The sequence below is a fragment of the Miniopterus schreibersii genome (genome assembly GCF_964146895.1).
Source record: "Miniopterus schreibersii genome assembly, chromosome: 2".
Taxonomy (NCBI): Eukaryota; Metazoa; Chordata; class Mammalia; order Chiroptera; family Miniopteridae; genus Miniopterus; species Miniopterus schreibersii.
The window spans coordinates 28,083,158-28,155,246 of NC_138102.1; the positions used below are offsets into that span (position 1 = coordinate 28,083,158).

At 43.6% G+C, this 72,089-nt stretch overlaps 1 protein-coding gene across 2 annotated transcripts; it reads left to right on the forward strand.

Moving 5' to 3' along the window:
• The first annotated feature begins 8,368 nt into the window (after positions 1–8,368).
• IRS2 (insulin receptor substrate 2) lies at positions 8,369–34,532 on the forward strand. 2 transcript variants are annotated; one of them, XM_081128019.1, is made up of 3 exons: positions 8,369–12,493; positions 23,813–24,036; positions 34,453–34,532. In XM_081128019.1, the coding sequence occupies exons 1-2, from the start codon at positions 8,470–8,472 to the stop codon at positions 24,019–24,021; spliced, it is 4,233 nt and encodes a 1,410-aa protein (XP_080984145.1). In that variant the 5' UTR covers positions 8,369–8,469; the 3' UTR covers positions 24,022–24,036; positions 34,453–34,532. The 2 variants fall into 2 exon arrangements, with proteins under 2 accessions (XP_080984145.1, XP_080984146.1); XM_081128020.1 differs by lacking the exon at positions 23,813–24,036.
• The last annotated feature ends 37,557 nt before the right edge of the window (positions 34,533–72,089 follow it).

The following is a 72,089-nucleotide window of genomic DNA, read 5'->3' on the forward strand; positions in this document are numbered from 1 at the left end:
AATTAGTTAGAATACAAACACCATTTAGAAGAGAGAAAAGTGAACTTGTTTAAGAACTAAAAAAACAACAACCCAAAACCAATGGGAAACAGCAGAGAGACACCAACAGCAACTAGTTTCATTATATTTGAGGAACACTTTGAAATGAATGACAGGGACTTCAGCACCGTTATAAACGGACTGCTGCTGTGTGACCGAGCCGATGACGGCGCCGCGGCGATGCCCGGGCTCTGTGTCCAGCGGCCGGGCCGGGGTTGGGGACCAGGCGCGGCTGGGGACGGACACAGCTCAGCATCACCTGCAAATCAAGGAAAATGTTAACTACTCAGCACCTACCGTCTGTAAAATAAAAAGACATTGAAAACAGGATTAATTTTAAAATTGCCTTACTTTATTTTTTACTTGATCCCCTTTCTTCTAAGTGCAAACGAAATTTTAATTAAAACTTAGTTCTATTTAACGAAAATGAAGTTCAGTTCTTCTTTCCTTACTATATCTTCACATCACCTTTTCCTAGAATTTTTCTGAATACGTAATCTGATGTGATATAAGGTACTTTGTGAAACTTCCTGGGCTCAAAGATAAAAACCATTTTATCTACCATGTATTATTAGTAAGAAGAGGCTAATATAGCAACATTAGGAATTAAAATAAAGTATTAAGAAAATTAAGAAAAATGCCAGATGATGGTTGTTATAACATATAACAATTTTTGTTTCCAAATTTTATGTGACAATATTGTAACAAAAGGTACAAGAAAAAGAAATGAGTAGTATAAAGCATTAGCTTTTAAAAAATTAACCTAAAAATAGATTAAATAGAATGATTGAAGTTTGACTAATTAAAAATAATTTCCATGAAACGAAATTTAGAGACTTTATTTATAATTTCATTCCCTGCAAAGTATTTAGCTGATAACTTTGAAATCACACTCTGAGTTGAAACGCCCTTAATAGCTTTTAAATAGATGTGTTATTTATAAAATGAATGACAGGGTCTTCAATATCATTAAAAATGTGGTTGTTACTCTAACATAAATAATTTAAGGAAAATCATGCCTTATTATTTAGATAGAAAACCCAAGGGACAAAGACCTGTTTTAGATAATTCCTAAAATATGTTTGATATGTAACAAATACTTACATGTTTAGTAATTCAGTGTTTGCCTATTTTATATTTTGAATCGAGAAAGATATAAATTCACCTGCATAATTAATGATAATCCTACTTTTTTACTTTTCTATAACTAAAAAGCAATGAGGCTCGATGACAAACTGCATATTAATTTCCTTTTTAATTTATACTATGAGAGATATGGGTGTTATTTCAAAATTGGAATACACTTTTAGTCTGTACAAGTTTTAAAATCAGGTACAAAATAAAACCAGAAAAATATCATATCTCAAAATATTCATATATTTCATTTTCTGTGTGCTTTTCAGTAGAATGGAAAATATGACTTTTTAATTCTTACTATTTACTACCTAAAAAGTCACTCTTGCAGTACAAAATGAAATTTTAAGAAAATTTTAATGTAATTCTTATTTTTGCCTCTCTTTTAGCAAGACAACAGGCTGACATCGTACTAAAGAACTAGCAAGCTTGAAAATGCAGGCTGATGCTTATACTTCCAGTAGTAATTCTTAGAATGTGTTTATCTAAACTGAAATCTCTATTTAACAGTCCTCGGGAAATGGCAAAAGGTGGCATCTGCTTTAATTTCACAAGTTGTTGCTTTATTTATTTTCTTGTGAACCTCACTAATCCATATTTCTTCAAGTCACTTTAGCTTAGTTAACATCATTTGAGTTGTAAGTGTTCTAAACAAGGCAAAAAAGAATACTTATGTAAATAGCTAATCATGCTTCCTAAACATTGTATGTGGACTCGCAGGACAGGTTAGTAAAGATTAGGGGAATTAAAAGACCTAGGCTCCGTGCTCAGCTGTGTTAGAATCATATATTTATAATATGAGAGAATTTATAATTATGAGAGAATAATGTATTTTTCATTTATCCCACAGGCTGGTAAGAAGCAAATGCCTTAATTTACATAAATACACTGATAAACTATTCTCACTAGTTATTATTATTATTATTATTATTGCTATTTTGTATACAAGCTTTTCCCCCCACCCACAGATAAAGGTACCAAAAGAACATGTTTGGTAGCAAATAAACTGTGTTCTGATCCCCTCACTCTATTTGGATAACTTAGCTCTAAATGCCATCACTAACTTGAATATCTATCATCTGCATTGCCTAAAGATTAAGACTAAAGCAATTAAGAAAGAAGATATAATTTATACATTTAGAGTTGATAAATAAGTCATGAGTATATAAGTTCAAATTATTTTAATAAAAAAGATAGCTACATTTGACATATTAACTGCCACTCGTTATTTATAGTTTTAAAATGTTTTTATTGTCCATAGTTTTCAAAATGTATTTTATTTCCCATCCAGACTTTTTTCAAATTTTGCTTTCAATATCTCTCAAGAGACTTTGGCTTATTCTAATAATAATAATAATAATAATAAAATTTAAAGTGAGACTGATAGCCCAATTTAGTAGAGAAATATAATAAAATGTTTACCTACAAGACAAGCAAATCTTGATTGTAACTCTTAGGTTTGCTGTAGTAAACATTCCAAAACAATCCTGAGTTTAGATTCTTTTTTGTTTTTATTTTGTTGGGTAGGTAGTTTTCTAAAATCTGAAACGAACATTGACACACATTTTTGTACAATAGCTGTTCTTGGTAAGTAAATATGCAAATTGAAATATAAATGTATTAGAAAATGTGAACGTATTAGCTTGATACTTACCCAATCTCAAAAAATAAGTTCTTAAACTTACAAATGTATTCATTCCTCGTTATCTGATACTGTTCTTAGCCACACATGGTCAATGTTTCTTTGTTTTATCTCAAATTGTTTCTATCAACTTATTTAAAGATTTGTGCAAAGAAAATGTATGTTAGGTTGTAACCAACTTTTTACAAAAGCAACCACCACTCTGGCTGTGACAACTCGCAGGAGAACAGGGTTCTGCCTCGGGAAGAAACATTGCCAGTTGGTGGCAGCATTCACAAGAGCGGGTCACATTTCCTCTGTTATCTTTGGGTTGGATTTCAAAACAACTCAAGAAAACAGACTCAAAGGCAAGCCTGGAAACAGCACGTGAACTGCAGAAAAGTGGTCGATTTCTGACTAAAATTCAGTTCCCCAAAACACGGGCGCAAAAGGTGGCTCGTGTCCTATTTACCTCCTGAGCAGTTTTAGAAAAACAGGGTGAAAGCTTGATCCTAGAACAAACAGTGGGATCAATGAACATGGGCTGATCTTTCCCCTTCCTAACATTTGCTCTCTGTTCAAGGACACTACCAGCCATCCTCACTGCTCATCCCCCCTCCCTCTCCTAGAAAATATAGCTGTGTCATTTTAGAGACTTTCTCTTCTGTCATCTGCTCACGAGCTACAGATTGGGAAGCAGACAATTTTGTTCTGCTCTGATAGAAAACAACAACAACAAACAAACGTTTTTACCCCAGTAGCTAGAACACTAACAATGAGCCCTACACAAGGCATCCATTTAGTCATGCAAAACGGGAGATTAGGCTACAGGGCCAGCATTCCAAGGAAGAGGGATGTTCTAAGAAGGAACCCTTTTGTCTTTTTATGTTTCAGTAACGTCAAACAGTCAGTAATGTAAAATTTTTATTTCAATCCTAGGAAGTCTTTGGGAGTTTTTTTTTTTTTTTTAATCTAGAATTACATTTTCAAAATTCAAACACAGCAAAATCCAGTGGTGAATTAATAAGAATTGTAAGTTACTAACGGCAGTGACTTTGTAATTGGTTGTTTATATATTTAAATTTCTTCAACATAATTATATTTTAAATGAAAATACTTTGAATATTGGGTTAGCTGTTCTTGTGCCCACTGAATGAGTGTTCTTCAAAACAGTATTAATTCCATTTATTATTTACAGAATAATTGTAAAAGTGATAGTAGTTTGCTCTACTGTATATGCACATGAAATATTCCTTTATTTTAGAAAACCCTTCTCTAAATATTTGAGAAAGAGACTACTTAAAATATATCAGTATTTATAATGATTAAAATAAATACTAAAGTGGAAAGTCTTTACAATTTCCAAGGAACTGATATGATCTATTTACAAATCCCGATCCTTTAGACATTTGGAATGCCATACATTAGATACTACATGATCTGAACAACAGTTACATTCTCTCATTTAAAGCATTCTGCTGCTCAGAATGTGTTACAAAATTCTTGTGAAATTTCAGTTGAAACGTATTAGCAAATATATTTGTGAAGAAAAAAACAACAACTAGCCACTAAAATGTAGGAAGTCCCCTTCTGAATCCTAGATGAAAAAAAGTCTCTTTGCATGGTTCATTTATCAGAGAAAGGGAAATTTATTAAATGAGCTACTAAAATACATTATTTATAAAGCAAAATGTGATGAAATGTTGCCATTCTTTCAAAAGACAAGTATATCCTGTGACATAAACCTCTTAAGTTAAAATCTATACCTCCTAAAATACATTTTAATTTAAAGCTACTTTAACTGGTCATATAGTATTCCACTTAATGATCTCCCTCGTCAGTTTTTAGGTAGAGTTCATCTAGATAGAAAATGTTGTCAAATAGCTACAGAGTATTGAATTAAAAAGAAAATAAAACCTTAGGCACTGAAATCTGAAATGTTATCCAATTATTTCTCCTGCACATGCCTTTCTTATACGAAACAGAGAAGAGCATAAATGATGCTTACTATTATTAGAAGTAGTATGGATTTTTATATATTTTTAACATTTACATTTTAATGAAATGGACTATTCTCTGAAAGGTAATTAAGTTATTTCAGGAAGGACTTTTTGGTTTTAATAAAAGGGTCATTGCATACAATTTTATGCAAATACCAAAACAACAACAAAAAACACTGCTTGCTAAAAGATATGGCCATTTTGTTATCCATGAAAGGAAAGAGAACTTCCAGTGAAAGATCTTGGACCATGAGAAAAAATTTCATCCAGGCGGCTTGCTGGCAACAGGCCACACAAGCAGTACCCAGCCCCGCGTGGAAAGCAGGTTGGCAGATGTTGTTAGCTGACTTTTGCTGAAAAAGTATGGGAGAACAGTTGGAAAATCACAAGGTGTCGAACAAGCTTTAAAGAAATAAATAGCTTATTTGGCAATAGAAAGGGCGAAAGACGACAAGTTCCTTCCCCGAGGAAGAAGACTGGGATACTTCTAATTACAGAGTTTCACGAACTGACTTCTTAATGAGAATGGGAATTGTATTGAGAGGTTCTAAGACTTCAGAAAGACAATTAATTTGCAGTTTTGCTGTAGATTTGTGATCTTCTTATATGAGAACACCACTGATACAGGTGATACTTCTTCCCCTTTCTGCCCCTAACTGGTGACTGAGACAGTGGTACATGGGCAAAGTGCAAACAGCCAGCTTAGAGCCTCTGACACCTTAACCTGAGTACTGGCATTCTACACTAGAATAGTCCTAAGGGAAAAAACAAACCCAAGATGACACCATTAATACCGGATGGGCACTGCAAGTAAAATATTCAATAAATATGTGAAAATCTAATTTTGTATTAAAGTCCAAATAAAAAAGAAAGGAATGAAACAATTGCAAAAGATAATCTTCAGAAGAAATCATTGCATGATGCTGAAAAGAGGCTGCCCCCTGGTCACCGTCTGCTAGTTAGCATCACTGAACATATAGGCAGGCCCGGTTACATCCCTTATAAAGTGGGATGTAAATCATCACAAAGCCAATAAAACCCAACCACATTTTCTTCAAGCTCTAAGATAAGAATCCCTTCATCTGAGTAGACATATTGTGAGGCAACACTTGTTAACACAGAAAGAGCAATAGGATCTAAAAAGAATAAAAAATACTAAAGTACAATGTCCATAAAGGTGGTTCCCCCAACATACACACGGTCATACATGTACAGACACACAGATACATTTACGCACATGCACACACATAGATACACATATATGTACACGAATGCCTACACACATGCACATAGACATACACACATACACACATGCATACAATACAGGCACACCTATACACACATACGTTCACAAATGCATACCTACACACACATACATATACACTTAAAAATAGCATTCCTAGAGGTACTTTTTATGCCATGGTTTAAAATGGAGGTGCAACTTCAAATATACTTCTTTGAGCAAATTCTGTTATATCTGCCTCACCGATTATTCTCCCCAAATTTCTGCTACTCATAACTGTATGCACTGAAACACTGATGTTTGGGTAAGTAGGGTTCTCTTCCCACATAATTTTAACTAGCAGAATCTTTAAGTCGCATTCTTACAAATATGTTAAACTATATCACCTTTTCAAAAATTGCAATCTTTAGTTATTTTCCTTAGATTTAAGATTTCATTACATTTAAAAAAAGCTTTTATATACTACAGAGGACATTCAAAGGCAAACTTCCAGGGGTTAATAAAAAATAGCCAACGTTATTGTTTCAAATTATTTAACAAAGACAAATTTTTTAAGAAAACAAGGATTTGTTTTGTTAGCTTTCTTAGTTTCTGCAAGACCCGGAGCCTGCTAGGATCTCAACTCAGGAACTCCCATCCTCATCACAGCCCTCACTTTTGTCATTTACGAGAAGCCATTGTATGGGTCCTTATTTGTAATCGACTTGGAAAGTCACAAAAGCGGCGCAGATGTAAAAATTAAAAGCACTTATTCAAGGGCATCTTCGCCGCAGCAGCCGCCGCCTGCTAGGGACGCGCGGGTCTGGAGCCGCCCATCTCCCGCGCCTAGGTGCCGGGAGCCCAGGGCCGGTGGGCGGGGGCGCCCCGCCGCCCGACTCGGCTCCCGAGGCTGTTTTCTCACTGGAGCCCGCCCTTTCCCCCGCACTATGGAAACTGCATTTTTTCTACGCCTGCCGCCCTCCTTCTTTCATTACATCCCTAACAGACAATTTCAACTTCTGGAGAACCTGACAAGTGAATGGCGCTGATGACGCCCGGCAAAAAAGCCCACGACCCGGGTGCGGGGGAAGGACACCCCGGGCGCGTGGGGCACCGCGAACCACCCGCGACCAGCGGGGCCTGGGGTTGGTGGCGCCGCGCCCCCTCCCGTACCCCGGCTCTCCTTCCAGGAAGGGGCACGAAGCTGCTATCGATCCCGAGCTCACCGGTGACTAATGTGATGCTCGTAAACAAGCTGCAGGCGCGGCACCAGGGAACCACCCAGGCGCAGACCCGCTGCGGCGGGCGAGCGCGCGCCCACCCCGAGCCCGGGCGCGGGATCCGCTCGCCCAAGTGTGTGTGTTGGTGGGGAGGGGGTTACGGGAGGGCAGCCAAGTTCACTTGCCCCCCGCGAGTGCGGTGGTGGCGGGGCGATGAGGGACCAAAACAGGGTGCTCCCGCCCCAGTCCCTGCGCCCAGCCCCCGCGGACGGTCTCGGGCCTCGATCGCCACCGGCCCCCGCCCCCTGCAGTGTCTCCTCCTTCGACCCCCTCCCGGGCGGAAGCTCCGAGCCCAATTAATTGAGTCAAAGCCGGAGGGGAGGACCCTCCGCCCGGCGACTTGCCCCCGCCCCTTGTGCGCGCCCCTTTTCCCGCCCTGGGTGGCATCTCCTCCGCCGGCATCCTCAACAAGCCTCTGATTAATTAGTTTTGGGCCGGCCCCCACCCCGCCCGAGCCCCCGCCTCCGCGGGAGAGGGCGGGGACGGCGGGAAACGCAGCCCCGGGAGAAAGGGGGGCGGGGCGGGGCGGGGGTGTGCGGCCCGCCCCCCCCGCGCCTTCTGGCCATTGGCCGCGCGCGCCATCCGTCGGGAGGCGCGGCGCCAATGCGCGCGGCGGGGCGGGGCTGCCGCGCTGTGTGTGCCTGCGTAACGCCGAGTCACATGTTGTTTTGCTCTTCTTAGTTCAGTCACTCGGTGCGCGATGTGTTACTCACAGTGCGGCTGGGACCGCGAAGAGCCCGGGTCGCCGTTGGCGGCGGCAGCAGCAGCAGCAGCAGCCCCGGCAGCGGCGCGGACCCAAGCGCTCGGGCGCACCTCGGCACCCCGGAGCGCGGTGCGGCGGCGGGACTAGTGCGGCCGCGCGAGCCTTAGGCTCGGCCCCTCGCCTCGGGGACCCCGACTCTCCACCCAGCCAGCGAGTCCCCAGGCGCCGCCCGAGAGCCCGGGAGGCAGCGGCCGCGAGCAGCCGGGCCAGGGGGCGGCCACAGGCGGCGCCGGGCATCCTCTGGGGCTCCGGAGCGCGGAGGGTGCTGCGCCACCGCTCGGTGTCGGCCCCCGTGGGCCTCCCCGAACCTTCCCCACCTCCTGGGCCCAAGGGACACGGGCTCGAGCGGGCGAGCAGGGGTGAGGGAGCAGCCCCCGCCTGCGCCCCCTCTGCTCCCCCCGAGCCCCTTTATGCCGGGCTGGGCAGCGCGGCCTGAGGCGCCCGCGATGGCGAGCCCGCCGCTGCACGGGCCCCCCGGGCCGGCGGGCGGCGACGGCCCCAACCTCAACAACAACAACAACAACAACAACCACAGCGTGCGCAAGTGCGGCTACCTGCGCAAGCAGAAGCACGGCCACAAGCGCTTCTTCGTGCTGCGCGGGCCCGGCGCGAGCGGCGACGAGGCGACCGCGGGCGGAGGTCCTGCGCCGCAGCCGCCGCGGCTCGAGTACTACGAGAGCGAGAAGAAGTGGCGGAGCAAGGCTGGCGCCCCGAAGCGGGTCATCTCGCTCGACTGCTGCCTCAACATCAACAAGCGCGCCGACGCCAAGCACAAGTACCTGATCGCCCTCTACACCAAGGACGAGTACTTCGCCGTGGCGGCCGAGAACGAGCAGGAGCAGGAGGGCTGGTACCGCGCGCTCACCGACCTGGTCAACGAGGGTCGCGCCGGTGCCGCCGACGCGGCCTCGGGCGCCGTCACCGCCGGGTCCTGCAGCGCCTCCCTGCCCGGCGCCCTCGGCGGCTCCGCCGGCGCCGATGACAGCTACGGGCTGGTGGCGCCCGCCACGGCCGCCTACCGCGAGGTGTGGCAGGTGAACCTGAAGCCCAAGGGCCTGGGCCAGAGCAAGAACTTGACAGGCGTGTACCGCCTGTGCCTGTCCGCGCGCACCATCGGCTTCGTGAAGCTGAACTGCGAGCAGCCGTCGGTGACGCTGCAGCTCATGAACATCCGTCGCTGCGGCCACTCGGACAGCTTCTTCTTCATCGAGGTGGGCCGCTCGGCGGTCACCGGCCCGGGCGAGCTGTGGATGCAGGCCGACGACTCGGTGGTGGCCCAGAACATCCACGAGACCATTCTGGAGGCCATGAAGGCGCTCAAGGAGCTCTTTGAGTTCCGGCCGCGCAGCAAGAGCCAGTCGTCGGGGTCGTCAGCTACGCACCCCATCAGCGTCCCGGGCGCTCGCCGACACCACCACCTGGTTAACCTGCCCCCTAGCCAGACAGGCCTTGTGCGCCGCTCGCGCACCGACAGCCTGGCTGCCACCCCGCCGGCCGCCAAGTGCAGCTCGTGCCGGGTGCGCACGGCCAGCGAGGGCGACGGGGGCGCGGCGGCGGCCGCTGCGGGGGCCGGGACGGCGGGCGGCAGGCCGGTGTCGGTGGCGGGGAGCCCCTTGAGCCCGGGATCAGTGCGCACGCCGCTGAGCCGCTCGCACACCCTGAGCGCCGGCTGCGGCAACCGCGCGAGCAAGGTGACGCTGGCGCCGGCAGGGGGCGCCCTGCAACACAGCCGCTCCATGTCCATGCCGGTGGCGCACTCGCCCCCCGCAGCCACCAGCCCGGGCAGCCTGTCGTCTAGCAGCGGGCACGGCTCGGGCTCCTACCCGCTGCCTCCGGGCCCCCACCCGCACCTGCCGCATCCCCTGCACCACCACGCCGGCCAGCGGCCCTCCAGTGGCAGCGCCTCAGCCTCTGGCTCCCCCAGCGATCCCGGCTTCATGTCCCTGGATGAGTACGGCTCCAGCCCTGGGGACCTGAGAGCCTTCTGCAGCCACAGGAGCAACACACCGGAGTCCATCGCGGAGACGCCTCCGGCCAGGGATGGGAGCGGGAGTGAGCTGTACGGGTACATGACCATGGACAGGCCCCTGAGCCACTGTGGCCGGCCCTACCGTCGAGTGTCGGGGGACTGCGCGCAGGACTTGGACAGAGGGCTGAGAAAGAGGACCTACTCCCTGACCGCCCCTGCCCGGCAGCGGCCGGTGCCCCAGCCCTCCTCTGCTTCGCTGGATGAGTACACCCTGATGCGGGCCACCTTCTCCGGCAGCTCCAGCCGCCTCTGCCCGTCCTGCCCCACGTCTTCTCCCAAAGTGGCCTACCACCCTTACCCTGAGGACTACGGTGACATTGAGATTGGGTCCCACCGGAGCTCCAGCAGTAACCTGGGCACGGACGACGGTTACATGCCCATGACCCCTGGAGTGGCCCTCATGGGCGGTGGCAGCGGCAGCTGCAAGAGTGACGACTACATGCCCATGAGCCCCACCAGCGTGTCTGCCCCCAAGCAGATCCTGCAGCCTCGGGCTGCTGCCGCGGCCTTGCCCCCCGCCGGCCCCGCAGCGGCGGCGCCCACGGGCGCGGCCGGCAGGGCCTTTCCGGGGACCGGGGCCAGCTGCAAGGCCGGCTCCCCGGCCGAAAGCTCGCCGGAGGACAGTGGCTACATGCGCATGTGGTGTGGCTCCAGGCTGCCCGGGGAGGGCCCCGACAGTAAGCTGCTTCCCAACGGGGACTACCTCAACATGTCCCCCAGCGACGCGGGCGCCTCGGGAGCCCCGCTGGACTTCTTCTCTGCGGCCTTGCACGGCGGGGGAGAGATGCTCAGGAGCGTCCCCGGCTACTGCTACAGCTCCTTGCCCCGCTCCTACAAGGCTCCCTACGCCTGCAACGGGGACAGTGACCAGTACGTGCTCATGAGCTCCCCCGTGGGGCGCATTCTGGAAGAGGAGAGGCCGGAGCCTCGGGCCGGCGTGGGCCCCGCGCGGCCGGCCGGCGTCCCGGGGGCGGGGGCGGGAGGCGGCTGCCCCGCGCAGCCCGCGCCGGCCGTGGGGCCTTCGCCCGGGAGGCAGGGCGGCGGCCGCCCCGAGGGCGCCCTGGGCCAGCGCTGCCGCGCGGTGCGGCCCACGCGCCTGTCCCTGGAGGGGCTGCAGACCCTGCCCAGCATGCAGGAGTACCCGCTGCCGCCCGAGCCCAAGAGCCCGGGCGAGTACATCAACATTGAGTTTGGCGAGGCGGGGGCGCGCCTGTCGCCCCCCGCCCCGCCCACGCTGGCGTCCGCGGCCTCGTCGTCCTCGCTGCTGTCGGCCGGCAGCCCGGCCTCGTCGCTGGGCTCGGGCACCCCGGGCACGAGCAGCGACAGCCGGCAGCGCTCCCCGCTCTCCGACTACATGAACCTGGACTTCAGTTCGCCCAAGTCCCCCAAGTCTGGTACCCAGAGCGGGGACCCGGTGGGCTCCTTGGACGCCCTCCTGTCCCCCGAGGCCGCCTCCCGGTACCCGCCGCTGCCCCCGCGCCCCGCCGCCCCCGCCCCCGGTGCCCAGCCGCAGCCCCCCGCCCCGCCGCCCCCGGGGGAGCTGTACCGCCTGCCCCCCGCCTCTGCGTCCCAGGGCCCCAGCGCTGCCTCCTCGTCGTCCTCGGCGCCGGGGGACCACGGTGACTACACCGAGATGGCCTTTGGCGTGGCTGCCACCCCGCCACAACCCATCGCGGCCCCCCCGAAGCCGGAAGGCGCCCGCGTGACCAGCCCCACGGCGGGCATGAAGAGGCTGAGCCTCATGGAGCAGGTGTCCGGCGTCGAGGCCTTCCTGCAGGCCGGCCAGCCCCCGGACCCCCACCGGGGCGCCAAGGTCATCCGCGCGGACCCGCAGGGGGGCCGGCGCCGCCACAGCTCCGAGACCTTCTCCTCAACCACCACTGTGACCCCCGTGTCTCCGTCCTTCGCGCACAACCCGAAGCGCCACAACTCGGCCTCGGTGGAAAACGTCTCTCTCAGGAAAAGCAGCGAAGGGAGTGGCGGCGGCGTCCTGGGTGGGGGCGACGAGAGCCCTGCGCAGCCGCCGCTCCCGCAGCAGGCGCGGCCGCGGACGCCGGGCCAGCCGGGGGGCCTGGTGGGCTGCCCGGGGGGCAGCGGCGCCCCCATGCGCAGGGAGACCTCCGCCGGCTTCCAGAACGGCCTCAACTACATCGCCATCGACGTGAGGGACGAGCCGGCGCCCTCGCCGTCCCCGCAGCAGCACCCACATCTGCACCCACATCCGCAGCCAGGCGACAAGAACGCCTGGAGCCGGGCCCGCAGCCTCGGGGGTCTCATCAGCGCCGTGGGGGCCAACAGCACCGGCGGGGGGTGTGGGGGGCCAGGCCCCGGAGCCCTGCCCTCCAACACCTATGCCAGCATTGACTTCTTGTCCCATCACCTGAAGGAGGCCACCATTGTGAAAGGTGAGGCCCTTCACCTTGTGGCAGGTGGGAGGAAGGGCGGGGCAGTGGGGGAGCGTCGGGGGGGTTCACTCCTCTTCCCTGTTCTGGTACCTTGACCTAAATGCCAAAAGACTGGCCCCGGCTCCTTGTTTTGTTTTACTTTTGGCTCCTGCGCCCTTCTCTTTTTCCCAAAGACCTTGCCAAGAGCAGTCAAGTCATCTTTGACTTGAATTTGAAGCTTCCAGCTCAGGAGACTGCTGCTTGTTTATTTGGCCAAACACGTTTCTTGTTTCCCACAGTCCTCTTGCCATCTGCTAACTCTGGACATGCTCCCCAGGTCCCCACCTCTAAGAGGTGGCAGGCACTGTCTTCTTGATCTGAGAGTGGGAAAGTTCTGCTAGGAAGGGCCCAGAAGTTCGGACTTCTCCCAGGCTTGTAACCTTCGCAGATTTTCTCTTTGTTTTCCTGGAGCCAGGCCCCAGCTGATTCTTGCTGAGCCTCAAAGTTTATAAAAACAGGCTCGAAAGTCACTTAGGAAGTGAGCATCCATTTCTGTGGCTGCTAAAGGGAACAGTTCACCGTTTACAGTTTACACATAAACTGTGTCCATCAGAGACATTCTTTTTCTCATAAGGGGCTGGGATAGTAATACCCCTTAAACACAGTTCAAAAGCAGTGGTTCTCAAACTTGAGCATACCTGGAGTCACCTGGAGAGTCTGCTTGAAACCGGGATGATGGCTGGGCTGGACTGCGTAAAGCCCCAGAGATTCTGATGCAGTAGGTCTGGGGTGTGACCCAAAATGCGCATTTCTCAGACGTCTGGGGGATGGGTGACCATCCTCTGAGAACCCTGCCCCAGGTGAGACCCATGTGAGGAGGTTTGAGAAATTACCTACTAGGCCTCACCCTAGACACATTCAGGTAGAGCCCAGGCACGAGCGTTTTTCAGTTGCCCAGGTGATTATGTGCAGCCAGGATTTAGAATCAGTGCTTTAGAGAAAACAAGTGAAGACAACAACATGGGGCTTTTCAAGAACAGTGGGATAGATGGTGCCCCGCATTGCTCTTCACGTTCTCATCAAATATCCATGAGGAGAGAGAGACTCCTTGCTTTGCAGCTGGCGATGCGTGCTGACTGTCTCAAACTTTGATAGGGGAGAGAGAGGAATAAAGGGGTGAGGGATGTTCATTTCAAGAGAGTTTCTTCTTTAATTCTGTAGCTTTTTCTGTGCAGGGTTGCTAGTGAGATAGAGACAGTGTGGGAACCACGGAAGGCACAGGAGTGGATGCTGTCCAAGATGCTGGCCTAAGGTCAGCAGTCAGCAGGGGTTACAACGAGGTGATGATGAAGGTGGCTTGGGGATCCATATGCCTTTTTTCCTTAAAGTAAACAGGCCAGTTTAACGCTATCTAAATGCAGCGTATGTTTGATAACATCCACGGGATTTAGAATTATAGCTGTAGGGTAATTACAATGTAATATAATAGAGGAAAAACTATTTACGTTTTTATTAAAACCCTAGAATAAAAGATGAAAAGTCACAGAATTATCAGGAATGCAGTGCTTCAGCATTTAGTTAAATCAATTGGAAGTTGTCAGAATGTTTTCCATAAACGGTGACTCTCCGCTGAAGGTCATTTTACTTGGAGTTACAATAAGCACTACAGGTATGCCTGAAAAATTGCTAGTGTGTCAGAGAGTTAAGTATTAGCTGCCTTTCAAGACATGGACCATATAAACACACCAGCAGAACTAGAACTGAGTGGGGGGAAAATACACACACACACACACACACACGTTTATTTGGTATGCCCAAATGGGTATATGCCACAGTGAACATGAAAGTACATTTTGCTGAAATCTGATTCTAATCAGAAAAACAGTCTGAGAACATAACACCTTTTACTGCTTTTGGTAGAGTAGGCGGTAAAAACCTGGACTGGATTCAGGAGGGCCCCAGGAGTGGGTTCTTGCAGTAACAGGAGGAGTGAGCTGCAGTGTGCGTCTACGGGCCTAAAAGGATTTGAGGCTTTTTTGATAACATAGATACATTCAGAAATGTGATTCATGTATGATATAATGCCCTTTTCAGACGAGGGAAAATTTTAAACTGCAAGAGATAAGTTTAGGTAGAGAACCGATTTAGCTTGTTTTGTTTAAGATTTCCCACCAGTATAAAATTCCTTTCAACTTATAGGATTCAGGATTCTGAAATCAAAACAGCAGTTTGTATGTTTCACGGTGGCTGCACAAAGATGAGAGATCGTTTTGGTTTTTGTTTTTCCAAAGTCTGTGTGGGCATGATGGTAAACACCCTTTTAAAAAGGAAAAGGGCTCTTTTTAAGCAAAATTGATAATTGCAATTGATTCATTGTGCCAAAACCACATTTAAAAAAAAAGGACCACATGCTAAGTGGGTTTCTAGTAAACTCATTTGAACACAGGGAACAGCAGAATAGGAAAGAGGAGGGTGTCATCTTAATTAATGTGGAAGCTAAATTGTGGTCTGTGAAGCCAGGAGAACATTTAGAAATTCAGAATGAACATCCACTTTTATTTAACTCATGTATTCCCGTAGACATTTGTTTGGGGTGTTCATAAATAAAAAGCTAACGGGAGATTAGTGTCCTTTGAGAGAATAATTTCTAGAAGGAATACTTGCAAAGCATTTCTTTGAAGGAGAAATAGAAAAAGAGCTTCTGGGTCATTGTGCGCACTGCCCTGGCTCTCAGGAGGGGCAGCTGTTTGTTTCCACATAGGGCTTCTTGGGGCCTGCATGGAAAAACTGCACTGGTTATGCTGAGGCAGAATAATTTGGGGTCACTTGGTGGTGTTTGGTATTTGCATAAGTCGTGACAAAGACAGTAAAGGTTCCAGCAAGGTTCGGTAGTTGTTTACAATAGAATTGGGAATGGGGGTGGGGTTTCAATGCGAAAGCCAAGTCAAAGTTAGGACACTTTAGGTATATGTATATAATATAGATATATGAGTCCAGAGAAAAATAAAAGTTTAAATCTAAAGTATGCATCTCATTTGGGAGTAGGGGAAGGTTATTTACCATGTATTTTATGTGTGTGTATGTAGAAAAATTGAACTAATGTGTTAGCATGTTGTTGTTGGGGAAGTGGAGGTATGTTACTGAATTTACTATGCTTTAAAACTACTTTTTAAAATTAACTCATATTTTTGTTCTGATTATAGGTTGGTGCATGCCATAAAATATGCTATTTTAGTGTTCCTTTTTAGTGGGATTTTTATTCTAAAATTGGTTTTTCTATATGTGCAGGGCAGATTAGGTTAAAAATGGCCACTGAAAGCATCTGTATTTAAATGTTCGATAAAAGGGACTGTTTATTCATATGCTATAGTAAAAGATTATGGATTAAGAGAAATGTTTCCACAGGAATGATACAGTCACCACTTACGTTTAAAAGTATTGCCTGTTGAAATCTTAAAGCAAAGAACGTGGACACTTTTAGAACTCCAGGGAGATTGCCGGACAGACCAAGACCCTTTATTTTTTCTGTTGTGTGCATTTTTCTGCTTCAGCTGGCCAGCTCTGTCACAAGATAGTCATGTGCACGCTCCTACCCTACTCTCAGGAACAGACAGTGAGGTGCTAATGAAAACACACAGAGGCTTTCGTGAATGAAAGTCACATGACTTGTGCTATTTCCCTTATTGAAAGAGAAACCTTTACAAAAATAGTACTTCGCAGAAGGAAGCATACATAGTATGTGGAACACTAAACCAGAAATCAGGAAACCAGGTTTCCAGTTGCTGATCTTAATGAGTCTTTGTGTGACTAGAGGGAAGCCATTTAATCCCTCTTTCTCACTTTGTCTGTAAAATGGGATCATTTTAAGCCTCTCCCTTCAGTGTCACAGGGCCACTGGCAGGTCCAGGAGGTAGTAAACAGGGAAAGTGGTTAACGTCTTGCAAAGAAATGTGCTAATATATCTAATGATGCTGTTGAGACTTATTACCTTGAAATGGTGAGAATATACAGGAAAGACACTTTTGTAAATATGAGTGTTTCTAAATTAAAACAACAACAAGCTCATAGTTGTCTGAAAGTAGAGACAATCAATACCTTTTTAAGAAACGCTTGCCATTTCTGCTTGATTGCTAGTTCTACCTCAGTTTCCGAGAACCATTGTTTTTCCCCCTCTCTATTTAACTTGTGACTGTTTTCATCGATAAAATTATCAATTGTAAGGAAGGAATGTCTTAAATTACACAGTAAAATAACAATTAAGGAAAACAGCATCTTAATCCTGACACTATACTAAGATTATACTTTTGATTACCTTTTATGATTTGCTTATATATTACGAGATATTGTTAAGTAGTGTCAAGATGAACATGTATAATTAGAATACACATTTATTTAAATCAACAGTGTTTGTTCTCCTGCTGGATGCATTGAAAGAAAAACACAACCCTTAAACCTTCTGTAGTTGAATCCTCCATTGCTCCACCCTGGAGTATCACTCGTTGGGGTTGATTTAATTAGGGTGGTCGCTCCTGCACTGTTTTGACTTGTTTGGTTGTCAGAAGCATTAGGAAAACCTCTAGTGTTTGGTTCTTCTGTTCCTCCGCAGACCCCCCTCCCCCCCCAAAAGGAATTTTATTAGATAATTAATGTTTCATATTCTTTAGAACAATTAGTATTAAAATGAATCTCTTTCTGAAGAGGGGAACTTGCAAAAGTTTTAGTAACAGCCTGGGCATAATGGGTTTTCTGTTAAAATTCCCACTAATGCATTTTCTGTAGAAGCATAGTTCCAAGAGCTAGTTAACTTTTGGTATCAGATTTGGCAAGTGGAGAGGTTTCTTTGTTTTGTTTTTTTGGGTAGCACAGAATCAAGTGTTCCCATTTCACCTTAGAAACTTAAGGGAAAATGTAACTTTACTCTTTTATCTGCATTGCCAAGTAGAGTGGGGGAAACACTCAGAGGGAAGCAAAGCGCTGTGCCCTGCCCCAAAGCCAGTCCCTCACTGAGGCCACTGTAATGGGGAGCTCTCTGCAGACTTTACTACAGACAGGAGCAGAATGTGTATTTCTATACAAGTTAAGCAAGGCATTTTCATGTTGCCTTTTAAATAAACAAATGAAAAAGATTTCTGAACCTCTGTAATGGTTAGTTCATACTATTTGTCAGTGGCAGGTTTTGTGAAAACAGTGCTATCCAAATTTAAAGGGGAACACTCTGTTAACTTTGTTGATTTGAACGCGTTCTTTGAGATTGCAATGGTTATTTTTAATCATTCAAGGTAGGTCATTGTAGATAGAGTTCAGTGGTAGATTTCTGTGAACTGAGGAAGTCATCACTCAAGGCAGAGGAAATGCTGAGGATGATAATGGCTACTGATTATTTGATTTCTTTCTAGATAGCCACAGGGACTTATATTAACTGTGTACTAAAATAAAAGGCACAGAAGAAAGTTTGACTAGAGAGAGTTAGAGTTTATGTTGTATATTGCTTTGTGGGTACAGATAATACAGGATACTTTTCTGCATTGTATTAGAACTGAATTCATTGAATTTTGCTGAAATACAATGTGGTTAAAACATACAGGCTGCCTGTATACACCTGATAAAACAGTCAGTTTAGGGATTCTGATTTCTTTTTTCTTGGGCTAGAAATTAAAAATTTTCAGAAAGTCACTTTTCATGTCCAGAAACTATATAAAATTTGATCAGGCAAATGTATCTTCAAACTTGGCCCAGTTTTCTTATGCTGTGTGGGTTATATATGCACACAGACAAGATTTATAAAATATTTACTTATTGTGCTATTACTGAAATTTGGACTATTCAGTCAAATATTGTGATCCATAACATACCTTAAAGAGAAATGATCCACATGCATAACACTTTGTGAATACTGTTTTTTTAGTATTGACTTTAAAGAGTATCAAATTTTCTATAAATAAGTATTTTTGGGTGGTGATGTGTGTGTGTCAGTGTGTGTGTGGTTCTATAGTTCTGCTCCAAGAGGCTTGATGTGGAGTTTTCATAATTGAACCTCAAATACTAAATAATGATGTGTTCTCTAATTATGTTAGAACTTTATAACCTTAAGTATAATTATAATCTTACAGTTATGTTAATCTATCCATATGGTATTGATACAAATACTTCAGTGAATGATTATGGTGTAGTATTAAGTTTCAATATACAAAAATAGGTATTATGATAGAGTTCATTATATTATGTGATTTTAATAGTTACCTTAAAATGCATATGCTTATATGAAGAATGACTTATGCTTTTGCATGATATTAATGGATAATCTATAATATTGGGTGGGGCAAAAGTAGGTTTACAGCTGTAAGTACAGGAAACAGAGTTTATTCTTGTATTATTATTTATTAATTATTATATTGTTGTCCATATGAACAACTGTAAACCTACTTTTGCCCCAGCCTGTGTTTGTGAATGTGACACACTGCTTTTTCTATGCAAATTTAAAAGTAGTTACTTAAATCAGTCTGTCTTTTGCCTCCAAATTATAACAATCCCAGAAATTGGTGGTCAATGAATTATGTAAGAATGCTACTGAAATTGGAGGTGATAAAAATGTAACCATTATTCTGATCAATACTGAAAGATGAATGCAAGCCTCTCTCCCCTTTGGATCAAAAGAATTGCTTAAAATTCAAAAGGTATTTTTCTTTGCTTCATAGTGTTAAGACATTTTCACATATAGAGGATCATGTAATAATACTCCAAAAACCTTATGACATAGGCAGAGACACTTGGATCCCCATTTTTTTAAAATAAGGAACCTGCAGCTTCGAGAGGTCCAGTGACTTGCCCGGGATTCTCAAGCCGGAGGGAGTTGTGTTGAGTTTAACTATAAAAAGAGACTGTTACATGAGCATTTTCCTGTGGTTCCACCTGGTGTCATCCTCCCACCCCCAGCCAGTGCTCCTTATGTTATATCACAGTGTCTCCAAGTTATACACATTGTGTCTGCTTTGGAAGCTCATATACAATAGAGACATTAGGATTTTATTGTGGACTCCACCTTAGGCAACTTTCTAATTCACATTTTGTCTTTTATTTCACTTGGGTGATAATTTCTCTTTTCTTTATGCGTTACTCATTTGAAGTAAAATGGGGACAGTTAAGCAGAAAGACTGGACATTGAAGGAAAGCCCCTTATTTTATTTTATTATTTTATTTTTTTATTTTATTATTTTTTACCAGTTTTTACACCTGTCAGTTTGAAGGGTTTAGGATTTGATACTACTCTCAAGGCTGTCATATTGTCAGTGAATTTTAGGGTCCAGTTAAGTGGCTGGTTGGTCATCTGTTCTGGGGGTTTCCAGTTTCCCTTCCTGGATTTCTAGTGGTCTGCAAAGTGGAAAACTTATATTCCTTCTACTATTTTTGTTTCAATAAAACAAACTATATTATACTTGATAAGCTACCTTCTCACCACCACCACCAAATACAGTGTGGTGACAACCAGGAAAAAAATACAAGGGAAAAGGGTTGGGAACCATTGGTATAATGTAACTTATTTTAAGGTTGTGCAAACAGAGCCCAAGGGAGGTCAGGAGTCTTTTCCAAGGTCACTGGTTTAATTAGTTGGTAGAGATGTTTGTAAATAGTATCAAGAAAGAATACGGAATTCTCTGTCTCCATGGGTCTTTTGTGTACTGATGAATAACTTTCTCCCAGGATATGACCTGTTCCTTCTAGAACAATTCAGTATTTGGGGAAATGGTATCCATCTTTTTTCTTTGGAACATTTTAGTAAATTCTTTCATGCATATACCAGGTATGCTAGTGGGCAGAAATAGAGAATGCAGAGGCCCCTAAGTAAGGAGCATGTTGTAAATCAGGGAAATAGGGCTGCTCACAACTATGTGAGCAGTGTTACTGATGAGGCAGAAGAGAAAAGTTTTGGTAAACACTCAAGATCATGTGCTTACTTGTAAAATAAAAAGGAGAAGAAAGAAAATTCTTGGAATCATTCAGATCAATAGGCCTGTATTTAGGAAAATGTAAGTTCTTGCTCTTTGTAGATTGGTTCACCCTGGACCCCTGATCCGGTACCTCGGGGGGCAGTTGGTGTTTCTGTTGCTGCGGGAGGTGTCTTTAAGATGCATTAATTCCATAAGTAGAATGTTATATACTCCTCATTTTGATTAAGTCCATTAACAGTTTCCTAAGAAATTAGTCATTAGCCTATTTAATGATGAGTTTATTTGAAAACTAACCAATTTGGAATTTGCCTAAGAACCCATAATAAGTAAGTCATCAGTTGTTGCTAGGTGTTCTGGGGAGTGGATTGTTTCACCAGGGCCCTTCTTTTAAGGTTTTGTGGTTGTTTTTTTTCTCCCTGAGAGAAACGTTTAACTGAATTTTTTATATGAAGAGAAATGGTTTTTTTGAAGGTGCTACCTTTCTGCTGATGTGCCTATAACTAAGACTTAAGCAAACACAAAAAGTCATAAGCTGTCCGTATTTTTCAGAAATGTAGTTGGGAGTCTATGGCCTGGTGCTCGTGCGGGTGACTCAGGGTTTTGTTTACATTCGCTGTCAGTCTCTGCAGCATCCGAGGAGAGAGTACTTCCTTCCTAGCAGATGGTAGCCTCCGGGGCCCTGCGCCTGCCTTTATAAGCAATGTGCACGCGTAATCTAGCCAGGATCTCTGTTGACAATAGGCATGGGATTGGAGACTGTCTGCCCCACAGGATAAACAAAATAGGGGAAGGCTTTTTCCTTCTATCAGGGAATAATGGGGTGGTGAAACTAGTTTTTAGGTGAAGAAGAAAGCCAAGTTCAGAATACCCTTCTACTGTATCTGTTGATCACTTACTGAGTTATGAAGAAAAATGGACACGATAGAGATTCTGATGTGCTATATAGGGAATCTTCACAAATAAACCCAGCAGGCTTTCCCCTGGGCGAGGTTTCGATTCCTTCTGTGAAATCTTGCCTTCCTCTGAGGACCTGGGAACTGAGCACTGGGTGCACTGCCCAGTGCTGGTGGTGGAAAGTCACCAAAAATAGGGACTGAAGTAAGTGACCATCTGATGCCTGTGAGTTCCCAGGTCTGTTTAGAGGCCACCCCCAAACCTATCATGTGAGTTCCACCACCCAGCCACTGCCCTGCCAGGGCCCAGATCACACCCAGGAGGGCTTCTCCTCCCCTTGCCTTGTTCCGGGCGCCCAGAGCCCCTTGGTGGCTGGATGAATTGGGGGGAAATTGTGAGGTAGGGGGAGACATTTGGAAATAGGCCAGGATGTCCTTACTGAATTTTAAAATGACACAAATAATACTTGAAGAACTCTGGACAATAAGCAGGATTAAATAAGGCATGGGTTAGAATGTGATGGGCGGCTTGATTTTGTTCGAAGATCAGAAATGGGGGTACTAGCACTCTGGTACATTGTGGACACCATGGGGTTCCTGAACTTATAAGACAGCAGACTCCTAGAGAGGAAGGTATTCACGGCCAGTTCATACACCAGGGCCTGGATGCATTTTAAAAAGAATTACTAAAGTGATTTGTGATCATGTTATGCTTCTGTTTTATTCTTATATGTTAGTAGGTGTTTTTTTATTGTTTTTCAACATAAAAGTGACCTAAAAATAACACTTTTCATATGCAAATGAAACAGAACAAATCCCTAAGCTGTATCCATGCTCTTCCAGTTTTATATATATATATATATATATATTTTTTTTTTTTTTTTTTTTTTTTCCCCCCCTCAATCAAATAAGTTTGGTGAAACCTCTACAAAGAACTTTTGTTACTTCACCAAGTAGGTTTCTAGTAACTGTATAGGTCAATTGAAAATATTCAGATATGTTAGTTGCAAAACTGCAAGATCTAATCTTTCCTTCTTTAGGATCGTATAAATCCAGGAGGGTGAATTTACTCTATAGTCAGTTTCAGAAAAGTAACTTGAACTGGTTAAGTAAACAAAAACAAATTTAAAACTTTAATAGTGAGTAGTATGGATATATTAGATAGGAAAGCCTGACAAACTTATAAATATTAATGGATTTTTAAACATTATTTACATTTCTTTTATTTTGGCAAATTTCTGAAATGAGCATTTTCTTCCAAAGTTTATGTAGCTTCGAAATGCCATTTTGATATTTGGGCTCCTATCAGAATGTTAAAGATGCCACAGGACTGACTCACCTTAATTCTGTGTTACTTCTTATCATTATTTGCAGTTTAGCTTATCAGTAATGCTGGTTTATTAGCAGTCTTAGTTCCAGATGAAATAACCACAGCAGTAAAGTATCCCCGTTTCCCCGGCATGGAGCATTTAATTAAGTTCCTAGAATAACTCTGGGTGATAAGCATTCATCTTCACAGCTCCGGGGTCCCTGCGGTTCAGTTGGAACACTCAGAAGTCATGGGGTGTTAAGGCATTTTCCAAAGCTGGGACATGGTTGATATTTAAGCCAGTCGATTTATTGAGAATTCACTGTGTACCAACAAGGGAGTAGATGTTCTGGGAGATACAGGAAAATCTGAAACAAGCCTCTGTCCACTTGGCGCCTTTATAGTCAACTTGGACAGCGCCCCACTCAAGCTGTTTTCTGGGCAGCCTCTGGGAGCCCTTTACTAGGCGCCCACTCTCCAGGCCCTCTTGGCCAGAGACGAAGAATGGGATGTCCCTGCCGGGACTGTGGGTGCCCTTGCTGGAAAATTCTGAAGGAACCACTCAGACATTCAGCCCCCTCCCTACTCAGACTTGGGGCACATTGGAAGAGGCTGGATTTCCAGGTCCATTTTCTTCTCTGAGAAACTTTGGGTTTGATTTTGCTGGGTCCTAGTCCTAGGTGTCCGCCTGCTCGAGGCTCTTGGCAGCCTTGCCTCCTCACTAGTCCAGCGTTTCTCTTTGTGCCCAGCCTTTGTTGGCAGTGGTAGTATTCCAGAAACTTCCCAGGGCTAGGTTATTGGTCTCCCTTTCCTGTGCCTGCTGAGTCTTCTCTGCTCACCTTGCCCTGTTACTTTAAAGAGTCTCCCTCTTCAGTGTGCTATGTGAATCCCTCCTGGGGACTCATCACTGCTTTCCCTGGGCACTCGCAGCTCACACTGAAAGCCAGCACACACCATGCCTTTCCACAGAGAGTAAATGCTTAGACTTCAGTGGCTATTTTTCTCAGAAATAATCCACAAACATTTAAGAGAATCTTAGTTCGTTTTACATTTTGTGATTCAAAGTTGCTTAATTTTAAATCGTCCTAATAATTTCCAAATAGGATATAGTGTTTTCTTAAGAAACACCTATAACCATGTGTGGGTGGCTCTGAAGCCTTTTTTAAAAGTGTGTATCCCGTCGTTTTTACAGACATCCATGACCTGTCCAGGAAAGCCCCCTTCTCCTCCTGTGCAGAGGAGGCCTCCTGGCCAGCAGCAGCCCCCTCCTCTCATAATGCCTCCTGCTCTGAAAACCTGCCGCTGCTGGACGCCCTGCCCCCCGCCACAGTGGCCACTGTAGTCGGAGGAGGGCAGTCCCATTTGGCTGGGCAGCTCTGTGTTACCAACCCATCAGGCTGATGGAGTCAGCTCCAGGTGAGTTTCCTGTCATTCTTACCTTTTACCACCTTTTATCTGTTCTTTCCAGAAAAAACAAACAAACAAACAAAAAAAACGACAGGAACTTCACTTAAGAGCTGCTTGGGAGGGTAGAAGGCTGGGCTTTGGGGCAGGAGGGAGACAGGCAGAAAGGGTTAGACTTCCTTTCACCTTTCAAGTGTAACCAGATTGCTAAATTTTCTTTTTCTTTTTTTGTTCCCCCATTACAAAGAGGCCAATTGTTATATGTTAAATACTTTTTAAAATATTTCACTCATTTGAAATATATTAAAGTACAGGCTAGAAGAAAGAGGTTTGGTTTCTAACTAAAAAGAAAAAGACCAAAGGTACTACTGAGTCTTCAAGTCTACCTTTGAAACCTAGGAAATAAACGTAATTTTGATATGTGTTCAGAATAGGAAGTAGTATTTTAGGTGGTAGCAAATGCTGTAGTAAATGCGCATAAAGTGGGGGAAGGAGAAAGGGAGAGGTGACAACTTGAAGGTGGTGAAGAAGCAAGTCTTGTAGACATTTAGAGGGAGAATCCATGTAGGCAAAGGGAATGAGTAGCCATGCAAAGGCCCTGGGGCAGAAGATTGCTAGTATATGTTTCAGGATAAGAGGTAAACCCGTGTGTCTGACAAAGAGGGAGCTGGGTGAGAGTCATAGTGAAGTGAAGGAGGTAACGGGGCCATGTAGAGCCTGGTCAGCCATCATAAAGATGTCAGTTCCTATTCAGCAGTGTAGAAGTTCATATTTAACAGTGTAAAAGGGAACTAGAGTCTCTTTGGAACAATATGTAGAGCATTTTAAAACTTTTCTACTGGAGTCATCTCCTGTCGTAGTATCTTCTTACTTAGTGAGGTATTCGTCGAGTCTTCAATTTTCTTCTCAAAAATAGTACGTAAGATGTGAAAAAACCTAAACATTTTCTAGTAGATTGAAGATGCCGAGATGTAATTGAAGTGGGGAAGGCAGCCAGAAACTTTCACAAGATAAACAACGAAATCAAAGTGCCAGTGTTTAGTCATAGACTTGCAAACCTGATTACACAAACATCCTTGTAAGGCACCTTATAATTTATAAAACATTCTCAAATGGTATTTAATCCTCAGAACCTCCTTGGAGGGCAGGTTCTTGTTGTTGCTTTTTAAGGAAAAACCCAAGGGTGGAGAGATCTACTGTGGGCGTGCCATGCTGGCGAGCCTTTCCAGGCCTATAGGGGGGCACTGCTCGGGGAGGCCTGCTGCTACCTGGTTCTCTGTCTTCAAAAAAATAAAAATAAAGTCCATGGACAAACCCTGGACAGACAGATATCTCGGAGCCGTGTCAGTGACCTGTCACTCCTAGCCCTCCCTGACCCAGGGTCTTCTGAACATTCGCTTTCCCGTCAGGGCTGCTAAATTCAGGCTGTCCAGCACATTGATTTGATTCTTACGCTGATTTAGAAACTAAAATGATAGGTTGTTTATTAGCCTGTGTATTTCATAGAAATTCCACCTGAAGAGCGCTAATGGAGTGAGTTCGGAGCTGAGGGTGTAAGACTTGAGCAACGCTAGTGCACTGCTGGTAAAAGACCCCCCCACTCTCCTTTTAGCCCGCCGGTGAGGAAGGTGCACATTTAATCAGTGACTTGGGTCAGCTCTGTCTCTTATCTGCACCAGAGGAATGTAAATGTCCATCTCTCTTTTGGTGCATCTTTGTGTAGAAGCCGGAGAAAACAGAGAGGCAGTGCCCTGTGGCCCCAACTAATCAGAGCTCAGCGAGTTGGTGACCCATCCTGCTCTCTGGGCACATGTGACATGAAGAGGAATTTGTCATTCTCTTTCTGTGCAGCTGCCTGCCCAGGGACACATGCCTCCCCTGTCCGGCGTTTTGTCCCGTTCACAGGGTGTGAAGAAAGCGGCTGGGCCAGGCTCTGTGTGCAGCGTTTGAGAACTATTAGCTTTACATGGCCTAGAGTTACCCCCAGAAAAACAATTCTACTTCTGTTCTGCTTCTCTCCCATTAAAACAAGTTTATTCATTTTATTCCGGGAGCTATTTGCCATTGTTATTGTGTATTCATCAGTTGTTTGTGTGCTGCTGAATTTGCAGTTGTTCGTGATGTCATTCATGGATATAATTTTGAATGAAGAAAAAGCTGTGGTGGCAAATGTGCTCAGAGATACCACGGCCGTGGCTCCACAAATTAGCCCAAAGAGCGGGGTGGGAGGGGCAGGCTTTCCTTGGCAGCAGAGGGCTGCCCGCGTTTAAGAAGCCTTTGTAGTTCAAAACAAAACATGTGGTTACATGTGTACATCATTTAAAGGTGCACAAAAAAAGCAAAAGGATCAACCACAAGATGCGAGTCATGCCAGTAGCATGTGCTTTGCGGCACATGGGAAAAAAAAGTATCGTTTGCATTATTTACTTACAAATTTTAATAAAATTTCATTTGGTAGTTTCATAATGACCCAGTGAAAAATTCAGGGCAAGAGGATAATGTCCCTATTAACCGGCCGGTGTGGTGGTTCCTGGGCCCCGGGACCCTAAGTCTGGTGGGGCCGGTGGCTTTCCACACCCACGTCTGCTTGAGCCATGGGACTGGCATGCGGTTTTAAGGTGTGGGAACAGCTTGCCCTGAGTCATTCCTAAGCTCCCAGGAATGCTTTTGTGGTGACTGATGATGGAATGAGCTCTCCGACCTGTGCCGGGGCAAAGAGAGTGTGCACTTCAATTCCTGAGTAAGGTTTGACCTTCAGCCTTGACCTTACTGGTAGATCTTAAAGGGTGCCCATTTGCACAAGGGCTTTTAAATTAGATACAGTCTTCCTCCCAAGAGACAAAGCTGACATCCTGTATTATGCAGATGTTACAGACTGTAGTCTGGGAGGGAATTTACCTGCAGTTTGGAAGCAGAGGCTGCTCAGGCCACTGCGTTTGTGCCCAGTGGAAGCTCAGTATATGGAAGGAGGACTGGCCCTCTCACTGGCTCAGTGGGGTGGGGAAAAGGGGGAGGCAGTGGATTATAGAGTTTTTCCCTTTTTCTTATAATCTTTTTTTCCCCTATAGTGAAAGACAAGCACTTCACTATACCTATTTTTAATACATTTTCAAATTACCGCATTTTTGTTAAATATGAAAAACATTATATTTTAGAATCCCAAGGGTATACCTTTTAAAGTGTACTCATGAGTATATTACTTATTCAGTGATATTATAGGGGGTGTTTGAGTTGTGTTGGGCATAATTTCAGACTTCAGAAAATGTTTATTTCTATTTCAGTGGTAAAAACAAAAAGGAACTGAATCATGAAACTAAAAAAGCAAAAAATGTAATAGCAACTCTTAAGTATTTTAACATTTGAAAGAAAGAAAGGCTCATTTTTAATGATATATAACAAAAAGCTCTTGGGGATGGGTATATGTTGAATAAATTGTTATTCTAATTACCTAATTTCATAGGAAAAACATTCAGGTTTGAGAATTTCAGATATAAGCAACATAAACATTTTTATAGCATAAATAAAATACAGAATTTTTACATTGGTATAAAATCCTAAGCATAATGTATTAAATCTGAAGAAAGTATTACACCACACGTAGGATATTTGCAGTGTTTAGGCAAGTTGTTGTTGCTTGGTCCAAATATTCTTATTGTTTTGTGTATTGTTACACTTTCAAATGACCAAAGAAAGAGAAAAGATTTGGGCCCTTTTGAATTGCAGATCTGATGTGAGTAGCAGTGTGGGATATATTTAGTAATAATCAGAGTTATTCAGTGCTTTTGTGTTATGCATGAGAAACCACCTAGAAGAACCATAAGTTAGGGACATTAATTCCAAAAGCGTGCCGGCCTCATAAATGATTTCATGACTTGCTTCCTCCTTTTCAGTAGGGTCTGTAACTGGATAGCATGGTTTTTAGTAGATAGTATTGCATTTCTAAAGGATGTAAGCCTGCAGATAATTTTCAAAGGGTATCAGTTAGTCTCCAGGTGTAATATACAGATAGAAATATACAGTGTTGTTTTGACAAATTAGTCTTCCTTTCTCCTCATTGTCTTCCTTATGTCGAGGGGCATATAGTCTTTGTCACAACTGCTCGACTCTGCTATTAAAGCGTGAAAGCGGTCATATGCAGATGAACGAGTGTGGCTGGGTTCCAATAAAACTTTATTTGCAGAAACAGGCAACAGGCCAGGTCTGGCCGTATTTGCTGACCTCTGTCTTAGAATGCCACTCTCATTCTTTTAAGGTCTTTTCTCTTGGGCCTCAGACAGTTCTAAAGTTTTGTTCTCCTTTAGAAATTTTTTTTAGCCTTTCTGCCTATGAGACATGGTATAAACCACATGGGTTTTTGTTTCAATTTAATTCAACAAGGCTTTGTAAGGACCAAACAAGCATTGTGCCAGACGCTGAGGACAGGCATGGTCCAACTCCTCGACGAGTAGGGGAGACAGATGCACAAAGCAGAAATTCATTGTCTGGGCAGTGTTTTGGGTCATTGGGGAGAGTTTTATAAAGAGCTAATAGTACCATGTAACTGTTTAAACTCTGGGTCCCCAAGTGGAAATTCGAGACGTCCCCCCCTGTCCTACCCACCCTTTCATTATTTGCAGAAATTGACAGTAGTGGCCCCAAGTGGAGCAGCGAGGAGGGTTCTGGGGGAGGTTATGGACTTTCCTTCCCTGCTGACCAGCTGCAAGGCTTTGGGCAAATCGCTGATGCTCCCTCACCTAGGCTTTACCTAGAAAGGTTTAACATTTTATAATTTAACAGAAGAGTCCACCAGCAATTCAGGGGGCATTTTTGCCTCTTGGGTGTTTGTGTTGAAAAATAATAATATTTCTCCTATGATGTTGGACACCGCTGCTGCAGCTGTGGTAGGAAACCCTTGCCATAGAAGAGTAGCTTAAAGGACACATACACCAGGCTCTTTAATAACAAGCATAGAAAAGAAATGAATACTTAGGCATTTTGATATAAAGTCGGCCGAAGCTCTGCACTATAAAATTAACACAGGGCTGTGGGTGAAAGCTTGACTATGTAGAAGACATTTGAAGTATGTAGTTAACAGTCCAGGAGGCCTGCTTCCTCTAGTCTTTGGTGATTAAGACAAAGTCTCATGTAAAGGATTAAACAGGAGCTAAAGGAGGAGAGATACCTTTTATTAACCCCAGCCTTATATGAAAACTAGATTCTCTCATTGTCTCATCCTGTTTCATGTTGTGTCATTACCATCAAGTTACAACTTGATGCTAGGAAATTTCTTTAATAACAAGCATTCAGAATGAGATGGTTTTAATTGTCAGTGGAAGTGATGAGCTCATGTAGAAGAAAGTTTTAAATCTTTCACAGGTAGGGGTGGTAAAGTAATTTACTGCCCCCATTTTTCTGGGGGAACTTGTTCTTCCATATTTTCCTTTTAAGTAATTTTTTTTCCAATTTAAAAGAAAAGTTCCAGTAACCATTTTTCTCAGAACCCCTGGCTTAGTCGTTATCACACCCAACCTTAACTTTTTTTTTTTTTCTTGCATATTCTAAGAGCGTTTTGCTTTCAGTAAAGTAAGGAGATACTAAATTATCAGGTTTATTTTTCTAGGAATTTCTCATGTAACTGAAAAGTTTATTTTTCCCCCGTAATTCTATGTTTAACACAAAAGGACCTGAAGGACATGTTTGGGCTCATCAGAGAGTTTATTTTTTAATCATAGTTGCCACAAAAAAAATAATAAATTTTTATTTTAAGTATATTGTTTCATTTTGTCATGCAAATTAATGTCTGTAGCACCCAGTTTAGATATGCCCGAACCTGCTAAATGGATTTGCACTCTGGTCCAGTGTTGCTTACTGCGAGGCCCTGTTCCCTTCAGCAGGGCCATGGAGCCCTCTACGGGATCTGTCTGCATGGGGCTTCACATGAAACTCTGCACTGAGCTCCACATGGGGTCTACATGGAATGGAGCCTTACATGGGACTATATATGGAGCTGTGTATGGAGCCCTCCATGGAGCTCTACATTCTAGACCTGATGTTTCACTGTATTTTCCACTAATGTGATTGGAATCATGGAGCCCAGCACATAGGTGATGTAGCATGTTAGTATTTTGACCTTTGTGCTGTCTGGGGCAAGGGAGCTTTCCCACTTATTTTAATGACAAAATTTTTCAGTGATCTATCTTTTTTCCTCCCTCCCTCCCTCCCTCCCTCTCTCCCTCCCTTCCTTCCCGTAAAGTCGAGCAGATTGAAGTCTTGTTCTTTACTGGACTCTACCTTTACTCTTGTCACTTGCATTCTGATTGCTCTTCTAAATGGAGTAGAAAAGGGGTGGAATCAGTCTCCAGGGAATTATGATAACTGGCACATAAGACTGTGCTCCTCATATGAACATCATTTGTCATATGTGACAGAGCAGAAAAATAAAATATGGGGAGTAGCTAGCCTGCGTGACCTGTCATATGGAACAACTTTAATCATTTTGCTGAAAGTTTTGCTTTAAATCAAGTAACTAGATCAATGCTTGTGTGAATGGGGTTCTTGACAAAACGCTGTCTAAGCTGTGGAAGGTACAGTGTGTAATTACACGACAGACTCAGTGAGTATCAATAAGTTTATTTTTAGACGCATTGCCTCTGGGGGCAGAATTGGCGCAGGTCGTTCTGTAACTGCCTTCATAGCAGCACGTGCTTCTTGCTAGATTTCTTTTTTGTTTTGCTGCTGCGCCTAACGTGTTCAAAGAATGTCTCCCATCCTAATGAATATTCAGTGTGCAGTGATCCTAAAATTAATCATTTGTTCTTTGCTTCTACTAGAATTAGTATAGATAATAAAATAAATAAATTTTTGCTGAATCTCATCATTAGGAAGTATAAATATTTGAAGGTTAAATATGTCAAGTCAATGGTGTTAGAAGACTTTTTTTTTCCTAGTCTGGATGAACCAGATTAATTTTCAAGGGGAGGGACAACTTAACTGACTTTAAAAGTAAGTAAGTAAAAAAACATTCCTAGCTTCTGGCTCCTGCCTCTCTTCTGAGTTGGGGGGAGTGACACCCAGGGAGGGGTTTCCAGGTGGCCTTCAGACCTGATTTGATACCTGGATGCCCTGCCCGCGTACGAGAGCCTGAGCGACAGCACATGCTCATGCTTTTAGCCCAGTCATCTTTCCTGAGTTGTTTCCACGCCACCTTTTCCTTTGGCTGGTTCCCTCCTGTGGTCCTAGGTCAGAGCCCTTGCTGGCATGCCCATCAGAGATTTGCACCCAACTCCTATTAGAAAGGCTGTATTAAATCTCAGTCGAAGCAAGTATCTTCTGTCACTGGCTTTCTTTCCATAAGATTAAAAAATTATAGTTAGGTTTCCAAAATCCCTTTTTTCCTCTGTGCATTCTCAGTGTGCATTTACCTTCCATAGGTTTTTGTCAGGATCCTTTTGCTCAGCAAGTCATAGTCCTCTCAATCTGATTTGGGGGTACCCTCAGCCTTTTCCTTGCTTTGCATCTCAGCAAGGATTGCTTTTGATGGCCAGCTCTGTTTATGTTTGTTGTGGATACATCACGTGGGGGAGGATGTTCACGGAGTCGGAGGTGAGGCGCAGGCGTCTCAGTGGCAAGCTGCTGGGTGATGTGGGCTGAAGTTCCATGGGCCATGAGGAGGCCCACAAGTCTCAGCTCTTTCCTTTTGCAGTGACAGGAGGCGTCCATAGAAAGCAGTTGTTTTGTATCCTAATAGGAGACAGGTTGCATCCACGTTGTGTTTCCTCTAGTGCACATTTCTGTATTCATAAATGTGTTTGAAGCACTGCACACCTCATGCCCAAGCAGCTGTCTTTGAGCTGGTGGCCGTCTGCTTTCTGATCCCCCTGGCCTAAGCCTGCTTGCTTCTGTCCCAGGTGCCATGAACAGATTCCTCTCCCTGTGATAGATAGTACCTGCATGCATGTGAGTGTGTACTCAGTCCTCAGTGGCTCTCCCTGGCCCACATGTAGGATCATGTCCCTGCCCCTTCCTTTCGAAGAGGCCTGGGGCTGTGCGTCCTCCTGGAAGATTGGGTTTCTTACTGTCCCAACATTAAATTGCACCACTGGGTTGCTGGCAGCCCTCACTTCTGCTGCTCCTTTAGAATAGCTTTCTCCTTTGCTGATAACCGCAGCCTGGCAATCCTTCACTATCCAGGCGTTTTGGAGGGTTGGCTGCTTTCACTCCCTCCCAAGAGAAGAGCTCTCATGGGATTCCCATTCTAGTGGGAACTCTCCTCTCGCTCATCAATATCCCATGTGCCTCAGTGAGGCCCTGCACAAGACTAGAATGTTTTTAAATCTTGAAAGGGTATTGCATGAATAAATGCATGAATGAATGATTTCCTTGCCTTTATCAGCAATATTCTTTCGTAATGTTAATGCATAGAAATTAAGGTCTTGATAATTGTATCGTACTTCAGAAAATAAAATTACATGTTCAAACTGATGAGAGCTCATGAACATCTAGTGATAGGACTTGTTTCATAGCAAGAAAGCATCCTTGAAAACAGTGAAAATGGCCGTGGCCTTGTGACTTTGCAGATGAGAATGGAAAGTAAATTTCCAGCAGTAATTAACTCTCCATTTATATGACCTGTGTTTAAATTTGGGAATTAAATAACTTAACTTGTTAACTGTTTTCAAGATAATGGGTTTAGAGTTAAGAGGAGACAGTTTAGCCACATTTAGCTAATCATTAGTATAATAATAAACTATGAATAGAAATCTTTCTGGAAGCAGATCCCCTGGGTCTGTACTACCTACTCTGGGTGGCCGTGGGATTCATCTCACAGTCAAGGCGTGAGTGAGGCAAATCCAGGTAGATTTTAGCAAATGTCTCCTTCTAAGGGATGAGAACAATATTCAGATCCTCCCTGCAGCCTCTTAGAACCGGACATCACAGTGATAATGAATGAAGTAGCTGGGGGACACATCTTTCCTTCAGGGGACAGTTTGGGTCCTGTTTTCCATTAGGTTTCATTTGTAGAACTGTTTTCCTATTAAGTTTTTTGAAGGACCTAAGTAAGGCTTTTTAAAAATAATAAGATACACTTAGCACTGCCTCAAAATGCCACACAGTAGGGAGATTTTAAAAACAGTCTTGAAAAGATCCAGTATTTCCATTGCCCTTTGACAGCGCCGTGTCTGCACAGGCTGCTGTTTCTCTGGCCACACGCACGACGCAGTGAGCACTTCCAGTTTGCACCGGGGGACTGCCTGGCGTGCAGAACCCCAGTGTTTCACACGCTCACTCCCTGTTATGGGCCACACTGGAAATTTCTCTCTTGCTGGGATCGGTCCTCTGAACTCAAGATGAACAAAAAAGGTTGAGATTCACAAAGAAGCAAACCAGAGAGTGTGGTGGGTGTCTAGGATCGGAATTCTAAATGTCAGAAATGCAGGTTAGATAAACACGACTGCAAGGAAGAGCACATCCCTGCATAAGGCGGGGCGTGACCCGCAGGGCTCACGGTAATCGAGTCGCTGCAGTTAGGAGAGCGGTGACATGAGCAACTTGGCACGTTTGTTAAAAAGCCTGGAAGCTTTTTTGCAAAAGGTAATCTGCTATGAGATGTCAGAGTCTGTCCCTTAAAGAAGGAGGAACTCAAGTGAGAAAATGCTGGAAATGGTGGAAACTGTAAAAGGTTAAAGGAGTTAGTCTTTTGTCCGGAAGGGCGGTAGCAGTTAGAGCTGGTTGGGGGCCCAACGCCATGTCCCCTCCACGCTCCACCTAAGGGTAAATTCCTTAACTTGGGACACGGGGACCTTGAGTAGATGAAGGAGGGTGTGTAACAAGTGTGTCATTGCAGGCAGGAGCTTTTTAAATCTTGGGCTGCTTTAGGAATAGGGTAGATTATCCAATTGCAAGGGTCTTCTGAAGGCAGAAGTGTGGACTCATGACTTCTGCTTTCTTGACTATGATACACATTTGCGCAGTCGGTCTCGTTTACAACATACTTTAACATGTGTCGTGTTTTTCATCTTCTCAGCAGCCCTGTCAGGAAGGCAGTGGGTTTTTTTCCCCCTTAAAGAGTCAAGACCTAGGCAGTTAAAGGGGCCGCTGCCAGGCCGCACAGCTCCTCTCTAAAGGGTAGAATTACGCCTCTCTCCTGTTCAATGGAATGGCGCACAAAAGCACGTGCGAATGGTTTTCTTAAATTGAAAATATGAACTTCAGTGTGTGGACCTCACAGCTCACTCTAAACCTACTAGTTCTGCCTCCAGGGAAACCGAATAGGCGTTTACCCATCAAACTTGTTTCTGGAAAAGGGAAGGAATAAATGTTTGCTTTCCAAAGTGCACATTTTATGAAAGCCACACAGATTGGGAAGGCAGGGTAGGAGGGATCTTTTCTCTAACTCTGAAGATCGCTCTGTTGTCCGGACAGTCACCACTGCCTTCTTTTCTTTTTCAGAGTGAAGACCTCCCTGGCTTCATTACCACGACATCACACATCAGAGAATCGCTTCAAAAGAAGAGGATCAGCATTTTTTTTTTTAAAAAAAATTTAAGCTGCTTACAATTTTTCTTTTGGATCTGAGCAATTACCTTGTTTTAAACATCTGTGACTGTATTAGACATGGAACCAACAAGGCGAGAACTTGCCTCGCTCGCTTGTTCCCACAGGGGGCATTCATCCTTGTGCTGTTTGTGTTGTGTTTTGTTTAGTTTCTTAACACATTTTGCCGAAGAAGTAATTCTCAAGAAAATTGGATGTTTTCATTGGCCTTTCAGACTGTGGCCGGTGTCTTAATTTCTTCTTCTTTTCATTTTGGCAAGGCCAATTTGTCCCTTGGCATGCTAGGAGATCCTACCAATACCCATTAAAGTGGTAAAATCTGGTATTTACTGGCATACACTCAAAACTACCACAGTCCTACCTCAGTTCCAGGTAAAGCCGGATTTGCGTGGTTGGGGGCCGGCAGGACCTCCCGTGTGTCTCTGCTGAATGTAGCGCAAGTGTGGTCATCAGCCTTATGAACTGGTTCCAGTACACAGCTGCTTGTTGGACTCCTACCCAGGTACCTGCGTGTTTACTCACAGACAGAGCCCAGTGTGGGACTGACGTTTCTCAATGGAAATGAGATTTGAGATCGGACTTTGAAGATGGATTAATAAATAATAATTATATGTAACTGAAGCAGCCTACTTTTGAAAATCATCAACTGTATTGGGTAGTGGGGGGTGGGCCGGGAGGGGTTTGGGGAGGGGGTGAGTATCTCTTTTTACCTTTAACAGACTTGTTTAATCTTCTCTATGTAGATGTTTATGTAGGTACTTCAGATTGCAAAAGCCTTTGATCCTATTTACAAGCTCAAATGTCTCTGCTATCCTTAATCTTGAGCTTGCATTTCTTTAACCAAAAACCCACATCGGCATGCTAGAGATTCAAGGGTGGTCACCACTTTAGCAGATTAAAAAAAATAAATAAATGTATTTATTATCTTGACTATAATGCTATTGTGTGGGCCTACGAGACTGCCCTGATCAGCAATGTAACAAAAATAGCAGGGGTGGAGGAAAAAAACTGATAGAGGCATTTCAGGGCCTACATTATTAATGGAAAAAGAAAAAAGAAGGAAACAATCTCATAGTACATGTCATTTGTTGAAAAAAACCCCTGATGAGACTTCTCTTATGTTTTCAGTGTTCTGAAAATATCAGTGTTGTGGCGAGTACCACAGGTGTCACCCAAACTGCTGCCCACGACCAGCAGAATGTCATGTCATCCGCTGCTCCCTTGACACATGACAGAGGGCTCGAGACCTTTTTCCCCCATGGGTGCATCCCCAGTGCCTATCTTCTCTGATAGTCCTGTAGAGGTTACACTAGTTCATTGGAGGTGTGAACTTTTTCTTTTTTTGGAGAAAAAAATTATATATAAATATATAGATATATATCGCTATAGATTAATGCATTAATAAAAATGAGGCTTTTTTAGGAGGAAGACCAAAAAATTCAATGTCTTAAAAATATATATAATGGCAATGCAAAAGTCTTCCTGCTTCCACGCTGAACTTTTAGAACAGAGGATTGTATTGCAAGACAAAGTTGAATGTAAAGTGATCCCCCTGAACAGTTTTTAAAGTTTTACTTTTCTAAAATTACACATCACAGCAGTGCATAGACCATACGTTAGTTTGAAGGTCAGTTTCAGTGTATAATATATATACTTTATAAAAAAATGTATAAAATGTCCTAAAGTTTTGATTTAGTTTTGGGACTAGGAATCGATGGATGGTATTTGCTATGTGACTCCCCCAGGTACAGTAGGACTGAATATGGACCCTGCTGATTCCAGTGTATGGCGCGTATTTAAGTAGTTCTCTATACCTAGAGTAGTCATGCCTCTATACAACTGGTTCATGTTCATACTGCAACTTAAAACAAGCAAAATAAAAAGTCGATAATATACTAAATATTCCTCTATCCTGTACATTTCAAAAAAAAAGGCATATGCAATATTTACATTTTTAGTTTACAGAATGGAACCAAAATGTATAAATGTTATGTTTGCTAAAACTTCACAATGTATATTGGGTCTTTGTACATTTTGCCTGACTTAACCTTAAATTTAAAATATTTTTTGCTATATAAACTTTAACAGTTATTAAACAGTGTTTTCTTTTTGGGTACGTATTGTTTCTGGATATCAAGATGTTAAATATATTTCTTGCTATTGTGATATGACAAAAGACTTCCCTAATCTTGCTCTGTCTTCCACTGTACACGCTGTATATAAGGGCCAATGTGACGCTGCTGGAGACAAGAATAAATGGAACTAGAATAGTGCATTGTATTTAGTCTGTATTGATCATGGATGCTCTCCTTAATAGCCATATGCAATAAAATAAAATACATTATTTATGAAATGAATAAAGCCTTGAGGATGTTTTTTTCTATGTGGATTTAACATAAAGCCACTCTACTCTTGGTATTTTGTAGTAAACAGGTAAATACCCAGCTCCATAAAAAACTTTGATACCTCTCAATTTTAATATGTTCTGGGAACGAGAAAATCCCCCAAATCACAACATTTTTGGAAAGTAAATGTATTAAACAAAAAGAAGAATTTTACTTTACAAAACAGAATCCCTGCAAGATGCTGGATGCTGTTCTAATTTTTTATAGTTCACAGCAACCTCAAGTGTTAGGAATCCCCATTTTATAGATGAAGAGACTGAGACACGAAGAGGGTAAATGACTTGTCTGAGGACACATAGCTCATGAGTGGCAGAACCAGGAGTCAAACCCAGAACTGCAGTCCCAGAATCTGTACCTGTGCACTCTGCCATGCAGCCTCCCAGAGATGCACACAGAATTAAACCCATGCATACATCAAGAAGACATAGAAGTAAAGGCACAGCCAGGAGGTGCATTTTACGATCAGAAAGTATAAACGACTATTGATTTTTACCAATGACAGTTCTACCTCCTTGTCAGAAATAATTTTTTATACTTCCTTTTTACCCTAAAATCATAGTAATGCAAAAACATGGGTGTCATGTCTTTTGAACAAATAAAAAGCAGAGGAATTTGGAAGATGATATTAACATAATGACTTAATTCACAAGACTGGCATGTGCTACAGGGTGTTTAGGAATTTGCTGGTGACAGTTCGGCCTATTTGTGCCTAGACGGGTTGTTCTGAGGGCTCTTGGTAGGCACAGAAGGAGGCATGATCTGTAAGGCTAGATATCCCTGAAATCTAACCATTTTAGTGATGAAAGGGCAAATGATGGATGTCATTCCAGGGGAGTCTTTTTCAGGCAGGAATTGCAAATGTATTTTCCCAAAAGAGCCAATTATAAATAAAGAAGTAAGTTGTTTCAAAGGTCAGTCAATCTAGAAATAGTCACTCAAAACCATAAACTTTTAGGAGGAAGCTAAGTGTTACACAGCATATTGAGATGAAAGATAAAGATCGAACTGCATTTATTTTGGAAGTTTGATTCTGATCCATCGATGGTCTCAGTAGTCCACTTGGATGGTGCAAACGGCTTTTTGGTGCTGTCATATTCTCATGGTGTTGTCATTAGACTCACGTCCAATATCTTTTAGCTGACCTTCAGGATCATAGATCCAGGTTAAATGTCATTTAGTGAGTTTCCAGGTTGACTTGGGCAGGCCGTTCATTCATTTGTGCATGTAACCCTAGGTCTACTAGTATTTGAGTGGAGCCAGCAATACTTACAGCAGCTCTTAGATGCCACCAGTTGAAGGACAAAGGGCATAATTGCTTCTTTTAAAATATGCACCCCAGGAGTACAACTCTTCCACATTTCTCTGATTTATACAACTAAGTGAAATATATTTACAATTTTTGTTTTAGAAATTATCTCTGTATGATAGAACTCCGTAGTCTCATGTGGTTGACAGTTTGAAAACTCTGAATGTCCCTTCAGGCTCCCCTGTTAAATTTGGACTCTTCCAGCTGCATGTCTGCTCTTGTCTCTTGAGCCTGTTTACATCCCATAGCTCCAAAGGACCCCACGTAGCAACTTGGTGGTTTCCTTAGCATCTTGGTGATTTCATACTGAAACTTCTTGAGCCCACTTGACCCCTCAAGTTACTCACAGCCTTTGCCACTGCGTATAGAAAAAAAAAATTCTGCCCTTTTGAGGCACCGGTTCCTCTGATTGGAGCTGTACCTTCTAAGTTTTTCCCCCCTACATCATAATTTCCCCCTTTTACCTAGGAACTCTAAAAGTTCTAAATTTTTACTGAAATTCCTTTCACCTTAAGAACCCTACCTCAACTCTTGACCACCCTATGTGGGTGGCCCCAAACTCTTATCAGAATGTACATGTTCCCCATCTCTCCATATCTTCCCATTCACAACATTGTAAATGCTCGAATGACTTCAATATAAAACAAAAACATCAAATTAATTGATAGAGTTTCCCAGGAAACATGTATAAAATACAAGTACTTGTGTTAATTAGGATATGTTTAGCTGCAAATAATAGAAAACCCAATTCAATGGCTTAAACCAGTGGGTCTCAAGTTTGGGGGCTTATCAGAATCCCCTGAAGTGCTTTTTATACCAGCTCTCTGGGCACACTCCCAGATTTCCTTTTTAGTTGGACTGGGTGAGACCCAAAAATTTGCTTTCCTAACAATTTCCCAGGTGATGCTGATGCTGATAGTCTGGGATGACACTTGGCGAACCACTAAACGGTAAAGGAATTTATTATCTCACATAACAAGAAGTTTAGGGTTGGATTAATAAGACAGCTAAATGACATCATCAGGGGCCTAGGGGCTTTTCATCTGTCTACTCACTCAGCCATCCTCAGGACCTTGGCTTTTATCTCTCAGACTGGTCCCCTCGTGCTTATGAGATGGTTATAGCATCTCCAAACAGCACATCCTCACATAATAATATCCAATAAAGACAGTCTCTCTTCCTTTGGTACCTTTTGGAGTGATGCACATAGTCTCTAAAACACCCCCTTCACCCAGCTTTGCCTTATTTCCATTGACCATAACTGGGTCCCATGCCCATGTGGACATTAGTCCCCAGGAAAGGACACTGTGCTGTGACTGATTTACACTAAGAGATTCACACTCTGGGCTGAGAAGCAGTCAGCATCCCATGAAGCACCAGGCCACTGAATACTGGACAGAAGTTGGGTGCTGGGAACATGCATTGAGAAGGGATAGTGTCCCTATGACAGCAGAAAATGAACATGTGATCAAAACCCTTTCCAAACGCAATTATTCCTCAAACGTGTTCTCTCCACTCACGGTGCATGTACTCTCAATCTCCAGTGATTGTGAAAAGGAGGATTTCTAATAAAGCCCAAGTAGAATAAAATAATTTTGCATCATCAAAAATGTAATAGTGATGCTGTCCTATACATACAGAAATTTTATTTTCAAGACCATGGACATAATTCTACTACTCTGTTTCTCACGTATGAGTGCCTTTGTTATCCAATCCTGTGCAACACTGGAAACTGTTTTATAAAAGATCAAGATACAAAGGATGGAAAATTGGACATTAGAAGGTGCCTGAAAGAGCAAGGGCTCTTTAGGTTGGGAAAGAGAAAGCTGTGGTGACTTATTAGCACCCATTACATTAGAGGCTATGATAAAAAAAAGATTTGTCAGCTGACCTTCTCAGAAGATATAACCAGAAAAAGGGGCAAAAGACAGTGAGAGAAATGTGTTCATTTTCCCCAAGAAGTAATTTGATAATAATGAGGATTACTAAATATCAATATTGATGTCAAACAAATTTTAGATCACTTTTCTTGGAGGCCTGAAAAAATAGGACTTTGTAGCGATCTTTGCTTGAAGGATGAGAAAGAGGCAGGTTGGCCATACAAGCTCCACTAGCCCTTCCCACTGGGGCCTCCACAGGTCACAACTCCAGGAGCAGGGATTCACTCCCTTTGGTGCTCATGTCGACAGCACCCTGGCCTTGTTCAGGGCCCTGCCTGAAAGCCTATATATCCCAGTCCTGTTCCTTGCCCTGGCATTTCTGAGGATTAGCACACTACTTAGCATTGGATTTAAGCAGGAGAAAGAAAATTATGATACTGTGTCTTATACATAGTTTACTTTGTGATGAAAGTGTGTAACAGTATAGTGTTGAAGAATCCGAAGGAAAGATCTAAAAACCTTAAGGAAAGATCAGGATTTAAGTTAATCCTGACTATCCTCTAGTTTTGTAAAATCATGCTGATAGAGCATCTCTAATTCCTGTCACTTCAAGGGATTATAAAACATGGTGCAGCCAACTGACAGAATGATCTTTATAAAATGCACCTGTGAACATGTCTTCATTTGGGTGTAAAAGATCCCTTGGTTATTTCCCACCCCTCCTCATCCATATTATCTTAGAGGAAAAGTCAAAATTCCTTAGCCTAGTAGATACAAAGCACTTTGTGATGTGGCTTCTCATGGCCCTCTCCCCCAGGTCCCACCCCTACAGTGAGTCTATGCCCAAGCTTGACTAAATTACATGAGCTGAGCCCAGCTCATTGATGAAAGAAAACCATGAAACCGAAAGAGTTGCTGAACTTGAAATAAACCTTTATTTACCAAGAGATATTATTTCGTAAACGATCTCTCAAGAAAAGCTAATGCAAAATATTAGAGGTTGGAAGCATTTTTAAAAATACACATTTAAACATCACACATCATTCCTTCACTTCTTCCTTTGAAATCTGAGGCCATCCACATCATCATTTGCTCTCATCTACCACCTCTTTCCTGTTTTTTCTTCCTTATATTTGTTAGTTACATTATTTTTGCATTGTCAAGGTTCAAAAATTACATTTGTTTTGTAATATAATTACCATGATTTTAAAATATTCAACGTCAACTTGAAGTGATTCATTTCCTGCCACTGGTCCGTTGAACATGTGTACTTTTTGATCCATTTATTAATTGTCTGGATTTCTTTACTAAAAGCAAACAAACAGAAAACTCAAAACTTTTCCAGAAACCTTGATATATGACCTATTGCCTAGGTTCTCTCACATACGAGAACATTTGCCTGTTGCCTTTATAGATGAGCATCAAATTGGTCGGGTAGAATATCCCTTAAGTCATCTGTTCCTTTCTCAAAAACTTTACATACATTTCCCCATTGCTTTCAGGCATTGAATACTGGTGTATAGAAATATTACCTAACCTATAAGTCATCATGGCTTTTCCTTTCTGTTTAGATGCCTGATAAGTTCTGCTCTCATCCTTTGAAGTTCAGTAACTTAACCAGGGTCTGTCTCAGTGTTGAGTATTTTATTTCAAATACTCTTGATAACACTGAACTCTGCATTTGCCGATACAGATCTTTCTTTCTGTCAAGATTATGTCCTTGTTTCATACCTTTGAATTTTTTTTATTTTGAATTTATTGAGTTCTCTACTTTAGGGGCAATGATTATTTCGATGGGCTTTATTTTTAACATACCTTTATTTCTATATCTTTAGCATCTCTCTAAATGTCTTTTCATCTTTCTCCTCTTGTCCATCTGTGTTCAGTATGAGCTGAAGTTTTCTCTACGTCAGTAATTCAAGTTTCAGCCATGTATACCGTTTCTTACATTTTTAATGTATGTACTAGTGCTGTGTTAATGTTGTTTTCATCCTCAATTCATTGACTTTAGGACTACAGCCCCCATTCTCATCTTATTCTGATTTTTGTTTACTAATTCATTTTTGAGCTCTTGATTTATTAAATCTAGAGGTTCTGCTGAATGGTTTCGGAGTTTGAATCTCTTTTGGGGAATTGGCCTTGTTAAACTGCCCTATACACACTGTCCCCTATCTACCAAACTTCAGGCTCAACTTCTGCGTCTCTGCCCCAGCCTCCCAGTGTTAGTAGCAGTTGCACTGAACATATCACCAAATGTTAATCCTTTTATAAAACTGTGACTTTGCATTAAAATTCTCTTTGCCCTAGAGTGTTGAAAGCTCCTTGTTTATCTGGAAATGGGTTCTCAGTCTTCAAATGTCACCTGGACCAGTTAGGATAGGCTAGGTGATGCTGCAGTGACAAGCAACCCCCAAATTTCAGAAGCTAATTCTCACTCACAGGATCTCCAATGCGAGTGGGTGGAGGGAGCAATGGGTCTGGCTTATGGTGCAACCAGAGACCTAGGCTGATGAAGGCACAATCATTTGCTTTTACAATCACTGCTCTGTTAGTGGGAAACATTGTAAATTGTTTGCTGCCTTTTAAAATTTACACTCAGAAGTGAGATATGTTGCTTCTGCTCATGCTTTCATTGGCCAAAGCTGATCCTAAGGCCACATCCTCAAAGATGATGGGAGACAATCCTACCATGTGTCAGAAGGAGGAAACCCAAAAATATTGTGTGAACACTGTTAATAAAAACACAATCTATTTTCATCTTAACCTGAGCAGTTACTTCTCTGGATTCCAAAATACTCTGCTCACCCCTCTGTTATTGGATCTTCTAAGTTTCACTATGTCTTATGTTTATGTATATTTCTCCATGAGAGAACTTCTTGATGGAAAGAATCACATTGTAGATATAGGAGCTACCAAAACTCTGTTACCATAACTGTGAAGCAATTGTCCTGTGATGTTTGTCTACATTCCCATTTCACATTCACAAACCCCCCTTGGGCAAAGTATTATTTAGAACACCGAATCTCAGAAAGATTAAATAACTTGCTCAGGGTCACAAAGCTAATAAATAATGAGTCAGGATTCAAAGCCGTTATTCTAGGCCTCAGCTTTTTCCTACCCTGTTTTGGTAGCGTTAACATAGCACATGGTGTATATAGCAGGTACTCAACAAATATTTGTTCAATATTTTGAATGAATGCACTGGTCTTATATGTTACTAGAATAGTACCAGTCTGAGTTTGTTATTTTTAATGATTATAATATATACTTGCATTATTTCTCAATATTTACCTTGTTTATTGGCTTGATGAATGCATAACATTACTCAGGGAATTAAAATACAGTCTCTGAATTATATTAAGTGACTGATATTGAATCTCAGTGCTCCCCCAATGCCTAGCATGTATGGGAAATACATTTAGTTACATATAATAGAAAACCAAAACAGCAGTGGTTTAAACATATAAAGGTTTATTCTCTCAGGTAAAATTAGGGCAAACGTGGGCATTCCAAGGTAAGTATGGTGTTTCCATCAAGTGTCCCAGGACAGAGGCCCCTTCTGTCATTTAGCTTTGCCATCCTCATTGTACATCTTTTGTCTTCAAGTTTGCTTCATGGTCCAAGGTGGCCCCTACAGCTCCAGCCATCACATTTGCTTTACCCACAAAAAAGATGAATGGAAAAAACTTTAAAAAGCTGCCCCTCCTGACTTAGTCAGTTACTTTATAAGTGAACCTTCTGCTCGAGCCTTACAGGCTGGACTTAAGACACATGTAAAAGCTGCAAGAGATGCTGGGAAACAACAGAATTTGATCAGGGAGCATTGCGCTGCAAAATGCAATCCACCTAAGGAGGATGGGAAAAATGACAGTTGGGTAGTGACCTCTGACGTATCGTAATATGTAGCTCTGACTTCAAAAGCAGCTGTTGCTTTTGTGTTACCTTGATCACGTGTTTTGATTTTAAAAATATATATCTTTTATTGGGTTTCTTTTTTCTTTTCAAGGGTTTTAAAAACAGTATGTCTCTCTGAATTGAATGAAAGACTTAGTCTGAAGGCAGGTGCTTGTGGACAAGAGCTAAAAGCATTGAGCATAGCAGAATAGTTGCTTAACTAACATGCACTTACTTTGACCTGGGCAATGATGAATGGGAAACACATATGGATATATCTATGAAAAACTGCATAATCTTATGTTGTGAGAACACCTCGGCTTTCTCAGGGAAAAGTGTACAAATTTAAATTGACTAAGATTACATGTGAACCTCAATTGTGGTAGGGCGATCTTAGCTCTGGCCCCTCACTCAGCTGTCTAGAGGCAACAGGGAAATTCATTTAACATGAATTCAAGGCAGGAACTGCTAGGCCTTGCAGAAAATTCACCCCCCTTCCCCCCTCCTCAGAAGACCTAGAAAAACACAGCCATCCCTGTCCAGCTGAGAAGGTGGTTGCCTGCAGGTAACTGAGAAGGCAGGTTCCAATATACACCTGCATATTAGAAACACATATTTCAACATTTCTTCTCCAGTATTCATTTCTTCAAAAAATGTTTATTGTATTTCTCTTCCATGTCTGGCTCTCTTCTGGGCACTGGAGATAGCATGGTGAAGAGATCTTCATCCCTGTACTCACTGAACTTCCTTCTAGTGATAGACAAGCAAATAAATATACAACATGAGATGATAACAAACAAGACAGGAAATACATGTAGAGAAGGCCAGAGCCGAGGTGAATGGCATGAACACTGTTTTTTGCAGGGGTGGTCGGAGAAGGCCTCTCTGAGAAGGTCACACTTGAGCAGAGCCCTACGGAGGAAGCCGGGAGGCTCTGTGTAGATATTCAGCAGAAGAGCATCAAAGGCCTAAGGACCAGCATGTGTTAAGGCCCTGGGGCAGGGACATACTAAACCAACTGGAAAAACAAGGGGGAGGCCAAAGACTTAGTTCCTGTTCCACCATTCCACTCTTTATACTTCACTATTTAATTCTCGTGTTTAAATGAGAATTAATTATGCACTTAATCTATTAAAGTTGTACCATTTAAATGTGACTATTAACAGCTTTGCTTTACTGTCTAATACAGAGAATAGGTGAACCAGGAGGAAGGACGGCATTAAACAAACTGCCAGAAATTTCCCTTGGCTTCAAAGGCTTATTCATTTGGGTGGCAAGTACATTCCGTGAGAAAGGGCAGGACACAGGTAGGTTGGACGTTAGCATAGACAGTGTGTTTCCCAGCAGGGGGAATGTGTGATGTCCACACACGCCAGAAGGGCTGTGAGCGAAGAACCGGGCCATAGAAAAGTGCTCGGAACCAGGCTTCTGCTGGGGGGAGCTGCCTTAGCTCTGCTGTTTCAACCAAGTACTTGATTTCCGTAGAGACCCAGAGCTGCTGCAGAAACCACAGCTGACAACGCAGTGATCCTCTTCGTATGGACACGCTGAAGGACAGTGTGTGGGAGCCAAGGTTTTCGGGGCCAGCGTGCACGGTCATTGCACGTGGGCATGTGCTGATAAGCTGTTGTGTTTGGCCCAAGTGTCCTGCCGTGACCAGGCTGGGCTCTGTTGCAGGGCAACACATGTGCTATTTCATCGCTGGCTAATCACATAGAGGCCTTGGATGAAATCCATGGTTAAAAGGAGTCGGGCCCTCTGTTAACAAGATCTTGATGCTGATGAATCCATCACCCCACTTTGAAGATAATTTTATGAGTCAGTTTAATCAAAAATTATCAGGCTCTATGTTTTCTTTATCCACCGAGATAATTATTGGTATCTCATATCTTAGCATTGTCATCATCGGTGACGTCTGCTAAAAATGTCCATGCTGTCCAAAAGTAAGCAAAATACACAAAAGTCACGGTCCCTGTTCTCACATGGTAATGAGTATTAACTGATGGGCCGAGGGGGGGAGGTGGGCATGCTGTTAAAATAACCAGATATTACGTTTTTAAAAAGGTGCCATCACTTTCGATGTGTTTTTACATGACACCTGACTGCACCATCCCACGATGCCCAGAAACCATTACATCCACCGAGACTTCGCTGAGATTAGAGATTTGGTTTATAACTGTCGTGCTGGGTGAGCAGGTTTCCCCTAAAAAGCAAGAGGGCCAGCCTTTGCAACGGCGATAGATGAAGAACACCAGGGTCTGTCTTTGCCAAGCTCCTTTATTCTTGTAGGTGTGTTCACATACCGCTCAGACCACTTGCAACAGAGGGAGAGCAGCCTCTGGCTAAGACAAAGCCAGGCCCTCCATGAAGAACCCTGTAGCCACTACCTGAGTGGCCATGGACCCACCTTTGCCTTGGTGTGGACAAGCTCCCAGCTGGCCAGGAACCCCTGCTGGGAAGAGCCCTGGCGGACACAGCTGGGCTCCATCCCTCTGCCCTTAAAAAAGCTGAACCTGCATTGGGTTTATCCCCAGACACCAAAACCATCCCGGGCTCTTCCTCTCTGCCATGCCCACCCCATGGAGACACGAGAAGAGAAGGGACGCCCACTGCCCCTGCCCAGCAGCCCTAAGGAGGCCCATGGCTGGCCCGAGCTTTCGAGGATCTGTTGGATGTCAGGCTCTCCTCCCTGGCAGGCAGCCAAGATTTTGTTTACTGCTCTCACAGCAAACTCGCACTCCTTCCTCCCGCCCGGCCCGTTTTTTGAAAACATTAAACTCTTGGCTCACAGTCATCGCTTCCTGCTTTCATCTGCTTGGCCTGAACCGATGACATCGGGCCAGTGGCCAGAGCCAGCCATCCCTCAAGGGCAGCACCACCGCCCCACCGATGCACAGAGGCCAGTGGACAGCAAGGCCGGGTGTGGTGCCTCAGAGAGCTCTGTGTGTTCCCTTTTCTTATCACCTCCCCTGGGGTTACTAAAAGTTAGCTGACTTTTGAAGACTCCATCTGAAGGGGTGTGTGTCTAATTTGGGCTGCAGCAATATAAAATTAAAATAATACAGAATCCTCGAGGGATATAGGACAAGACCAACAGGGGTTGCCTGAAACCTCGGATAGTACCAAACCCTATGTATACCATGTTTTTTCTTATATTTACATATCTATAATAAAATTTAATTGATAAATTAGGCACAGTAAGAGAATAACAATAACTAATAATAAAACAGAACAAGTATAACAATATGCTGTAATAAAGTTATGTGAATGTGGTCTCTGTCTCTCTTCTCAAAATATCTTATTGGTTTGGACTCACTTTTCCACTTAGAGGACACACTTTATTGCTTCTCTTTGGCATAACCAAATTGCCAGCCTCTTGCACTTTGGGGCAATTATTAGGCAAATAAGGGTTACCTGAACACAAGCACTGTGATACTATGACAGTCAATATGATAACTGAGATGACTAGTAAGTGACTAATGGGTGGGTAGCATGGATATGATGGACAAAGGGATGATTCATGTCCTGGGCAGGACAGAGCAGGAGGGTGCAAGATTTCATCATATCCTCAGAAAGGCGCACCATTTAAAACTTATGAATTGTTTATTTCTGGAAATTTCCATTTAGTACTTTTGGGCCATGGTTAACGAGGGTACCTGAAACCACAGAAAACAAAACCATGGAAAGGGGAACTGCTGTACCTCTGCATCTAGTTTAGTCATGACACCCTGCCTTGGTTTCACACCATGTTTGCAAGACGGCAGCCGCCTGGGTTTGTCCTCTAGAGTTCTGCTCACTCCTGGAACTGCTCTGGTAATGGAGTTCCCTTCTGGCGTCCTCTAGAAGCCTAATTGAATACAGCAGGAAGCAGTTAGGAGAGCCTTTTAGCATGTCTACCTCCTTCCAATTGCACTTTTCCAAAAGGAAGCAAAGCTGCTCCATTCTGAGGAGGGTAAGTAACCCCCCTCCCTCCCACTTAACTTTCCCCGGCACACACACTCCCACATTCCAATTATTCAAAGCTATGTTGTTTCCCTTCCACTAAAAGTTTTCTCCTAATTACCTGGAGGCATCCAGGTGTGGCTGAAAATATGCTCAACCCCGAGCGTGAATATATACACCTAAGGGCAGTGAACAGCCAACCAAGGCAGCCTGTGCAGGGAGCCTCCTGCTTACAGCAACCTGTAGCTGTTTACCTGGTGACTCAGGAAGGATGCAGAGGCCAGATGGTTGCACATTGCAAAGGCTGACAGGCACCTTCATTTGACTGCTTAAGGATCCGTTCGGTGGAAAGGGGGTTTCACAGGTTCTCATCCTCTCTGCAGTTCCAGAGTTTCATCGTGCTGTTCTCTAAGCTGTTATCTCGGGGAAGAAAGGAAAACTTTTGTTTTCTTTGCACTCAAGGTCAGGTAGGAAGGTAAACCTTTTAATTCTTGAACTGCAGGTAGGCGCACGTGTAAGTAAACTTATAATATATACTGAAATAGTTTTTGGCATCCTCTATAAAATAACTTCTAATCTTTATTTGTTGCTATAGACTGAACGTTTGTGTCTCTGCCAGATTCATTTGTTGAAGCCCCGAGGTGATGGTATTGGGAGGCGGGACCTTTGGGAGGTGATGAAGGGGATCAGTCCGCTTATGAAAGAGGCCTGAGGAAGCTCCCTTGCCCCTTTTGCCACTTGAGGATATGAGGAGAAATCAGCCATCTGCAACCCAGAAGAGGGCCCTCATCAAGCTGGCACCCTGATCTTGGACTTCCAACCTTCAGACTGTGAGCAATGGATCTCTGCTGTTCTTAAGTTGCCCAGTTTACAATAGTTGTGTGATAGCAGCCCATGGACTAAGACATTGTAAAGTACCCACTTGTGACAAGTATGTAGAAGTGGCTGAACTGAGACATATCAGTGAATGTCCAAACTAGTAGAGGGCAAAAAATGATCGCGTTTGCTCTTATTCTCTTGCAGGGAACTATAGTCTGAAAGGGCCTGGGATATAAGCTCGGAGCCTGGGTCCATGTCCTGCACGACATTGGGCAAATTGCCATCATTCAACTTCATGCTCATCAGCAGCTGGTAAGGAAGAGATCACTTAGACTTCTGCTGGGTTCGTGAAATAGTGAACATATATAAGTGGACTCTGAAAAGAGTGAGAGAGTGCTATACCAAGTAGGTATTAAGGCCACATCAGCCACTAATGTGAACATCAGCAACCTGCATTGTTTTGCCTTGCCTCCTTGGTTCACACCTAAAATAATTCAAGTGAGCCCTTTACTGAAAGGTAAAGAGTCTGTGTAGTTTCTTTGAAAGTTTTTCTTTGGAAAAACCTAAGTAAAGTGTCATTTAGTCATATATAATAGTGCTCACACATTCATGTGCACATAGATATTACTTGCAGATTCTGATTCTGTAGGTCTGGGGTGGAGCCTGAGACTCTGCATTTCTAACAGGCTCCCAGCAGATGCTGATGCTGATGCTGATGCTGACGCTGATGCTGCAGGCCTGGGGACCACACTTTGGTTAGCAAGGGTATATAACGCAAAGCTTAGAATGTGTGGGACATGCACAATGGGAAGAGGGGCTAACTCTTAAAAGTCAGTGTCCTCCACCTTATTCCAGTCTTCCTCAAAATCTGCTTTCCTCAATTGGCACAATAATAGAGCTAATGAACCAGAGTGGAACTGGGAGGTCAACTCATGACATGGGACTAGAATAACTGTAAAGGGTTATCTGAGCATCTCTCCCCTGAGACTGAAGTACTGAGTGCCTTGGCCCTGCTGGAGAGCTGCTAAGGCAGGGTGGCCTGGGTCCTCCTGGCACAACTCATTCAACTGCGCCACCAATGACACCATGTAGTGAAAAGGATCCCTGCAAAGCCACTCTGAAACAGCGGAAGAAGCCTTCACAATCAGTAACTGCTTTTTCCCTATGTTACCCACATGTCACAGAGGCCCACTCAAGAGTTGTCTTCTGGTGTTTGGGGAGAAATGATGAGAAGTTATGCAAAGTTATGATACAAGCTTCTCTCCTCTCCCTGCTAATCCCTGGGGTCCTACTCCATTGTGGTGAGGATATGACTTCCCTTCTCCATTTTTGCATATTTACCTGAAAGTATCTTAGGAGCCTTTACTACATCAACCCCCCTTTTCTTATTTTTGTACTGTTTGGTGGTCAGAATTTCGATGCTTGGTAAGAAGGGATAGTGACACTAACCCAGATGCAAGGAACAGGTCCTCTCTTGATTAGTTTGTGTGACACAGCTTCTCTCATTAGCACATTTTCCTCTTTGTGTCCTATGAATCAGTGTTCTTAACTGTCCTATGGCTGGCCTCACTCGATATCCTTCCTGGATGCCCTCATGCACCCTCATTTCTTCAACTCCCAACTCTATATCCTGTCCTATATCCAGTCCTCAACTCTAACTTCCATGAGTCTTGACTTCACTTAACTCCCAGCTGAACAACTCATAAGGGTGTACCACAAACACCTCAGGCTCAACATATCAAAAAAACAAATCATATTCTTGCCTAGACCTGCTCTTCCTCCTGAGTCCCCCATTCAGCTATTCTTGCCAAATATTCTCTCTATTATTCGCATTACACTTCCCTCCAAAACACGAAGTTTGGATGGCGATCTTACAAAAACATATGGCCCCAAATACCATCCTTATGGCAATGACTCAAATCTACTGAACATCTCCACCTGTATGTGTAACATACGCCTTGAAATAAACATGATCAAAAAAGGCCTCTTAGCCCATCCCACCCACCAGTCTTCCCCACTTCAGTAAATAGCACCACCATCCAACAAACACACAGGCCAAGAAGCTGAGAACCATCTTGGTGTCTTCTCTCCATCTCATGCCCTACATTTAACCCTTCAGCTAATCATGACTTCTTCACCTTAAAGGGATGTCCTGCCCTTAATCCAACCTTCTCACCACCTCCCTTCATAGTTCATGTCATCATCATTTCTTGCTTGGGCTACACAGCAGCCTCCTAAGTGAGCCTGTTGCACTCTTTCTCCCATTCCATTCCATTCCATTCCATTCCATTCCATTCCATTCCATTCCATTCCATTCCATTCCATTCCATTCCATTCCATTCCATTCCATTCCATTCCATTCTCCATACAACTGAATGAGATGTGTGCCACATAATTCAGATCACATCACTCCCCAGTGGCTTTCTAGCACATTTGCAGCAAAATTCACACTTTTTTCCATGGCTGACAAATGGCTGACCATTTGTTACATCTGTCCATACTAGTACAGGTCTAATCAATACATTAATTTACCTTTAAATATTTTGGAGCTATGGGAGGAATTGAAAATGGAAAGGAGAAAAGGATGATCCAGTTATTAATAGATAATAAATATTTACCCACTCATTTGAATTAAAAATACATACATATATAGATACATATCTGAATATTCACACAGACATGAAAGTTTTAAATATAACCAATATATGAATTTATATGATCAATTAATAAAAAATAGGATTCATTATGGGCTAAATAGGATCCCATGTTTTCCTTTAAAATGTCCTGACTACAAATGCAGTTTCAGTACCCTCAGCTCTTACTTGCTGATCATTTCTGCTGCTGCTACAGATGCTTCTAGTCAAATCACTTTCCATGGCACACGCTCATTCTGGAAACTTGTCTTTGAGCTACTTCCTCTTTTCTTGACTATCTTCTGTAGCACCATTCCTCTGTGGTTTAGGGCTGTTCTTAGCAAAGGGCCATCATGTAGTTTGGGGATGCAATGCCCTCTTGCTTCTTGACAAAGGGAAACACTGACAAGCAGATTAAGACTATAAACACAAGGATCCTCTTTTATGAAAGCCTTCCTTGAATAAATATAGAATTAGCTGTCATGGAAAATTCTGAGGCTGAAACAAATAGGGTTTGATAAAATGATTGAACAACACTCTTGGATTTGATTTCCTAAGCCATGTTGTTAAGTAATTGACATAGAATCTGGTTTCTGGTATGATAAAATAATCTATTTCATACCACATAACACATCACATGAAGACACAGTACTTCTTGGGGGAGATGGGGTGAATAAAAATTATGTGACTTAATGTTACTATAACTTCAGTCATTTTCTTTTTTCTATCACTTATACAAAACTTATCAACAAAGAGTGAAAAGGAGATGGGAAAGACTAGGAAAAGATTCTTCTCCTGTGTCACATTGAACAAATTATCTTACCTTTCTGGGTCTCCCTTTTCTTATAAGTGAATTATCGCATGGGTCATTAAATTAGACCCATTCAGCAAATATCTATACTTTTCGCTTACCTTGTTCCAGGCACAAGCCCTTTATGAAGTTCATTAATTTTATAATAGGTCACAAGCATTAAAATAAATCATAAGAAATGCTGAAGATTTCATACCCAATTCACTAGATGTCATTCTGCATGACAGATTATAATATCAACTAGCAACTCCAACATTTACTCATTAGGCCTTACCAGGAGTTGAAAGTGATCCATTGCCAAGACTTCAAACTCCAAAGTCCCCTGACTTGCCATTTCACCAATCTTCTTTGTTCCCTTCTTCTTCTTCAAGCTTCTTGCAGTAAATTGATTGCAAAATGGTCCTACATACTTCCCATTCTGGTCCTCCCCTATGTCCATCCCCCTAGGATGTCCTTTGAGGCTCCTCTCATCAAGAAATAGAGTCTGGCTGGGCTGTGATTTGCTGTAGCCAGTAGGATATGGAGGAAGTGACAGGTATCAGTCCCAAACCTAGCCCTGCAGCTTTTGCTTGCTTTCCTGGAACCCTGCCTTCACCATGGAATAAGCCCAGGCTAGTCTGCTGGCTGACAAGAGACCACACAGAGCAGACACCAGTCAATCCGGTTGTCCAAACACATAAGAGAACCCAGTCTAGATGAGAAGTCACCCAACTGACTCACAAACTCAAAGCAAAATCATCAGAGCAAAGGTAAAGATTTATTGGTGTCTCCCATTGAAGTTCTGTGGCTTAGTTTGTAGAATCATGTGACTATAGGTACTCTTCTTAAACCTGTACACCAGTCAATGGTTACTGCTGGCCCCTCACTTCTTTCTATTCTCCCAGCCCATCCTCCCTCGATGGCTTCACATGCCTTTCTATCCACATTCATCCTAAAGCAGAGTCAAGAGATCAGCCATGAAAGGCCTGACAGATTTCAAATGCCTGGCCCCCATGTGATCCTGTGGTCAGGGGCATTCTTCACCTTGGGTTGTGCATGACAAACCAAGTCAAATTTTTAATTTCTAATTTCAATTTGGGTTTCATGGATGTTTTGTTATTTCTGTCTCTTTGTCTCTTTTACTGACACCTCAGAACTTCATTTGAACATGTTATATGACAAGGACACTTCATGGGCTTTCTCACTCCACCTCCTCAGTCCTCACCGCCCAACAGTGGCCCTGGTTTTGCACAAGTGATCCTTATTTCCATACGACTGCATTTACCAATCAGAGCTTCCTTCTCCTCCTCTTCTTCAAATTATCCCCCCTCTTCATACACTCTTCCTTCCATCCTTCCTTCTGCCTCATCTATAGTCAGTCAGCTGTTCAACAAGCACTTAATTTGAATCTATTATGTGACAAGGACATCATTCCTGTTTGAATCACTCTCAGCCTAATCAGTGTGGGTGAGTTGGTGGAATACAAGCATGTAAGAAAATGAATGACTGGATTGTATCACTGGAACCTAATATAAAGAACAAAGACCTATGGAGACACCAGAGGCTGGAACCACTAATTCTGGTTTGAAGATTCAAGAAAAACTTTCAAGAGATAAATTGTCAGCTAAAACGTGGAAGGAAGAAAAAAAGGCTTTCTCCAGGTCAAGGAGGGAAGGCAGAAATGCTTGTCTATTTCCTCTATAGTCATTCACTCCCTACCCCTTTGCAGTCTGGCTCCTGCTATGCCAGCCAGTGAAATGATTGTGTTGACAACCTTCTAGTTACCAAAACAATAACTCATTGCTCTTGAGCAGCTCCCTCTGTTGACTCATCCCTGCTTAATGAAGTCACAACTCCTTTTCTTGAGTGCTAGCTGTGGGCCAAACTTCCCACCAAACACTTCTCATCTCATTTCACCCTCACAACTCTCATTTAAAACATGATGGATTGCTGATAGAGTGAGTTAAGACCAATTTCCCAAAGTTTCATAACCACAGAAGAGCAGGATCAGGGCTTGCACCCCAGTGTGTCTGATTCCAAACGTGTGCACATAGCCACCCTGCCCTCCCTCCATGGTCTCTGGTTGCTGGTCTCTTCCTTCACCCCTTCTTCCTTCCTCTGCTCTCTAAATCTCATCAGCCCCAAATTTCCATCAGTGACCTTCTCGGCCTTTTGTTTCCTTCCTCCATGACCTCGCTCTTTGACTTCTACTTCCATCTCACTGTAGCTGCCTCTCAAATCCCAGAAGCCACACTCTCGCATGTACCATCGCCTGCAGGATGCCCTAATTTGGTTTTCCTAATGGCATCTTAAATTCAACATGTCAAAAATTGGATCGTTATCTTCCCCGAAAACCAATTCCACCTCCTGACCATTTTCTCTGAGTCAGTGAGGCTAAAACTTAGAGTGGGCGGCTTATTTCTCACAGTCTCCTTCACCCTCCCCTCATCCAATCAATTTCAGCCTTTGACATGTCACTGGAATCCGTCCCATTCCCACTGATAACATTGCTTATTACGCCTGGACTTCCTGTCCCAGTTTATCTCCCCTTCAGTCCACCTCTGCACGTAGACAGATTAATTGTTCTGATGCTCAGCTTGGATTATGTCACCGCTCTATGCACAAAACCTTAAGAGTTTCCCCTTGTTACCAAATAAAGTCTAAACTCTACATGCTAGTGCTTCAGGCCCTTACGGTTCCAGCCTGGGCTCCAGCCTTATCTCCTGTGGCTCATCTGCACATCCTCTGGGCTTCAGCAGCCCAGTGGCAGGAAGGAATCAGATGTCCTCTGCACATTTATACCTCTGTATCTTCATGTATCCTGCTTTTTCTTGTCCTCTAACTCTGCCTGGTAATAACTTGCCCATCGTTGAAGGTCTTTCTCCATTTTTTACCTCCTCCATGAAGACTTCCCTGATCCCCTTAAACACATGACTGACCCATTGCACTTTTTTGGCCCACATTTGCCCCTGAATTATGATATCTCTTTTATCCCTCTACTAAAGTGTATGTCTCTTGAGGGTAGAAATGAGTGACTGTTCTGTCTGCCATGAACCTTGACCCTCCTGGGTGTAAACTTTTAGAAAATTGACTTAAATTAATAAGTGATGATTATAAAAGTATGGCGGTAACTATGGTTTTGTAACTCAGGGATAATTCTTTGAGAAATGTGCAAAAGAGTGAACTGGAGAGGTGTGTCATGTGGTTAAGAAAGAGCAAACAGCTTCAGGGAGCTTAAGCCTTGTGGGGTGTGGACTTCTCACTGATTGAAGTTTTTGCACCAATAGCGTTGGATCTCTCAAAGAATGTGAGTGTTTGGTTCTTCAAAATCATTTGTTTGTGGGATTGCGGGTTGGTATGAAAAGGCAGTTCTGTAGGAAACTTTGCATTTTGATAAATAGCTTTTGTGGCCAGTTTGGGTAACTCAGCTACACTTTTCTGTATATTTTGGCAGGGCTGTTCTTGAAAGATATGATTATGTGTAACTCAGGCAAATATATCATAAGTGTGTATCCTTTTGGGGGGCTTCTTGGATTTAATAAAACTATTCATAAAACGAAGCCTAGATGTTTCTTTAGAAGATCGAACCATTGATATTAGCATTTTGAGAAACCCTCTACCTGAATTCCCCCATTCATTGAAAATTACGTTAAATCCCATAATATGCGCATTCACTCTTTTAAACATGTGGGGACATTACAAGAAACAAAATAACACTTTAAGTCAGGGGCAGCAGAGTCCAACTTTCCCTCCCCTAGGTCAAGGCAATTTAACAGAAAAAGAACATCATCCCCAAATCCACACATTTAGCCTATCAGCACAGCAAATACAAAGATTTCCTCCCTCTAGTAAGTTCAATGTTTCACATTCTTTACTACACTGAAGAGCCAAAAACCTGATCTGGTGTCAGAAAGGCAAACACACAGCAAGTAAACAAGAGATTTGTTTCAGTTCACACTTTCTTCCTTTTTCCCCACCCCCTTTTCCTCTATCTCCCCCCCTATGTCTCCTCTTCAGATGATTCAGTCATGTAGATCGGACCTAGTAGCTGCCTCTGACACCGCTGACCACTCTCTTCTCCTTCCAGCACTTCAGGCTGGCTCGCGTTCCTCCTTCATCTCTGCCTGCTCTCATTTGGTCTGTTTGGCTTGTTTCTTTACTGGTCACACCTCCCAACATTACCCTGCCAGCCTCAGACGTGTTTGCTGCCTACATGCACCACCACGGTCATGCCATCCAACCCCATGGCTGTACGTATGGAGGCACATCTATACGCCCATGGCTCCCTACTTTACATCCCCAGATCCTTAGATCCCTGAGGTCTCCTCAAATTGTCCATTTGGATGGCCAACAAGCATTGGAAGTTTAACATGTCCCAAACTGAACCTCCTCCTCTCCACCTTACTGTCCCTGTTGCCCCTTCATCCACACTATGGCAACTCCATTCTTTCAGCTGCTTAGGCCAAATAAGGCAGCAAAGTGGCAATCTTCCTGCTCTCCAGTACAGCAGTAAATCCTGGGGGCTGTCCCTTCAGATGTGTCCTCTCTTCACTGTTGAGGGCTCCTCAGCTTCCACTGCTGTCACTTGGCCCAGCTGCCTCCTCTTGCCTGGATTTTGGCTTCCTTCCTAATGGTTGCCCTGCTTTTGCCCTCACCCCCTTTCAGTTTATTCTTTATTAAGAAGCACTGTGATCCTGTTAAGAAAATAGGTCAGATGTGTCCCAACTTCATTGGGAGTAAAAGTCTAACTGTGTCCTGAAAACCTTTCTGGTTTGGTTTGGTTCCCAGCTTCTTCTCTGAAAGTTTCTCCTTGAAACTCCTGTTTCCATTGCCTGCTGAGCTTTCCCAGGTAACTATCCTGCTGAGTTTCTCAATGTCACCTTAGCAGGACTTGGTGCCCACCACATCCCCCACTCTGCTCACCACAAAGAGCAATTCCCTGCATACCATGATTTCCTGCCTCCTAGCCCATGGTCTCTGTCTGAGGGAAACACTGAGCTGTGTCCTCCATGCTTATTTGGTCCTCAGCAACCTTGAGTCCCAATTGCCTTGAGTCCCAACTGATATACACTTCTATGTACTGAGATCTATTCCCATGTATAAAACATCCATTATATAAATTTTGGAATATTCTGCTCTTAGATATATAAACTTAATTGCCTTCATTACAGATTATCAATTGTGCCTACATTTTGCATTTTATAGTTTTATTGGTGGCTAGAATGGCACCAAGGTCTGCTCTGACCGATGGAGTCAGTCTGGACTTTTTGGTTCAGAAACCTCTGTACTTGAGTTCTTGCTAAGAAAGAATTCAGAGTCAAGACTCAAAATATAAGAGAAAGTTTATTTAGAAAGTCACAGAAGTAGAAGTGAGTGGTAGAAGAAATGGGCTCAGGGGGTAATGTGCCTGGGTGGTGGTGGTGTGGCACTGGGTCCTCCATGACTAAGGGATTTAAGGGTGGGTGGAGATTTTAGGGGAGGTCTCAGGGGAAGATTTCAATAGAATATTCATCAGCATTCCAGGTGTGTCCTTTCAGGGCTTTGGTTTCCACTGATTGGTCGGCATTAGGGCAGGGATCTTTAGTCAATGCAGCTGGTCCTGAGGTCACCCATGGCTTTTATTCTTTTCTGGGCCTGGAGCTGAAACACAGCTGAGGCCTAGATGTACTTAATGTGGGTCAGAACCTCATTGTCCTGGGGTCTTAATGCTTAAGGGCTATTCTCTGGTCCCCTTGTTTATCCCCCCCTCCAAGGGGGTCTAACCTGCATGACTAGCAACATGCTGGGGGAGGAAAGGTCAGAGGAGGGTCTGAACCACAAGACCAGCGAAATACTAGGGGAGGAAAGGTTACCTGGGGGTGAGGTCCTTGTTTTCCCAGTTTCGCCCCTTGCTAGGCACCCAAGGCTTTCCACCCTGGTAACCTTCTTCCCTGGCCTATCATCCTTGCTCTGATCTTGACTAACAGCCTACCCATTTAAATCACACTTGATTTTATAGGGAACAAAGGGTTATCTAAAATCACACACACAAAAATGTGTTTATTTAACATAATCCAAGAAGTTGATGGACACAGTCCAAATTATAATTTAAAAGTGAAAAGAATGTATTGGGTTAAAGTATCCAAAACCTAAAGAAGTAACTATGAGTTAATTTTATTATCTCGAGTGGCAGGTATATTAACTATATGTGCCTAGCTAGAAAATTAATCCTGGCATTATTGTATATCTTAAGTACATTTTAAAAAAATGATATTCCAAGTTGAAAATGGGGACACCAAGTCCGACAATGGAACAAGCTGTTGGAATCTGAATTCTGTGGAACACTTGCACACATTGGGTGATCTGATCTTCCCTAGCCTTTCAACTTTAAGCCACCAGGGTTCCCTAAAAATAAATACATTTAAACAAGTCAACTTATTCATAAAATGTGAGTTGTTTACACATGTTTTCCAAGCACTGCTGGAAAAAGAAAAAGAAAGGAATGGACTCATGAGTGAGGTAACAGAGTTGGAGAAAATAGTTGGCGGCCTTCTCAACAATTTCTTCTACAACACACTCCCCTAAATTAGCTCTGCACGATCTGTCTTTGGGGAAAAGAAATGATGACTTTTTAAAGGCCATATTAGAGTGTGTGCTCTCTACAGCGAAGCCAGTGAAGGGAGGACCGGGGTCTACAGCAGACTTGGGAAAGTTTTAATCATTGAACTCTGCACAACCGTGGCTGGGGCGGAGCAGCAGGGAATGAACTGCCTCTGCAGAACCCAGCCAGCCTGCAGGCATTCCTGATCTGAGGAAAACACTTTAATTAATATGTAAAACAGCAGTGGGAAGAAAAGCAAGGTTAATTTCCAAACCACATCACTGCGGGCAGCATCCAGGTTATGAAACCCGGGGACACTTACAGGAGTTCCTGTTTAAAGGCACAGAGGTGCTTTTGTGTGTGAGCAGCTTTGAAGGTGCTCAAAGCCCTCTTACCCGCCCCGCCGCAGTGGAATTCCTTTTTCTGTGCTTAAAAACATTTTCTTTGACTGGCAGGCTGTTGTTTTTAATTTGCAATAGACCCTCGGCTTTGTGAAGGGCTCCCAGTGGCTGCAGGCAATTGTTCGGGAAGGGTCTGAAAGCAGCGTTGTGGGGGCAGGGGTGGGGGACTGCTGGCTTCTTTTCTCTGTCTCGCTGCTTCCTTTATTCCTGCCGCTGGCTACCTTTGGAATGTGTGAAGCAGGCTGCTTTGCACGGCTCAGGAAACTGTTCTGTACTTGGCCTGGGGTGAGGCTGTAGTTCATTTCCTGGGCTGAGATCTCAAACCATGACCTGGGCAGAATGCATCGCATTCTCATTGTGTTGAGGATCAGCCTCTGGCTGAGACACGGATCTTCCAAGGCGAGGCGAGTGAAGAAACAGAGCCGACAGGTCTTCCCTAGGTTGAGCTGAAACAGCTTCACTCAGGGCTTGAACAATTAGCCTAATTAAAGAACACGTGCAGCTGCCCAAGGACTTGCCTACAAGTGAATGCATGTGCACCGCCTGATTCCCGCCTTTTCAATGGCTCCCAGAAAACTCAAGAGCAACGTACCTGCAAACTGTGGGGGAGAAGCCAGAAGCTTGGGCATGATGCTGTGATCCCTCATTAGACAATAAAATACCCAGTCATCGCCAACAATCATGCAAGCATCCCCAAAATATATGAACATTTACTTGGACCACTGACATTTTCAAGAATTAAAAGTCTCGCCAGGAAAAAAAAAAAAAAGCAAATTTGCACATATATCCAAATTTGAACACATTTTCATGGTTTCTCACATACCCCCTTCTAGCCCAGTAGTCTCCCTAGAATCTGCCCCTCTCTCCAATGTCCTCTGCCATTGCCTCCATTTGGAGCTCCACTCACCACTGGTCTTTTGCCTGGATTGTTACTATAACCCCCCAGCCTCTGGCACCAGTTTCCTTCCCATCTACCACGCTGGCAGAACTGTCTTTCTGCCCAAGGGCTCTTGATGACCTTTAGAAGAAGCCCAAGCACTAGCTCGGAAGTCCAGTCCTGTGGAGTTCCTCTCTTCCCTGGACACGCAGAATGCCTTGGGTTTTTCTGAACTTACTCAAGCCTCCTGCTTCTCCCAGTACATCCTGTTGGCTCTCTTCTCAGACTGGATAAGCTCACATCAATCCTCTTTTGCTCAAGCCATTCTCACTCTCTCTGGGAATGATCCTTACTCTCTGATGGAATTGTATGACCCCCAGGTGTACACTGGAGCACCCTGGGTCTACGTCTCTTAGCATATTCTACACAGTTGGTGTTGTCACTGTTAACTGAGTGTCTGCCTCCTTCATTTCATTTTGAGCTTCTGCACTTGTTACCGTAGGTAGCTAGATATTAAAGGAAGGAAGCAAAAGGAGTCAGACATTGTGGAGCCTAATGGGCTGGGGAGCTAAATCAGACACTGACCCTGTTTGCTCCACCAGGAAGCTACAGCTTCACATGCACTCCAGGGAACTGTCACGAGGAAACTTAATTCCTCAGAGTGGACAGGAAATCTCCCCAGGAGCACTGCCCAGCCACCAGTACGAAATTGTTGTGGGAGCACATCCCTAATAGAAGTCAAAATGGTGCAGGGGGAGGTGCTTGACCATGGAGGCCTGTCAGTCTAACCTGGGAAAGGGATCATTGGTCAGGGGTGGGCCCATCAAAAGCCCAGGAAATCCTGGCAAGTTGATTGGTTGTTTTGAAAAAGCTCCTGGTCCTTCCCCAGCCTGAGATGATATAAACTCCAGGGGACAAATAATCTTCCCCCACACCCTCCTGCCCCTCCATTGCCCCACCCCCCTGACCCATGTTGGCCCTATTTGTTTATGTAGTCTCTTGCCCAGGAACATGCGATCATGTGGGTCTAGCAGCCAACTGGGGCCCACAGCAGACCTTGAGGGCTCCAAAGGACTAAGCTTTAATATGAAACAGAAACTGGACATGGGCCTTTGTTTTGGCCTTGATGAAGACAAGACTGAACTTTTTCCACAGTGGGACGGGTGGAGATGGGACACTGGAAACCCAGGGGCAGCCTTTCCAAATAAATCTTGCCACACCACAATCTCCCAAGCATGGGTCCATGAAATACTTTTCTCAAAATCCCGTGAAAGAACACACTTTCCACCGACAACACAATCACAGTTTCGGTCTTCTGTGATTGCGTTGGGTATTTCTGAACAAGTCAGTGGCAGTCCCTTATTTCTAAGGAGGACAGTGACCTGTAGGGAGGTGGTGATCCAGGGAGGGCACTGGTTTTGAAGCTGAATTTTATAGCAAGTATGATGTTCTAATTTATATTCTGTATATATTTGATATATTTAGGGTGATTTGAGGGGTTGATGGAGAATACACAAGGTGGGAGCTAAAACCCCTATCACCCTGCAGCTACCCCCTTGGGAGTTGTTACTGTCTGTGCACAGCCACACACTTTGCCCTGTGTGTAAGGTGCTCATTAAACATCTGTTGGCTGAATAGATGGTTGCCTCTGGAGACATGGTACAGATCTGTGGGCAGAAAGAACAGAACCCAGGAATTGAAGGTTAGGGGTTCCAGCCCACCTCTAACCAGAGTCATGTGGTTTCTCCCCTCCTCTCCTACCCTGCATCCACAAATCTCCCTACTTTTTCAAGGACATTGACTCATAGGTTATCCCATATCTCTTCACTTTTTCACTGCTTTGTACTCACTTCTCCACTCAGTTTATAAGCATTCAGTAACCTCCCCTCTCCTAGAACAAGCCCTCCTCCAGGCTCTACTTTAACCTTCTGCCATCCATGGTGTACCTACCTCTCACTCCCAGGACAACTGCTTGTAGCATCTACTAAATCACTTTCCAGCTTAGTGTGGCTCCTATCTTCCTGACTCTGCTAAAACAGCTCACCAGCCTTCTTGATTGGCAAATCCAAAGGACCCTGCCAAGCCCACAGCCTTTTGACATCCGGGAGGTGTTTTAAACAACTGCACACATTCATTTTCGTTGGGAACACTCTAGGAACAGTAAGTATATACTGTCCCCTCAATCATTGTTCTCTTACTCTGATATCCTTTGTTATCTTTCTGGGCCATTTTTTTCTCAACTCATTTAGCAAAAGTAAAGATGTAGTTGATTTACATTTTCAAATCTTTTTTAAAGATTTTATGTTGTTTTAATTATGATGTTTTCCAATGGCCAGATCTACGCTTCTCGCCCCACTCACCTCTCTGTGCCCAGACTGTTTTTGCTAACTGCTTTCTGGTTAACTCTCCTATATGACAGGCAACTCAGATTCCATATGTCCAGCAGTACGTCCCACTGTGTCATATAGTCTTTCCATCTTTGTAGCTTCCAATTGCCTCTTTCTTGCAAGTATCAATGGGGTGTCTTGCCTCACATATAAACAGACAAAAAAACTCCACAATTAAAACAACCTCAAAGGAAGGTATGTCTTGAAAACTTTATCATTATAAAATAAATTTGCTTACAATTTATTAAATGACTTTAGGCTAATTTTTGTGTGAAATAACTCAGAACTATTTTGGTTTTGTTTCTTTTGTTATAATCAAAGTCTATGCAAACAATCAGAAGTTTATTGGCTCATGGAACTAAAAACTCCATGAATTGATCAAGAGCGGTGGTTTTCAAATGGAGGGCTTGTGAAAAGATATCACTGAACCCTAGCCCCAGAGTTCCTAATTCAGTGAATCTGGATGGCCCAGAATATGCATTTCCCACAAGGTTCCAAGTGATGCTGCTGCTGCTGCTCTGGGGACCCCACTCTGAGGACCACTGTCCCAGAAATTCTGGCACTGCTGGATCCCTGTGTTCAATGACATTCTCAGGAAGCTATTTCTCTCTTCACCTCTCCACACTGTATTTCTCTGTGCTGATGTCCGAACACAGTAAGCTCCTGGCAGTCCCAGGACAACGTCCTCATTAGAGTTAGTAATTTCAGAAAGATTTTTCCAACATCCATACAAATTTCTGCCACAGAAAATATGTGGAATAAAAGGTAGTTCGATATGAAGGGAAACTTGCTTTGTCTCTGGCTCATACCTCTCCCAGTAAAGGCGGTTCATTAGATGCTTGGCAACAGGATGGGTGGACCCCAATTGAAGATACCCACCTATCATTTGTCTTCACCTATCTCTTGCTCCTTGACCAGTGACCATGCCTCCTCCATCTATTCCTGTGAGGGCTGAGGTTCTTCACTGGAAAATGAAATGTATGTTTAAGGAATACTCATCCATTTAGCACCAATCAAGTATCTGCTGCCCCTCGGTCAGATACTCTGGGCCTCAGCTGGGGCTCCTCCCTGCTGCCAAAGTTCATTTTTGTGCGGCTCTCACTATTTCTTCCATGTTTAAGCCTTCTCCTGTGAGACTTCAGGTTTTCACAGGCTTACAAGGGCGCCACGAGATTAAAATTTCCCTCCTGTTTGAGCTGATGATTACTCTTTGGCTCTTTCTTGCACGTCTCCCCTCTGAGGTCCGATACAGGGAGCTCCTCATGAAACTTATATTAGGGGTATATTAAGATACTCAGCTGTTTGAGGGGAGCGATGGGTCAAAGATCTCCCTGTCCTTTGCTTCTCAGTTCTGGACTCCCATCTACCACAGCAACCTGGAAGGTAATGATAATAATATTACCTGGTGAGCACTTACATGCTGGCATTGAATCCTCACAAAGCCTGCAAGGTCCGTAGTTGATTTTACAGATGAGGAAACTAAGCTTTGTGAGATAAATGGCATGGCAGAGCTGGAACGCCAGCTCTACTGCGACCGGCCTCTGAATGCAAACCTCCTGTTTGGGGCACTGTTCTTTAGCCCCCTTCAGGCCTGGGCTGGATTTCTCCCATGCAGAACTGTGGACGTTAAGTTGTTGATGTTGTTGTTGATGTTGTTGTTCTAAATTGGATTACATATAAATTCTCCTTCCCTCCAATATTCAGTGAGATTTCTGGCAGTCACTGAAGACTCATTGCCTAATTGTTGCCACGGGTGATTTTCTCAAATCGCTGCTCTGGGCCCTGGGCCATCACACCGATTCACCACACTGAAGAGATGCCTTTGTCAGTGCAAAGGCAACCTCAGGTAATCCATGTGTTGGTGCACCTCTGATTTTAAGCACCAAATTAATTTCAGAAGTTGCACAAGGACAGGTCGACCCTTCCATGTTCTCTGGGAGCGGCAGCCACAGCTCAGCTGCAGGTGAGCAGCCTCTGCCTTTGTCTCTGCCCTCACCTCACCTCTGCTTTCATCAGACCAGAGCTGCATTTGGGTGGGTGGAGAGTCCTGCCCCAATGTCATTGGCAAGTGCTTGATTTAGAGTAGCCTGAAGATTGAAATACTGGACTTAAATCCCAAGGAGTCCTACCGTCCTGTCCTACTCTACCAGGAAACTGAGCACATCACTTCCTTTCTTAGCAGGTACATGTATATATTTGAGTTATGTTTTACTGCTTTAGAAAGTTAAAAATAGTCACAATTTGGGGGCTCCCAGTGGTTTTTATACCTTCCCTGAAATTCTGCTATATCTGGCTCTGAAGCAAATGAATAAATGAATGAATGAATGCTCTGAACCTAATGAATCAAACACTTGAGAATACAAACGATAATGAATATGTAATTTCATTTCTCTTTGGGGGCCAATTGGAGCCTCTTAAAATTTGGGGACTAATTTTAAAGCACTCACAATTTATGGCAAAAATAAATCACAGATTTCTGATTATATGACACTACACCTTACCTCTCTGAGAAGATTTAAAATAGCTCACTGCAAACCTAGTGCTGTGTCTCTGTGGCTGTCAAAGTCAGGACTCCACCTAGACCAGACTAGGTTCAGCTGAATGACGGTTGCTTCTGCTGAGGTTTTATTAGACACCTACCAGGGGAGAGCAAGGCATGTAACCACACTGGAACAGCAAAACATTTTGTCTGGCCACCTTCCCCTCTCGCTTGATTTTCCTCTGCCCCGCTTTTCTCCTTTTTGGGGAGTAGGTAGGGGAGTATTACTGGAGGAAGGGGGAACGCCCATCACCATTTGACTGGGTGTTGAATTTAGGGAAGCCTGGAGGTGACGAGAGGGAACCTTATGATTGAATATTGCCTATTAATGAAAGTCCATGTAAATCAAGGCTCACATGTCTCTTATATGAATAAAATATTATAACTGGAGGCAGGAGGATGTGATATATTTTACTGTCTTCATTAATCTGCAAGTTTGCTGTTCAAGGCTGAGGTTACTCATCACTGTGGAGAAGAGATAGACTTGAGGGTCAAGAAAATGTTCTTTCTGTAGTAAGACACATCTCTTTTCTCTGATGAACATCTGACTTAATTTTTGTCCAGCATTTACAAAATTACTTAGACATATTCAGGTTCAGGTGTTGGTTAAGTGCTTGGACCCTATCTTAAGGTGACTACTATCAAACATTCTATATTTTATAATAATTACGTATTACTCAGTTATAGTCCAGTCAGACATGTTATAATTATAAAGACCATCATGGGGTCCATATAGTAACTGGCTGGATCTACAGACATGCTGCCCAGGCTCCTTGCCATGGTCACTGGCCCGGCTTTATAAAAGAGGGAATGAAAGACAGATCGAAGCTTAAGCCCAGGCCTCTGCTGAGGGAGTTATCGTGAACTCTGAAAAATTCAATACATTAAATATTTTGGTATGGTCCAATCATACAGTGTTCATGACCTCGTTTGACAGTTATTCAGGATGTGCAATAAGGTGATTTTTCTTTTAAACTATCTTATCAACCCAGCAGAGTCTTCCTTGTGGCCAGCTGCTCCTTTTTGCACCCCTCAGCTGTTCTTGGAGCTAAAGAAATCTTGCTGTGGAAAAAAAATCAATGCACTTCTCTCATAGAGACATAGATTTAATGTGTCACAGGAATAGATGCTATAGAAATACCTGAATTGATAACACTGATTATATCTCCATTTGATTGAGAGGTCTTAGGGTAAATAAAAGGTGGCTCAATGTAGGGTCAGTCGGATTAAGTTATTGTTTTAATAATGAAGTCAGCAATTTTAGAGAGTGGAACAAGAAACCTATAGCATTTTCACGCTGAAAAAGGTTTCAGACACCTTTCTCGTAGTCATGTCTTGCTGAGATTATGTTCCTGGTGTTTTTAAAACTGTGGTTCTGTTTGTAGTTGCAAAACTAAAAGCTTTGAATTTGGCCCCACTTGGGGTTTAGCACATTAGTGCAGTTTGTTCTGGTTTGTATGAGAGCTTCAGTTTGGTACAAGGCCCGGGAGTTGATGCCATGGTTGTGAACAGGGCCCACTTTCACTTGAGAACGTAAATAACAAGAAAAGCTAGATTGGCAGCTTGCAGCCACAACTACCCCCCCCCACACACACACAAATTTGCATTCGTGTCCACAACTCTGCATTGGGACCTAGAGGTCAGAGACGGGCTTCCCTAGTCTAGATTTTCAGGTGAGCCTAACGAGACACGAGGATGTCAATCTGTGGGTAAATACAGAGACAGAGATGCCTAACTTCTGCTCCCAGCCCTGGCACATGTGCTGAGGGGTCCAGACACACACGTGTCAGTGCTGGTGCTTGTCATTGGGACAGTGCAGAGGCTTCTAAAAGGGAGGGAGCTGATCAGCCTGGACCCAGTGCCTGTCAGGTGCCAGGCTGCGTGCTCGGCCCTTCCATGTGCGTGAGCTCAGCGGTTATGGGAGCTCCGCTGAAGGCCATGCCACCCCATCCTCACATCTGAGGAAAATCAGACTCAGTAAGGACTGGTACTTGAAAGTCATATGACAAAGTTGATTCAAATGCTTTTCAGCCCCAAGCTGTTGTGCTTTCTGTCCTGTAGCCTCCATAAATACAGGTAGGGGGTAGCGTATAAATAGCAGACCAGAATTTTTATAGGCCAAACATTTTCAAAACCACAGTAATCTTATTATAAAAATCTCATTTAAATTGAATATTTTAATGTGGTAAAACCAAGGAAGGGCAATCACTTTTATCTGAACATAGATGTGTGATTGGCCAAGCAGTGTTTTCGTCAAATATAATCATAACTAATAAATCATTATTTTTTGAAAACAGATTTCCTCATCTTTGCTACAAGAACAGCTTTTTCTGGATAAAAAATAGACTTTGGAGAGCCACTATATAGTTTTTTGTTCACTGGAAGTGAGTAGACCAATGGGACTGGGGGAAGTAATACATTTACAATTGTTTCATTAAGCCCCTTCACCTCAACCAAGGAGGTGGGTAAGACCCTCACCTCTCATTCGATCCCATAAACTCGGAAATTCAATTGGTGACCCTGTCACAATCATGTATAAAATGAAATTCATATAAATCTCTACTTTCATTTGCTCCAAATTAGTTAAATGCAGCCAGCAACAGAATATGCAGCCAATGCAGGATATGAATAAAATAAACAAGTGAAGTATTTACAACGGCTGTGATTATTAATTTTAGTACATGGTAAACTCTTAGAGTGTGGTTGGCTGGAGAGGTATTTTCCTTTGTTTGTTTGTTTTACTTCGGCTTTTTGTTTTTGTTTTGTTTTTTAAATTAAGGAATGATGTTTCTCTTTTCTTTTCTTTCTTTCTTTCTTTTTTTTTTTTGTATTTTGTGATTTATCTTCCTAGGTTTTCCTATTAGTTTTACCCGCTTACACTGCCAACTCATTTTCCTTAGCTATATCTTCACCTGTTGTTACAGTGACCCTCTAAGTGAACAAATGGTCCCTTTGAACCATGGAATAGGTGAACAACCTTTGAAATAAACCCATGCTCTGGTGCAATGCAGCCAGAAAACCCGAATGAACTGACAGCCAAATGCAAAGTGATTGGTTCAGCGGAGCTACACCTGCCAAATCCAGGCTGCCAGCTGGGGGATTCTTACGCATTTTCCTAAGTGACTGTTACATAAAATATTGAGGCTGTAATTGTAAGCAACCATCGCGCTGATTTTAAAGAGCCTTGTTGTTTCGTTTTTCCTTCCTGTGATGGAGAATCAAGAGTCCGGGGTTTACATATTGAAAATGAGGAACCAAATCAAACAGTGGCTTATTCTTTAAAGTAAACAGAGCAAAGGCTATCGGCGGCAGATGCAACCAAGAGCTAGCTGGCTCTGTGCAGACAAAGAGGAGATTGCAAAAACCCCAAATCTCCACTGAAATAATTATCCTTAATTGCTGAACTGCTTTTAATGGTTTTCATCTGCGCAGAATTTTAAGGGTATATGATCCTGACAAATGCTATGAGACAATGGGAAAGATTCATGTATAGATTTGGGGGGCTCTGAGAGTCTGCCCTTCTCCCACTGCCTACATGGACGCCACCTCTCCTTCAAAGCCCTGCTGAGACCTCTCCTCTTCAGGGAGCCCCCCAACAATCCAATCCTTTCCAACCTCCTCTTCTCTGTATTGCTGAAACCCACAAAGTCAGCGCAACACTATGTCACTTGGTTTAGCTCTTTCTCTTTCGCTGGTACCTTGAAGGACAAAGACTGGCTCCATCCAGGGTTCATACTTGAAAAAATAAAAATAAAAATCTGAATGCTTTTGATGAATCCTTTCTGTTTTGTGTACTGTTGCTGCCACACCATCTGCCCAGAAAGGAGAAGGGGGATTTTACATCTGTCTCTTTCCTCCGTAGCCCTCAGTGCCATGCCTAGTCCATTGTGAATACCTGAGGGATGGAAGGACGTGGAAACCTGTCCAGGCGATTGCACTCTGGCTCTTAAAGTTCATTCAAATATGTGGAACAAGATCAGAGACTATCTTCAACAGGTAGTGAAATTCAATCCTCTAGCCAACTAGCTGAAAGTGAACAGGCTGTTTGTAAAATTGCTCCAGAGTCATGCCAGCTGCCAGTTCACAGAGAACTTGAACACTACTCTGGGTTACTCTGGGTTTCAGATGCCAGGGCTGATCTCTGAGGGCTGTGTTGTTGTTGTTTGGCTTCTCAAGTCTGACTCTGGTTGGAGTTATTCTGTGTCCTAACAAGTTCTGAGAGGATGAGTTAACAGCCCAAGTGCCCATCAGTAGGTGAGTGGATAAAAAAGCTGTGGCACATTTACACCATGGAATACTATGCAGCTGTAAAGAAGGATCCCTTACCCTCTGAGACAGCATGGATGGAACTGGAGAGTATTATGCTAACTGAAATAAGCCAGTCAGAGAAAGCCAAGTACCACATGATCTCACTCATATGTGGAATATAATAAACAAAATAAACTGATGAGTAAAATAGATCCAGAGACATAGAAGCATGGAACAGACTGAGGAATCTCAGAGGGAAGGCCGGGGTGGGGGAGTGGGTGGGGAGAGATTAATCAAAGAACTTATTTGCTTATATGCATAAGCTATGGACACAGACATTGCTATGGGGAGGGTCTGAGGGTGGGGTGGATGCAGGGTGGAGGGGATCAATGAGGGAAAAAAGGGGATATTTGTAATACTTTCAACAATAAAGATAAGAAACAAAAAGCACTGTGGATAAGTGTTGCAGTGGGAGCTGGATGGTCCCTGATGACATCATTGGACCCTTCAAAATCCCATGACTGCTCCCTTATCAAGTCCTTAAACAGAATACAGTCAAGGAGTTAATGACCCTTTGTTAACAGGTACTGCCAACTCACCTGTCTGCCCTAAAAGCAAATTCTTGCTTTAAATTCTAATATTTCTTACATACACCATGCAAAGCACTAATTTTATACTTCTACTCTTCCTTAAAAAAAATAAATTATACTAATAACTGAAATACTCAATTCCTGATGTGTATGAGAGGTCAGCTTGAATTTTAAGTGTAAAACTAAACTTTAATGTAAATATAAGCATAGTCTTTTAGCCCTGGTGATAAACACTGAGTTAATATTTCCATTAAATGGTGACTATATGATGATATCACAGTGTTAAGAAATAGATTTGATATAGATAATTATTATTAATATATATAGTGTATATGTGTGATATAAGGTGTGTGTATGTGTGTATGTGTGTATGTGTGTATATATATATATATATATATATATATATATGATACATTTATATAAGTAAATGTATGTGTATATGTATGTGTCCCATCCATTGTGAATCAAGTTTCATGAATAATTAAGTCTATTTTGCCAAATCAATAGTATAATTCTACTGCCTTTTTCCCCTTCTTTCTCTTTTTCGAAGTCCTTCTGTTCTAGAATCTTTTTTTATTAATCACTAGAGTTCCGGTGTAAACGATCTGTTTAACTGAATTTGCTATTGCCCGCAAGAATTTCCAAGTACTCCTAAAACAAAAGGAAAAGCCTATTTTGTAGAAAGCAGAAGTAGCCCACAGGCTACTTATGATCATATTTACAGCCAGCACATTGAATCGGGTATTTTGAATTGGATTTTGTGTGTGCCCCGCTGATTTTATAAAAGGACAGTCCTTTTTCTCATTTTTGAGTTGTGATTCAATCATAGGTGGCTAATAGGTACATTTTAAGTAAAAATCTCTGAGTCTAATCAAATATCCATTGAGCCTGTCCCACTCCCAGGAAGCTTTATTTTCCTCAGGCTGTCCACTCGGTGACAATGGAACCTAATTCAGGGCAGGGCCATTTCCTCCGGCTCACCTCCCAGGATGGCTTCCTCAGGAGGTCATAGGAGACGGAGAGGGTGGCTGGGCTGTCCCCTGAGAGCTGAAGCCTCTGTGTGTGCTGATGTCCTCACAGCCTCCTCCGTGAGGAGTGCCCGGAGCCCTTCTCTAGCTCTCCCAAGTGGTGACTGCTAGGCTACCTAGGGCCATCCAGAAGGGTCCAGAACTGTGAAGCTTCATATAATTGCAGGAAGGGAAAAAAAACATAACGTTTTTGTGTGCGTGTGATGTGTAGGCTCTAGCTGTGCGTTTTATATATATACATTATCCCCACTGAATCTTTATTCCAGCCCCAGAGCATTCAGCTTTGGCTGGCCTTAAGCTTCAGAAAGGTTGATTAATTTGCCCAGTCACAAAGCTGGAAGGTGGGGGTGCTGGGAAGGGAACCCAAGTCAGCATCAAGCCTGCTTTTTTGCAAATTTCTTTCTGATATTAGTTCCTCTGTGACAGATGTCCTTGCTTTGTCCCTGTGTTCCCATGGTCTTAAAACTGCAGGCTCTTGGTGGGCTTCCTTATTTATGTCTGCAGTTCATCCCTCAGATGCTGGGGCTCTGCCACTTACCCCAGCCCTGTTGGATATTAATCCTTAATAATACTAATATCCTACTCACCATTCACCCATTCATTCACTCATTCATTCATTCATTCATTCATTCATGTAGCCAAGTCATCTTTACTTTCCAGTCGCTGGGTAAGAATTCCCAGTTTCAAAGACATCATGTACTTCCCTGGAATGAATGAACTTTGTTCCAAAAATGACCATAATAATTATAGTAATAATAACAATTACTCTTATTATTTATAGCAACAGTGTTCTGGGTTGAGTTGTGTCTCCTGCAAATTCATGTGTTGAAGTCGTAACCTCAGAATGTGACTGTATTTGGAGATTGGGTCTTGCTAGAGGAAGTTAATCTAAAATAAATTCATTAAGGTGGCCCTCATCCAATCTGGCCAGTATCTTTACAAGAATTGGAAAGTTGGACACAGTGCCGTGCACAGAGGGAAGGGAGAAGATGGCCAACTATAGGCCAAGGAGAGAGGCCTGGACCAGACTGTCTATTGCAGCCCTCAGAGGAACCAACCCCCTGACACCTTGATTTTGGACTTCAGAACTGTGAGAGAATACATTCCTATTCTTCAAACCCTGAGTCTATGGTACTTTGTTATGGCAGCCCTGGCGATGCAGTAAAATCAGTGATAACAAAAGTAATCTATCATCTATCATCATTATCTATCA

Coding starts and splice junctions, on each gene's coding strand:
- IRS2 (XM_081128019.1), top strand. CDS start 8,470: ATGCCGGGCTGGGCAGCGCGGCCTGAGGCGCCCGCGATGGCGAGCCCG. Junction 12,494..23,812: donor GGAGGCCACCATTGTGAAAG/GTGAGGCCCTTC, acceptor TCGTTTTTACAG/ACATCCATGACCTGTCCAGG.